A 64,668-nucleotide genomic window follows, 5' to 3' on the forward strand; every position below is an offset into this window, starting at 1 on the left:
ACGAGGTTACGTCGCACGCTGTTTGTCCGAAGGGTAATGTTTAAATTGTACCGCTATCCCTTGTCTATCGCAGTATCTGGTACAGATCTCCACAGTAAGATACACACATTGCTTCAGGTGTTTAATTGCAGGTAATATAATCTCCACATCTCGTAAGATGATATATTGCAAGAAAAACCTGTCAAGACTTTGTTGTCTGTCTTCGTGTCGAACTTGACGTGTCACGCCAAATCAGAAAAATTAGTCGGCTTCACGCAGCGTTGAACATTATTAAGCTGAACCACGACGTGGATTATCACTTTCGTGAAACTCGCGAGCACATATATATAGAGCTGGCACGTGTGTTTCCTGATCTGTTGGACCAGAAATGATTTGGGCGCAGCGTACTTTTGGAGCTGCTGCAACATCGATCGAAACTTACGGTGAGGTGACAGACCAATCTCATTAAAATCAGACCTTAGTTCTCGCTACCGCGGTAGCGAGAACTAAGATCTGATTTTAATGAGATTGGGTGACAAACTGAACCATAGCAAACAAACACGATCGTTTCAGCACCATGCGCGGGGTGTGTTCAGCTCAAAAGGGTTCACGGTATTGGTACTTCTCCGAAATATTTTCCAATTAAAAGCGATTTGACTAGTTCGCGTGTAAGACAATGTTTTAATTCATGAAGGTGATTTTGCAGGTGTACACAATTATATACAGAAACAGTGGAGACAGTGACACAGACGTTAAGACCACACAGTTCACAATTCAGCGTTCTTTAGCATTCCTGAATCGTGGTAGACGCCTATATTACTCCAAATCAGGAATGTGGAAACACATAATTCAATAGGGGGTTTTAATTAACGCCGAGGCTGATAATCATGTTTATAGTGAGGTGAAATGGGGTTTAACATCGCGTCCAAGATTATTGCACTTATATAGCGACGTGCATGTACGTGTGTGTGTGTGTGTGTGTGTGTGGCTGCTTGTACTAGTCCGGACTGATGCCGATTTATTGTGCTAGCTCACTCAGATACCATGCCGCAGTTTAACATGAATACCCCACTCAGACACAGTATACTGACTCCGAGCCGACCAGTCCTTGTTTTAGCCCCTTAATGCCGAGCGCCAGACATGGTAACAACAAGTACCATCTTTTAACGTTTATTGGTATGACGCGGTCGGAGATCGAACCCCGGACCATCCGCTCTACGGGCGGACGCTCTACCACTAGACCACGGAGGCGGTCAATCATGTTTATGAATAAAAATAAGACATTTTTTCCCTGCCCTTTGACAAGTGGACATGCTCAATGACCCGTATATGTAATTGTTTGCTCAAATGCTATTTAAAAATGTATTGGTACATCAAATTGTATGTGGGAGCGGTCGGGTAGCCTAGTGGTTAAAGCGTTCGCTCGTCACGCCGAAGACCCGGGTTCGATTCCCCACATGGGTACATCGTGTGATGCCCATTTCTGGTGTCCCCCGCCGTGATATTTTCTGGAATATTGCTGAAGGTGGCGTCAAACCATATTTACAACTCACCACCCAAACTGTGTGTGTCTTTCTTCACATTTAAAAGGCTAAGAGAGTTGTTAATGTTGTTACGAAAATATCAAATTGAAGTTGAATTTAAGTCGTGTTGTTTACTAATCTTACAGAAACTAACTGAAGATTCTAAATATATATATTTATATACCGACATATATATAACTATTTAAAAGCGAAGTCCACCCACTCATCCACGCACATGTATTGCTTTGAAAAAATTGAAGTTTCAGTACATGTATGGAAGACTTGTAATATCAGGTTACAGACTGACAACTATTTTCAAGTCAACTAGAGAATGCAAAATGGGGAAATAAAATAAGAATAGACTGGTAAATCAGTTGTGCCGAAGTACATACTAAAGAAAGCCATGTCAACAACCGAAATACATAAGATATGAGAGAGTGAGAGTGTGAGTGAGTGAGTTGGGTTTAACGTCGCTTTTAACAGTATTACAGTAACTGTTATATCACGGCGTGTCAGCTTAATGTGGGAGGAAAGGCCGAAGTGATGCAGGTCTCAGACGTTTACCACCTCGGTGAAACCCACGAGCACGGGTATGGTGCTGACAAACCTAGAAACATAATTGGGGCGAACCGGGACCCACAATCATAGGTTTCTGGCGTGCCCAAGGGACGCAACTCTGCACAGCGAATCGCACGGATGACTGCCGTCAATATTCAACTGTTATATTACCGCATACCTGATCGATGTTTAATATACTACTAAGGTAAAGGACCACCCGACCATGGCATGACAGATTTACCATAGTAATATGATGTGAGGTGAGGTGAAATTTGGCTCAATGTCGATTATTGCACTTATAGAGCGACGTGTATGTACGTTAGTGAGAGTGTGGCTGCTTGTACTAGTCCGGACTGATTTATAGTGCTAGCCGACCAGTCCTTGTTTTGGCCCCTTAAAGCCGAGCGCCAGACATGGTAACAACAGGTACCATCTTTTAACGTATTTTGATATGACGCAGCCGGGGATCGAACGCCGGATCTTTCGCTCTCGGGGCGGACGCTCTACCACAAGACCACTGAGGCGGTCTATAGTAATATGATTTGGTTGGTTGGTTGTTGTTTAACGCCGCACTCAGCAATATTCCAGCTATTTGACGGCGGTCTGTAAATAATCAAGTCTGGATCAGACAATCCAGTGATTGTTATCATGAGCATCGATCCACGCAATTGGGATCGATGACATGCATCAACCAAGTCAGCGAGCCTGACCACCCGATCCCGTTAGTCGCCTTTTACGACAAGCATGGTCACCTTTTACGGCAAGTATGGGTTGCTGAAAACTCATTCTACCCCGGGCCTTCACGGGTCTATAGTAATATGAAGGAATCGATGGTATACTTCAAACATATTGGCGACACTATTGGGATAAGTCTTGGTCAGTACAGTCCACACAACGGTCGCAAGTACAATAGTCCGAATTGACAATTGTAAAACTTAAACAACCATGTGTGGAGCAATGTCCTTTATTACGATAACCTCATTAAGCAGGAAATGTATGGAACGAGACATGGGTATGGAATAATTTACCTTTGGCGATGAACTGGACTGACGGGTCGGTATTACCGGGGTCCGGACAAACGAGTCTCTATTGTACATTCAGACGTTACCAGAGGGACTCGCGCTATAGGATATTAATGAGTGAGTGAGTATGGTTTAACGCCGCTTTTAGCAATATTCCAGCAATATTCCAGCAATATCACGGTTGGGTACACCAGAAATGGGCTTCACCCATTGTACCTATGTCGGGAATCGAACCCGGGTCTTCTGCGTGACGATCGAAGGCTTTAACCACTAACCTACCCGACCGCCCCCTATAGAATATTAGGACGGACGGGTCGGAATTACCGGCGAAAGGTCTAAACTTTTTTAAATTTAGAAGAAAACTGAATTATGTAGCTCCTTTGGTTAATTTTATATTTGAAATATGTACAGGCAAATACATTTCCCGTGAATGTGTCGATCTCAAATTGCTTTGAGATACATTGCCTATGATGAACAAGAGGACAGCTGTTAATATTTCAATGAAATCCTTCACCTTTTCGCCCAAACGCTTCTGGAATAACATGTCTCCAAAATAAAGGTTTAATAAACAGAATTTTGTTTTTTCTTGTTTAAAGAAGCACTCAGCAGTTTTTCAGCTATACGACGCCGGTCTGTAAGTATTCGAGTCTGGATCGGACAATCCAGTGATTGACATCATGAACATCAATCAACCCATGGAATAAGGACATGACATGCAACAAACCGAAACACTCAACCTGACCACCCGATTCTTTAAGTCGCCTCATACAACAAGCATAGGTTGCTGGGAATCCACTTACCCAGAGGTGAGGTGAGGTGAGGTGAGGTGAAATGGGGTTGAACGTAGCGTCAAAGATTATTGCACTTATATAGCGACGTGCATGCACGTGTGTGTGTGTGTGTGTGTGGCTGCTTGTACTAGTCCGGACTGATGCCGATTTATAGTGCTAGCTCACTCATATACCATGCCGCAGTTTAACATGAATACCCCACTCAGATACAGTATACTGACTCCGAGCCGACCAGTCCTTGTTTTAGCCCCTTAATGCCGAGCGCCGGACAGGGTAACAACAAGTTCCATCTTTTAACGGGATACATATATATATAAGGGTAAGGCTGAAAAGGGGATGACAATGAATGGAGGCGATAGTTTTATTAAACATAAATTGTCGGATCTGCACGAGAGACAAGCACGCTTCTCGTTTGGGTCAATTTCATTTACCGGCTGGTCTAAGGGAGATAACCTTTGTCAGACACTCATGTCCCTGTGCAAAGATCTGAAATTCTTTGATGACACTGTTCAGGGTGCTTAGAGAACTTCGTACATTTCGTTTGTTTCTTTTTTTTTGTTTAACGCTCTATGACCAGGCAATTCAGTGATTGATACTATGAGCATCTATTCGCTCAATTGGGAAATTTTAACATGTGTCAACCAAGTTTGCGAGCCTGACCCCCGATCCGGTTATGTATGTTTGTTTATTTTGTTGTTTAACGCCGCACTCTGCAATATTCCAGCTATATGACGTCGGTCTGTAAATAATCGAGTCTGGACCAGACACTCATGTGATTAATATCATGAGCATCGATCCACGCAATTGGGATACGATGACATGCATCAACCAAATCAGCGAGCCTGACCATCCGATCCCGTTAGTCGCCTTTTACGACAAGCATAGTCGCCTTTTACGGCAAGCATGGGTTGCTGAAGACCTATTCTGACCCGGACCGCCCCAGTCTAATTAAGAGCAAAAACGCATAATCTATGAAAATAATTCGGAGCAAACATGAGTATGCATTGATGGAAAATATCTTGATTTCTCTGGCTAAATCTACTGAACAAATTATTATTCATAAGGTTTATTGGATTACAAAGTTTAACGTGTTTCCTGCGTGATACGTCATTTCATAAAATGAATATCCCAAAGGGCAAAAGAAAGGATACACTTGAAAATGTTATTAGTCCAAACGTGAGTACAAAAGTTACCTGAACGTTACCTGACACAGAGAATGTGTCCAGCCCTAATTGTCCTGTACACTGTTCACGCAAAAAAAAAAGAAACAACACACGTGTTACACGTTACACGTGTTTAAAAGGCGTGTACATGTACATATTTTTGACAAGAGGTATGTATGGTAACTTGTCCTTTTCATACCCTGTATACCAGCGAAGACGCCACGAGTTGTAACTTGTTAACGGTTCGCTTCCGACCAGTGCATAAAACTTCAAATCGGGAGATAAATGCTAGCCGTTTCAAGATTTCACAGTCTCTGACAAGTAAACTAATGGAGCGGCTCTGTCCTGTCTTTGTGGGGGCGCTTCTGAACTTCTGCCGGTTATCTGGCCTTAACGCTCTGCGTCGATGCACCTCCGGGTACCCAGCCACCCAGGCCTCACCGCTCTGTCTCGTTGTACTTCCGGTAACACACACCTTCAAGCATTCGTGACCAACTCGTGTTATTCCGGGACAAGCCGAATAGCGACTCGTGCCCATCTCGTGGCCATGTTAGCGACCGGGTTCCGACTTAGCGCAAACGGGCATACCTAAAACAATTGTCAACTCGTTGCGTAATGGTTCACATTTATTTCCCCATATATTATATATATTTCAGATGCAACTTAGAGCACATCGGGACTTGCGGAAGTATGCAGTATGATTGAACACATTTAACTGTGTCTTTGGTATATTTTTAGATGCAAGACATATATAAAATCAAAAATTATTTCTGAGGGATTCTTTGACGAAGAACTTGAAATCATACGCGCATTCTGATTGGTTTGTCGTGTTCTCGCACATAACATTCATCGATAGGGGGACGAGTCTTCTTGCAGGTTACGGAAAGGGGCGAGTGGTGACGAATGACCGTAAAGCAGCGCATCAATATCTGGCCTTCAGCGTCGTGCCTCGACCTACTTCCGGATATATGGATTTCACCGTTGTGCCTTGAGGGACTTGCGGGTATACTTCCGGTTACCCGGGTTTAACCACTGCGCCTCCGTGTAATCCCGGGCTTCACTGCTCAAATGAGACAAACCCCAAACGGCGAACTCAACATCTGACAGTCCCATATCAAAAATGGCACAAGTTTTCCAATGTCAAATCAGTGGAGAGTAATTGAAACCAAAATTGAACTGTCACACAAACACAGGGGCACATTGGAGTCGCCTAGTCAATAGCCCCGCTAATCGCTGTGACGAGTTCTGTCCCTTGCTGGTGACAGTATCCGATTACCGAGATTTGCCCTGAAATTGGTTTGTTCTTGTTTTTAATGCATTATACTCGTGCTCATAGGTTTCGCCACAGTGGAAAACGTGCATACGGGCTGTCTTACTGTCACGTGTCTGTCGAAGGTGGCGCACAACGCCTCCACCGCGCACAGCTTCTCCACCACGCACAACTCTTCCACCCACGTGTTTGCTTTTCCGTTACAACTTGTCAGATAACCACTCTGGACACTACAGTATGCAATGTCGTGTGCATCTTCGAATATAATTCATTACTTTTAAAATGTAGCAAATTCGCGGACGTTGCACTTAGTCGACTAAAATTCCAGACTCAAATAGAAGAGTGACGCATATAGCTAGCTACACGATATTCACTGACACTGTCAGATCAAGATCGGGCGTGGCGGATTTAGGGGAGGTGCAGCGAGCGCCACGTCAGTCACTATATCGCGTGTGTTCTTTACTTCGTGTCTTGTGTTGTCTGAATCCCTGCCCCCTTTAAAATAATTGGTGCTCCTTTGCGGTGTATTTCTGATTATGTTCATCTTTCATCTGCTTCACAACATTTGCTGCTCACTTCCTGTCGTTGAAACACTAATTTTATCTTATCAAATATGAGCAATGTCATTTCTTTGTATGCCGATGATCATTGCATCCACGAACATCCAGTTTCGTTCAGGCAACAGATGCCAAAACACGTATGTATTCTTGGCAAGCTACTACAGCCTGATGTCTGCTGTCCCGTCAGGGGGATCCGGTTGGGCACTGGTTCCTGGATACTCTTGCAGTTCTTTATAATGAGGATCTAGCCACGTTGGCTCAAAGTTCAATTTCCCGACACTTCTAAGTTGGTGACTTCCTATCGTCTGATTTGGGTCATTTGATGAAGCAGTCGAATCAGTTCTGCTGTCACGTGTGTCGGTGACGTAACCATTATTCACGTGACCTTTGCTCTCGTCCTTTTCGACATCCGGGCTTCCGCACGTGCAGACAGGTTTGCCGGCCTTTCTTCTGCGTTTAACACAGACGGTGATGGGGATGAGGAGAGCGATGAGGATGATGACGAGGACGAGGACACCCGCAAATAACGCCGCACCGTGAGGGCGGCCCTCGTCCGACGGGTGGTCGACCCTTACCGCGAATGGCAGAGGGTTGGACACAATCTTGTTAGTTGCTGTTGTCACAAGGACAACCTGAAACAAAGCAGAGGAAAGTAATGATTTGTTTGTTTGTTGTTTAACGCCGCAATATTTCAGCTATATGACGGCGGTCTGTAAATAATCCAGTCTGGACCAGACATTCTAGTGATTGACATCATGATCATCAATCCACGCAATTTCGATCGATGACTGCGGGCCTGACCACTCGATCCCGTTAGTCGACTCTAACGACAAGCATCGTCGCCTTTTACGACAAGCATGCCATCTTGAGGACCCCGGATTCTACCCCGGATCTTCACGGGTCGGAAGGGAATGTAGCTTGTGTCTACTTGAAGAGGTTCAAATAATATGATGAACATTAAGGTGGGGGTCCGTGAAGCAAACATGTTTTCAGATTAAAACCGATCCTCACCGATCACTGAATTGGCCCTTTCAACCTATTGAAAAAAACCATTACTAATCGTTTCTGCGATAACCAAGGAGTTTGCATTTGTTTAGTCATTGTGTCATGGAATAGAAACGGTGTACACTTATTTTTGTCAATTTTGAGGTTTCGAATGTAGATTGCAAACCTGTAAATTGCATTCGAAACGGAACGCGACAGCGTGAGGTTTCGAATTTGAAAACTTAATATATCTCTTATTGTAAGCCGCCTTTTACAATATTTCAGTTGTGGTTCAAGGTGGTTTGTGTAGAAGACCGGAATCGCGTTCAACATTTAGCTGGCAGGCCATGATATAATTAAATCACGGTTCCAGCTGCGTGGAGCCCTTCTCAGTCACTCACTGGCCACGACTGTGAGTGAGTGAGTGAGTTGGGTTTAAAGCCGCTTTTAACAGTATTCCAGTTATATCACGGCGTGTCAGCTTAATGTGAGAGGAAAGCCCGAAGTGATGCAGGTCTCAGACGTTTACCACTTCGGTGAAGCCCACGAGGGAGGGTATGGTGCTGACAAACCTAGAAACATAATCGGGGCGAACCGGGATTCGAACCCACAATCATAGGTTTCTGGCGTGCCCAAGGGACGCAACTCTCCACAGCGAATCGCGGCGCCTAAGACGACTGGGTCACCCGTGCCCCCACTCACGACTGTGACATAAAAATAGAGTTTGCACTTTGTTCACATGTTGGGAATCAAACCAGGGCCCCGGCATGACGAACGAATGCTTTATTGACTGTGCCACCCTCCCGTTCCCAACCTTTCAGCAGTCTCTTGATGTTTGCCTGCTTGAAGTTTATAAACTAGAGACATCGTCTCGCAACACACGGAACTAATACTTGAACTAAGGGGAAAAATGGCTCCTATCAAACTCAGAGTCAAGTGACGTATATGGTACGTATATGTATCCAACGTTTCGTATATCCCTACATCTCGATAAGCATACGAAGTCCAAACTCCCCAAGTATTCATCCTTGCCCTGTCAAGCCTACTCTTCTGTGCTACAATATGCTCGGGGAAGACTGTCGCACCTATCGATAATCGACCCGAGAAGATCCGGGGTAGAATAGGTCTTCAGCAACCCATGATTGCCGTGAAAGGCGACTATGCTTGTCGTAAGAGGCGACTAACGGGATCGGGTGGTCAGTCTCGCTGACTTGGTTGATGCATGTCATTGCGTGGATCGATGCTCATGATGTCAATCACTGGGTTGTCTGGTCCTGACTCGATTATTTACAGACCGTCGTCATATAGCTGGAATATTGCTGAGTGCGGCGTTAAACAATAAACAAACAAACAAACAAAATGTTACAAGAAGACAGGTACGTGTCCATACATTCAACCCAATCAACCAACCTATCGATAGTCCAATCAGAAAACTTTTATAAAATCAATATCTGGATTCCGAAAACGTGGTCGCTGCTGTCGACGCTGCGTCGAATATATTCAAAAGTTAAGCCAATCCAAATATTTACGAAGTTGTTCACGTATTTTTATATATATTTGAGTGCAGACTTCATGCACTGGCATGACTGAGCATTTACCGCAGTGGCCGAAATGCAGTGCTATATTTAGACGAACCCTGCTGAGGGTTTCATGCGACGCGATGTGCAGTGACGTCACATCCTGTGTCGTGTGTACGCCTCTATTATTGTTAGAGCGAAATGCGCAGAAATAAGTTACCTTAACTGTGGTAATCGGTGATTTTGTTTGTCTGCCAGGGATGAAATTTCGAATCTTTTCGTCACCTTATCGACCAGGTCGCCTGCCATTTTAGTCATTTTGGTGAAGCAACCCCCAATAAAAACAGGATCTGATTGTATATCGCGTTTTCCTCACAAGGGACACAACTCGTGTTCTATACGGGATAGGGCTTCGATGGCACAAAGAGAAGGAGGTTTGAAGTGGCAAGGTTGAAAACAAGGCTTTGGTGATATGGGCTTGTGGACACTTTTGCCTCGGGGACATGGAAGGCGAGATGCGTTCTGTGTCACGTGATTAAGGATTTAGAGTCGCGGGAGATCTCGCAGACCGAGATTTTGACAATCACAACCTCGGCTGGAAAGTAAACAGGCGAGTGATATGTTCCTTGAGTTAGGAGATAAATGTGCGATTTCATTTAACAACGTTTTCAACCAATCAGATTGCAACACACATTCATTTTTATATTGGTCTCAAATGACATAACTGTATTTGTTGGGGAATAGTGTACTTTGTAATAAACGACTTTTATTAACATTTTACCCACAGTGTATCGACTATTTCTGCTTTAACTGTTGCGAATTCTTCTTGCTGATGAATTTATCTTATGGTAAACCGTTCCTCATCTTCCCGAGGCAAGGGAGTTAACTGAATGTAAAAGTGCAGTTTCCACCCTTGCCGAACTTGGCTGGAATTTCGTGGCTCGATGGTAGTGCCACCGGTGGCTATTACGACTTATGGTCCTTCTATGTCCCTCTTATGGCCAATCAGATTCCACCACTCATAACACTTGCATTTGCTTCAAACAAAATGGCGGCGCCCAGTCATGATGATGTGATCAATGTTTAATGTAATAAGATGGGTCTTACCTCGCGAAGTGTATCAAATTACTTGCGCACCTTGATAAAAGAAATATATAAAAGATTTGGAAACTTTTATGATCAATTTACTCCCATGCCTCGGGAAGAGGATCTTTCCTCAACATGTCCTTACGTAGAATTGTATTTCCTTCTCTTCACGCATCGCATCAGGGTCACTGACAACAATGAAGTACGCATCGTCGACGTCGATTAGTTCAGTGTTGAGGACGTCAAACGCTACACCTTCGGGAAGGTCGATGAAGGTGCTGTGGGGGCTGCGGGTGCCGCCGTGAGGAGGCATGAGAGTGGTGGTTGATGTGGGACTGTCCGCCTTCTTGTGGTGAACCAGATCGGGGTTCTACAACATTGAGGAATGATGGTACTGTTTGATAGGAGACAATGCGGAAAGTCGGGGGTATTTAGCTGGAATTGTCCTGGATGAGATCATACTGCACTCGGGAGATCTACAAAATAAATGGGACAGGAAATGGTGGGATTCTACAAAATGAAATAATGCAGGGATTCTACAATAGGAGATAATGCTCAGATTCTACAATTGAAGATAATGCTGAGATTCTACAATAGGAGATACTGCTGAGATTCTACAATAGGAGATATACAAGAGGGTATAGTGCTGGGATTCTTCAAGAGGGTATAGTGCTGGGATTCTACAAGAGGGTATAGTGCTGGGATTCTACAAGAGGGTATAGTGCTGGGATTCTACAAGAGGGTATAGAGCTGGGATTCTACAAGAGGGTATAGAGTTTGGATTCTTCAAGAGGATATAGAGCTGGGATTCTTCAAGAGGGTATAGAGCAGGGATTCTACAAGAGGGTATAGTGCTGGGATTCTACAAGAGGGTATAGTGCTGGGATTCTACAAGAGGGTATAGTGCTGGGATTCTACAAGAGGGTATAGAGCTGGGATTCTACGAGAGGGTATAGAGCTGGGATTCTACAAGAGGGTATAGTGCTGGGATTCTACAAGAGGGTCTAGAGCTGGGATTCTACAAGAGGGTATAGAGCTGGGATTCTACAAGAGGGTATAGAGCTGGGATTCTACAAGAGGGTCTAGAGTTTGGCTTCTACAAGAGGATATAGAGCTGGGATTCTTCAAGAGGGTATAGAGCAGGGATTCTACAAGAGGGTAGAGAGCTGGGATTCAACAAGAGGGTATAGAGCTTGGATTCTACAAGAGGGTATAGAGCTGGGATTCTACAAGAGGATATAGAGTTTGGATTCTTCAAGAGGATATAGAGCTGGGATTCTTCAAGAGGGTATAGAGCTGGGATTCTACAAGAGGGTATAGTGCTGGGATTCTACAAGAGGGTATAGTGCTGGGATTCTACAAGAGGGTATAGTGCTGGGATTCTACAAGAGGGTATAGAGCTGGGATTCTACGAGAGGGTATAGAGCTGGGATTCTACAAGAGGGTATAGTGCTGGGATTCTACAAGAGGGTCTAGAGCTGGGATTCTACAAGAGGGTATAGAGCTGGGATTCTACAAGAGGGTATAGAGCTGGGATTCTACAAGAGGGTCTAGAGTTTGGCTTCTACAAGAGGATATAGAGCTGGGATTCTTCAAGAGGGTATAGAGCAGGGATTCTACAAGAGGGTAGAGAGCTGGGATTCAACAAGAGGGTATAGAGCAGGGATTCTACAAGAGGGTATAGAGCTGGGATTCTACAAGAGGATATAGAGTTTGGATTCTACAAGAGAATATAGAGCTGGGATTCTTCAAGAGGGTATAGAGCAGGGATTCTACAAGAGGGTATAGTGCTGGGATTCTACAAGAGGGTATAGTGCTGGGATTCTACAAGAGGGTATAGTGCTGGGATTCTACAAGAGGATATAGAGCTGGGATTCTACGAGAGGGTAAAGAGCTGGGATTCTACAAGAGGGTATAGTGCTGGGATTCTACAAGAGGGTCTAGAGCTGGGATTCTACAAGAGGGTATAGAGCTGGGATTCTACAAGAGGGTATAGAGCTGGGATTCTACAAGAGGGTATAGAGCTGGGATTCTACAAGAGGGTCTAGAGTTTGGATTCTACAAGAGGATAGAGAGCTGGGATTCTTCAAGAGGGTATAGAGTTTGGATTCTACAAGAGGATAGAGAGCTGGGATTCTACAAGAGGGTCTAGAGCTTGGATTCTACAAGAGGGTATAGAGCTGGGATTCTACAAGAGGGTACAGATCTGGAATTCTACAAGAGGGTATAGAGTTTGGATTCTACAAGAGGGTATAGTGCTGGGATTCTACAAGAGGGTCTAGAGTTGGGATTCTACAAGAGGGTATAGAGTTGTAATTCTACAAGAGGGTCTAGAGTTGGAATTCTACAAGAGGGTCTAGAGTTGGGATTCTACAAGAGGGGACAATGACTGGATTCTACAACAGCACACTACAACACAACTTACCCACGACACATTTCGCACGTCTATCTTGAGATATCGTTCCACATTAGTGACGCATGCCCCGCCAGGGAGGTCCTTCTCCAGATCCTCCGGCTCTACCGGTATGAGAGCAAACAGCTCCATGTTGGAACACACTCGACCTTCGAACTCCTGCGCCACGGCATCGATGATGAATGGGTAGTTGAAATTGTGATGAACGGAATGTTCTGCGAATATAAACAATGTTGTTTACATCTGACCAGGCTACTTTCGTCTAAAGTCGTGCGAGTGAGTGCTTATGGTTTTACGCCGCTTTTAGCGCAATATTCCAGCAATATCATACCACAAGGGGCAGTTTGGTAGCCTTGTGGTTAAAGAGTTAGCTCGTCACGCCGAAGACCCGGGTTCGATTCCCGACATGGGTACAATGTGTGAAGCTTATTTCTGGTGTCCCCCGCCGTGATATGTTCTGGAATATTGCTAAAAGCGGAGTAAAACCACTCACTCACACCACAAATGGGCTTAAATAAACGCGTCGTGGTCAAGCCATCCAGTGACTGTAAACATGATTAACTAGAATGAGTTTTTACTCTTAAATCAGGCATTAACGGGTGCCTGTACTAGTCAAGACCAATGAGGGGCGGTCGGGCAGCCTGGTGGTTAAAGCGTTCGCTCGTCACGCCGAAGACCCGGGTTCGATTCCCGACATGGGTACAATGTGTGAAGCCCATTTCTGGTGTCCCCCGCTGGGATATTGCTGGAATAGTGCTAAAAGCGGCGTAAAACCATACTCACTCACTCACTCACTCAAAACCAATGTGTTAACTGTGCCCACTGAAATAAAATGCCGCAGTTAACATGAATACCCCACTCAGACACAGTATACTGACTCCGAGCCGACCAGTACTTGTTTTAGCCAGGGAGAGTAACAACAAGTGCCATCTTTTAACGTCTTTTAATATGACGCGGGCGGGAATCGAACCCCGGACCTCCGCTCTCCGGGCGGACGCTCTAACACTAGACCACGGATGCGGTCCTAACGTATCAACAGGGGTCTCGTAACTCAACAGGTCCTTTGCGCATAGTTGCCATACATCACAGAAACTACTTTGAAAACGCGATGTCTTATTCACCAGGCTGAGTAGCCAGGCCACACACCTACCTCTTTCACTTGCGCCTTCAGCCAAGCTCAGACACAGACACAACCAAACAACCAGACGTAACAGCGCCATATTGCGGACTCTGAAATGAAAACATACGACAGAATACACTAAACTTCACAAAACTATATGAAAACAGTGACCTACAAATCAGCTTCAGTCTCCAAGCTCTATTCATGTTAGTGTGTGTAGTATCCAGTGTATTGGATAGTGACGACCAATCACCAGCTGCTGCAGACGGTAAGCTAGGCCCTTCATGCCACTGCACGTGCAGAATAGATCGCAGACGGCCACACATACCGGGATTTTAATAAAGTCTTATGACACGAGGAAAGATTCCATCGATAAATTATTTGAATATTCAGTCAGCAGTAGGCATGAACCGGTTGATAATTCTTCATAGGATATCATTTCAATTTTTGTACCGCAATTGCTACAGTTTGAGCCACCAACAGTCCATTTTCCCGAGGCAAGGGTGCTAACTGAATGTAAAAGGACATTTTAAGTCAGTTCACTTCCTTGCCTCGCGAGGACGCCGTCAGTCACCCCAGCTGACAACCTGTTGGCCTGAGACACGTAAGGCTGTGTGAAATATGTTTCTATGTCAAATATTTCTCAAATGTAGAAGAGTGAGGTAGGACGGGCGTTTTATATTTTTTATTGAAAACAAAAGTGATGAAGGAGAAAAACACATATTTTCCCCCACAAAGAAATAGATTTAAAAAGACGCGCTGATTTCCTTGTTCAGCCTGATATAAAGTGGGCTAGTATACTCAAATTGGGTAGACATTTCTGATTCAGACTGTGGTCTTCGGATGACATTGTATAAAACACATGAGTGTTAAAATCGCGCATAAAAGGTTTCGAAACCAAAGGAAGTTAAATCTATTCACCTGAAAATATTTTGTCAGTTAACATCGACATTTTTCAAATGAGGTTGACCCCCATAAATATCCGGGTTAAGCCATCGATTATTTACAGATCGGCGTCATAAAGCTGGAATATTGCTAAATGTGACGTTAAACAACAAACAAACAACAACAAAAAAACGGGTCTCGGGCCAGCAGGTTGTCAGTTGGGGTGACTGTGACTGACGGCGTCTTCTCGAGGCAAGGGAGTTAACTGACTGTAAAAGTGGAAACTGGACTTTTACATTCAGTTAATGCCCTTGACTCGGGAAGATGGACTATCTTTGCAGCAGCTGGTGATTGGACCTTACTATCGAATACATTGGATGCAACACACGTACACTACTGGCTAGAAGTCCATTCCCCTTACACGCAACGAGCAACGATCCATGTCATCTTGGTACGATGAGACGCCATCAACCAAGTCACCGAGCCTGACCACCCGATACATTTGGTCGCCTCTTACGACCATGGAGTACATGTTGAAGGGGACCTATTCCAGTTTAGATTTATAGGAATGCAGTTTTGTCTTATATTTCATCTCTATTCAGGGGGCTTACATCCGGTGACAGGACTTCCTAACAACTCAGACTCTAGTTCTGAGCTACCAAGTCACCATTGATAACACCCCATCAGGGTACAACAGAGTCGCACTAAATCTCGTCCTGCAGAATTGAGAGCAACACTTCGACTGATAAAAATGTCAAAGGAGCATGGGATTGGCCCAAAGAGCAGCCCCGTGTGTACATTTGAGGCTGGACTTTCTCGTAAACATGCTGAATCCGACCAAGATCTAATCACTGTTGCCCCTGTAAACAGTACCGAGATAATTAGGTTTACGCTGGTTTGGGGGTTACCTCCCTTCTTTGTCCCTGGAAGCACCGGTTGAGAGTTAGGATTCCGAATAATTTATTTGAATGCTGGTTTTTTTTCTGTGAGTGGGTAGAAATGTTTTTACGCCGATTTTAGTGATATTTCAGCATTATCACGGCGGGGGACACCCAAATTGGATTCACATGTAATGTATCCAATTTGGGAATCGAAACCAGGCCTTCAGCGTGCCGAGCGAACTCTTTAACCACACGCTACTCCACCACCCGTTTTTGTTAATGGAGTTGATGTAGAGTTATGGTTTAAGTAGAATGTAAAGGTGATATTAACAGTGGCCGACTAGAAGTATTTGAATGGTGGTGGTATTAACAGTGGCCGACTAGAAGTAATGAAATGGAGGTGGTATAAACAATGGCCGACTTAGTATCTTGAAATTTCAACTTAGTATCTTGAAATTTCAACTTAGTTTCTTCAAATTTCAAGATAGTATCGAAAGAAAATAAAAAACAAATGGCCCTAAAAGGCTTCCGTACATAATCATTTCGCCAATTTTGCAAATATGTACGCGGACGCCACAAAATAATGCGTACACAACACGAGACAATTGGTCAAACAAGGTGACAAGCTTCACTGAACTGCACACATCACAACGGATTGAGATTAACTTTTGAGGAATAAAACAACAATCGAAATTATCTGTCTAATTTTATTAATTTTATTAATATCTGTAAACCTTTAAACATAAAAATATCCAGGCCTAAGTACAAAACTTAAACAGCAAAATGTTGTAATGGGCTAGATAAATATGGCATACTGGAGTGATTGAATGCTTTTGGAATCCCCACACGAGTGTAAAAACCTACCTGAAGGCAATTGTGTGCCCCCGATACATAAGCTGGTGACAAGACCGACCCACGGGACAAGACATCAACCTAATCTGTGACTCTTGAGATGTCAAATGAGCGAACATTGACCAACTTTTCCCCTTAAGAATTACTAAAACCTCTTATGCCGACTTGCATAGTAATTTGCTGATTGACAGATTGAAGTTTTTGCTGGGGCATGTTTGGGACGGTGTCTTATTGAAATAGGGAATAGGCCAGTTGACAATAATGCGTTCACAGTGGAGCGCGTACGCGGTCGTGCAGACGCTTTCATGGTCGTAGATCGTCACGCACAGATCGCGATACACGTACACAATCACACATGTACACCGAAGAAAGCGCGACATTTCTGTCATTGTCACATGCCTATACTTTCACAATCCTTCACCGTCTCAAAGGTAGACCGCCACATGCGTACGTCGTCTCATACGCCAACAGCGATTACCAGGGAAGGGAAAGGCCGCCCCATACCAAAAGAAGAAAATAGATGGTACTTTTGTTACCCTGCCTGGCGCTCCGCATTAAGGAGATAAAACAAGTCGGCTCGAAGTCAGTCAACTGTGTCTGAGTGAACGTAACCACGTACGTGCCTACGACTATTTCCCTGACCATCATAACGACTTCCTATAAACGTAACCACGTACGTACCCACGACTATTTCACTGATGATCACAACGACTGCACCACGTACGTGCCTACGACTATTACCCTGACCATCATAACGACTGCCTATAAACGTGCCTACGACTATTACCCTGACCATCATAACGACTGCCTATAAACGTGCCTACGACTATTTCCCTGACCATCATAACGACTGCCTATAAACGTACCTACGACTATTTCCCTGACCATCATAACGACTGCCTATAAACGTGCCTACGACTATTTCCCTGACCATCATAACGACTGCCTATAAACATGCCTACGACTATTTCCCTGACCATCATAACGACTGCCTATAAACGTGCCTACGACTATTTCACTGATCATCACAACGACTACACCACGTACGTGCCTACGACTATTTCACTGACCATCATAACGACTGCCTATAAACGTGCCTACGACTATTTCCCTGACCATCATAACGACTGCCTATAAACGTACCTACGACTATTTCCCTGACCATCATAACGACTGCCTATAAACGTGCCTACGACTATTTCCCTGACCATCATAACGACTGCCTATAAACGTACCTACGACTATTTCCCTGACCATCATAACGACTGCCTATAAACGTGCCTACGACTATTTCACTGATCATCACAACGACTGCACCACGTACGCGTCTACGACTATTTCCCTGACCATCATAACGACTGCCTATAAACGTGCCTACGACTATTTCACTGATCATCACAACGACTGCACCACGTACGTGCCTACGACTATTTCACTGATCATCACAACGACTACACCACGTACATGCCTACGACTATTTCCCTGACCATCATAACGACTGCCCATAAACGTGCCTACGACTATTTCCCTGACCATCATAACGACTGCCTATAAACGTACCCACGACTATTTCACTGATCATGAAAACGACTGCACCACGTACGTGCCTACGACTATTTCCCTGACCATCATAACGACTGCCTATAAACGTACCCACGACCATTTCACTGATCCTCACAACGACTGCACCACGTACGTGCCTACGACTATTTCCTTGACCATCATAACGACTGCCTATAAACGTACCCACGACTATTTCACTGATCATGATAACGACTGCACCACGTACGTGTCTACGACTATTTCCCTGACCATCATAACGACTGCCTATAAACGTGCCTACGACTATTTCACTGATCATAATAACGACTACACCACGTACGTGCCTACGACTATCTCCCTGACCATCATAACGACTGCCTATAAACGTGCCTACGACTATTTCACTGATCATAATAACGACTACACCACGTACGTGCCTATGACTATCTCCCTGACCATCATAACGACTGCCTATAAACGTACCCACGACTATTTCACTGATCATAATAACGACTACACCACGTACGTGCCTACGACTATTTCACTGATCATAACAACGACTACACCACGTACGTGCCTACGACTATTTCCCTGTTTGTTTGTTGTTTGTTGTTAACCACACAAAGCATCAACCAAGTCAGCGATCCTGACCACCCCATCCCGTCAGTCGCCTCTTACGACAAGCATGGGTTGCTGGAGATCAGTTCTAACCCGGAATCTATTTCACTGACCATCATGTCCGTACCTCTGATTTTTTCACGAGCATCATAACTACACCATGTAAGTACCTACGTCTACTTCACTGACCACCATAACGACTACACATGTACGTACCTACGACTATATTGCTGACTTTGACAACGACAGTTTTCACACGTATCATTTATGACAATAATGTTTATTTCATACTTCATACATAAGTTAAATTTTTGGATATATTTCATTTTGAACCGGGACGGTCGGGTAGCCTAGTGGTTAAAGCGTTCGCTCGTCACGCCGAAGACCAGGGTTCGATTCCCGACATGGTACAATGTGTGAAGCCCATTTCTGGTGCCCCCCACCGTGATATTGCTGGAATGTTGCTAAAAGCGGCGTAAAACCATACTCACTCACTCACTCATACATAAGTTAAATTGTTGGATATATTTCATTGTGAACCGGGGCGGTCGGGTAGCCTTGTGGATAAAGCGTGGGTTCGAATCCCGTGTGTGTGTGTGTGTGTGTGTGTGTGTGTGTGTGTGTGTGTGTGTGTGTGTGTGTGTGTGTGTGTGTGTGTGTGTGTGTGTGTGTGTGTGGCTGCCTGCTTGTACTAGTCCGGACTGATGCCAATTTATAGTGATAGCACACTGAGATACCATACCATCGAAGGTTTGGAATATATATGTTGACGCTAAATTGACAAATCCTGCAATCGACCGAAATATGCACGGCGGTTCACGAACCGGATGTCGATTTCGTTACGCGATTTTGATTGGACTATGCTTTGACTCTTTGGTCCAGCCAAATTATAACTCCACCACAATATCAGCCTGGGTCGGCAAGGGTGGAAACTGGACTTTTATAGTCAGTTAACTCCCTTGCCTCGGGAAGATGCTTTGAGGTGAGGTGAGGTGAGGTGAATTTGGGTTAAACGTCGCGTCCAAGATTATTGCACTCATATAGCGACGTGCATGTACGTGGGTGTGTTTGTGTGCCTGCTGTACTAGTCCAGACTGATGCTGATTTTTAGTGCTAGCTCACTGAGATACCATGCCGCAGTTTAACACGAATACCCCACTCAGACACAGTATACTGACTTCGAGCCGACCAGTCCTTGATTTAGCCCCTTAATACCGGGCGCCAGACATGGTACCAATAGGTACCATCTTTTAACGTCTTTTTGTATGGCGCAGCCGGGGATCGAACCCCGGACCTTCCGCTCTCCGGGCGGACGCTGTACCACTAGACCACGGAGGCGGTCCCAATATTAAAGGCAAAGAAGGGCCATATCTATGTTAATGGGAACTGATGAATCTGACTGTCACATTTTTAAGTGTAGTTATATCACACCATGTTACTGCCAGTAAAGAGAACTCAACGAGGACAGGCATGGTGCTGACAAACCGGGGATCATATTCAGTCCCGATCTGGATTTCGACCAGCGGATCCTAAGATAGCTAAGGGATGCAAGTCTGCACAACGAATTGTGGCGCTTTAGATAAATGGGTTACCAAAAGTTGGAGATTATATTGGCATCGTGGCTACAATGAAACAGATCAGAAACTCTGACGCCTTCAGCTGTAGACAGCAAGATGCCTACTTGGCTGCGTCATCAACTATTCGACATTTCCGAGATACTCTATGAAGTCATTGTACTTAGCTGTGACACAAATAACCCATAAAACATACATCATATGCACATGAAGGTCATTGTTATTTTGTAATAACTATAAATATTGCTGTGGTGCAGTTTACGTATAAACTGCAGATATAGTTGCCATACATTTTCCGAAAAACTGTAAATATAGCTGCAATACATTTAACGTAGAAACTGTAAATATTGCTGTGGTGCAGTTTACGTATAAAATGTTTATATAGTTGCGAAGCATTTTACGTATTATCTAACAATATATAGTTGCGATACATTTTACGTATAAACTGCAAATATTGCTGTGGTATAGTTTACGTATAAACTGCAAATATAGTTGCCATACATTTTCCGAAAAACTGTAAATATAGCTGCAATACATTTTACGTAGAAACTGTAAATATTGCTGTGGTACAGTTTACGTATAAACTGTTAATACAGCTGCACTACTTTTAAGTATAAAGTGTAAAAATAGCTATCATACACGTTACGCATGAACTGTAAATATAGCTGCGATACATTTTACGTATAAACTGTAAATATAGTTGCAATACATTTTACTTTTAAACTGTAAATACAGCTGCACTACATTTAAGTATAAACTGTAAAAATAATTGTCATGCACGTTACGCGTGAACTGTAAATGCGTAACTGTAAATATAGCTGCGATACGCATTGCGTTTTGAGAGTAAACTGTAGCTCTGGTACCAATAACTACGTATAAACTGCAAATATAACTTCGATGTATTGTGCGTATAAAAAGTATATATAGATGCGATGCTCATTTCGTATAATGAATAAGGTGTAGCTGTGGTACCAAATACTGGACGTATGAACTGTAAATACAACTGTGGTATTCTCGCTGATGTTATATTAACATTTTGCCAGTCACTCCCACATGCACCACACATTCGCTATGTGTTGACAAAGAGTAACACGTGTCTTACCTGTTCAAGGGCAGAGCTCCAACTGTGGTGTACAGTGTGTAGATAGATATACACACACCCCTGTAGTATCTCTCCGAGCCACTCGTCGGCTTATATCTCTGTTTGTTGATAACTATATGTGTCGCTAGTAACTCCTGAACGTGATCTTGACATAGTTATTCGCATAATTATGTCAGGCAGGTGTTTTCATAAGTCCCGAATTAAAACAAAAATGAATTGTAGTTCCAGGGGCCAGAGAGAGCAATATTCCCGCAATATCCTGGCCCAAAAAGGTTATCCAGGACCTACCTGAGGCAATTTACCAGCTTTTGCAACTTTCTCCATTCTGTGATTGTTACCACTGAGGTAGGTTTGTTTTTTTCTCAAATTTAAAACAGGTGGATTGGGCAGAAATATGGCCGAATTGTTCTTGTTTCATTTTATCGTTGTGTGTTTCGTAACGTTATGACATGCCATGCAGAATATAAACAAACATGACGTCTCATAGACAAGAGTAGCTCCCCTTTAATAAAGGGCAATTACTCCAAAAATATGTCACAGTGTTAGTTTGCCTGTACTACCTCCAGATATAATAGATAGTAATGCGCAGATTCCTGGAAAACTCACAATGTTTATAGTACAGTTATGACATCATGATAAAGGAGAGTTTATTCTTTACACAGGTTATTTACCATCCCAAAACAAACAAGGGCGATAACCTTCATATATCACGATGTGCCGCCCTAAATGTGGGAGGAAAGTGATGGAGGTCTTTGACGTTTGCCACTTTCGTTCTCACTGCTCTGAACAGTATTTCAGTCATGTATTATCACATCAGCTTAATGTAGGAGTAATACCTGAAGTGACCCAGGTTGTAGATGCATGTTTACCACTCTGTTGGGTGAGTGAGTGTGTGAGTTGGATTTAACGCCGCTTTTAACAGTATTCCAGTTATATCACGGCGTGTCAGCTTAATGTGGGAGGAAAGCCCGAAGTGATGCAGGTCTCAGACGTTTTACCACTTCCGTGAAACCCACGAGCACGGGTATGGAGCTGACGAACCTGGAAACATAATCGGGGCAAACCGGGATTCGAACCCACAATCATAGGTTTCTGGTGTGCCCAAGGGACGCAATTCTGCACAGCGAATCGCGGCGCCTTAGACTACTGGGCCACCCGTGCCAATACCACTCTTTTGGGACCCACGAGGATGGACATGGTGATCAAAGACCAGGGGCGCGAAGAGGCCCGGTCTGCGTCTAGCTGCTTCTTGTTTTAGTGTATCTTTTTAACTGGCTCGTTCAGTATGGTATTATCTTCCCGAGACGAGGGAGTTAACTGACTGTAACTGCCGAACTAGGCTGGAATTTCTTGGCTCTATCATAGCGCCACCAGTGGATATTACGAGTTATGTCCCTTCTATGTCCCTCCCATTGATCAATCAAATTCCACCTCTCATATCACTTGCATTTTCTTCAAATAAACTGGCGTCGCCCAGTAAAGACGACTTCATCGATAATCAAGACCTATATTGTAATAAAACGGTTCTTACTTCGCGAAGTGCATCTAATCACGTGAGAACCGTATTAAAAACATGAAAAGATTTGGCAAATATCTGTTGACTCAAAGCCGGTTGTCGGTACACATACTTTGCAAATCCTGCAATCGACCGAAATTTAACGAACCGGATGTAGATTTCGTAGACGGTTTTGATTGGACAATGCATTGGTGCAAGATTATTGCGCTTATTTCGCGACTGATGCCCACTGAGATACCATGACACAGTTTAACATGAATACCCAACTCAGACACAGTATACCGACTCCGAGCCAACCACTGTGCGTCAGGCAGGGTAACAACAAGCCCCGGACCTTCCGCTCTCTGGGCGGACGCTCAACCACCAGAACACGGGGGCGGTCTGACTATGCATAGACTCGCTAGCCGAGCCAAACTCCATTATTCCAGCCTAATTCGGCAAGGGTGGAAACTGGACTTTTATAACTAAGATGGTATGGTATGGGGTTGACCGCCAGTGACAACCACGTTGCATCACTTAACAAAAGTACAATCGATAACTTCTTTCACCATCCTGAATTCTGAATCTGTCATACAGAACCTGGGTCCCGTTCCACAAAGCGATCTTGGTGCTGAGACTTTCGTAAGTCTATGTTAAAGTTACGGTCGTCTTAGCGTTACGATAGCTGTAGAACGCGACCCTGTACCAGAAAACTTGCACATACAGTGAAACCCTGTTAATACGGACGGTGTCGTAAAAACATTCGGCCCGAACTGAACACGTTTCACTTTTAACGATGACAAGCTGTTGATATTCTCAATAGTACATGACTACAAAAGAGTCCAAAATATCGAGAATGGCATAAAAACATAAACACGCAATAATCAGGTGTCAGTGTCCAAATTTGCAATTACTACGGTATTACGGAAACAGAGAAGGGGGTTAATAACTCCAAAACAGCCTATATCGGTTTTTATCGTGTTCACACGGCGACGTTCGTAACAATTCGTGTCATTCCGAGACATGCCGAATGGCTTTTTGCAGGTTACGGAAAGGCTGGGTGGAGACGAATGACACGCCGATACACTTTGCCACCAGAGGTTATCGCTTGGCGGTGTTTAGTTGGCGGTGTTTATATTTACTTATTTCAAGTAGCCCTTGGGGAGATATTCGGTCAGGAAGTCGGTGCATAATTAATAGTACATTTACTTTGCAAATGCGCATAAGGTTCTTATCTGTACAAGAGTTGCCGGTTGTCAGTATCTTTAGGGGGGGGGGGGGGGGGGGGGGGGCACGGGTGGCCCAGTCGTCTAAGGCGCCGCTATTCGCTGTGCAGAGTTGCAGAGTTATGATTGTGGGTTCAAATCCCGGTTCGCCTCGATTATGTTTCTAGGTTTGTCAGCTCCATACCCGTGTTCATGGGTTTCACCGGTGGTAAACGTCTGAGACCTGCAACACTTCGGGCTTTCCTCCCACATTAAGCTGACGCGCCGTGATATAACTGGAATACTGTTAAAAGCGGCGTTAAACCCAACTCACTCACTCACTCAGTATCTTTAGGTAATAATGGCCTACATACATGGGTATCTGCTATCAGAACACTATTATTTTCCTGTGTTTAGATTGCCCAAGATGTTGGGGATAAGTTATCAGTTGGTTTTACCTTTAAACAAAGACTTAGGCTCGATGGCTCGAGTGATGGTATGTCAACGTACTCCGACTGTGGAACGTGGATAATAATATCATTATCTGGATTGCCTGAAGCAGAATCAAATATTTACAGGCCATCGTCACGTAATTTGCACCTTACACACAACACACACGCGCATTTGGACATATGGAAACAGCGAAGCTTATCGTTATCAGGTCCGTGGTCTGGAGGTAGAGCGTCAGCCCGGAGACTTCAAAATGAACATGATGTAGAAGCAGGAATTGTTCTGTGATCAATAATGCGAATCAACAGGTAAAAAAACATAAGCAAATTCAGTGATCGATTTCTTGTGTAATTTAATATACCAGCAGGCTTGAATATATTCATCATTTTACGACCAACAGATGTTCGAAACAAACTAAACCGTTTTCTCACTTTTTCAGTATTGTTAACTGTATAATGTTTAAACTTTATTGTCGGTATGATATTATTGGACTAAAAACTCCATATTTACCTTAATGACATATCACAAGCGGAAAATGTGCTTCTCTTAACCAAATACAACGTTGTTTTCAAAAAGCATTTACTTTTTTAAAAGAAAAGTTTTATATCAGCTGGTACTGTCTCCTGTACATCAAAGGATAAAATATTCTTTATGCATATAGAACATTCCAACAAAACCCATATCGGTCTTCGTGCTTAAGAGCATCTGTTCGTTTGGCAGAGTGTTAAAAAGCAGCGGGGTCTACTTCGTTTGCATTTCGGAATTACAACGAATGCCGATTAACATTAATTTGCATTTTGTATTTCGTTTTTCAGTGAGCGAGTTTATAGCTGTGTAGCAGAACGGTCATGGAGTTCCATGTCGCGGGATAAGTGATGATTAAAAGAGGTAATCCCATGACCCTAACATTGAAGCACTCGTGAGTGAGTATGGTTTTACGCCGCTTTTAGCAATATTCCAGCAATATCACGGCGGTGGACACCAGTAGGCTTCACACATTGTACCCCATTCGTCACCACTCGCCCCTTTCCGTAACCCGCTATTCGGCTTGTCCCGGAATAACACGAGTTGGTCACGAATGATTGTACCCATGTCGGGAATCTAACCCGGATCTTCGGCGTGACGAGCGAGTGCTTTAACCACTAGACTACCCGACCGCCCACATCGAAGTACTATATTCATTACTTGGGTCGAAGTTACTCTATTTATATTCTGCAAAACTCATCTCTGTTGTCCTCGATCGTTATATTGCTGGAATATTGCAAAGCGGGATTAAACAATACTCGCTCACTAACCCATTTCTGCACTATCTTTTTAAAGACAAAACAATAAACACATCATCATGTTATTATATTAAGTTATTTTTGCTTCAACGTGAAAGATTTAATAAAATTATCATATGATGTCAATAATCTCAAATGTGTCAATAAAAATATCTAAAAATGGCCCTTCGAGAAAATAATAATAGACAATATAACCCATAAAAATTAAGTCTTTAGTATACTTAAACTGATTTGTGTTTGTTTTTTGCACAACTCTGCGCTCAGTTATTGTCCAGTTATATGACCGCGGCCTTTGATTTATCGAGTCTTGACCAGACAAACCTGGGTTTTTTACAAACAAATCTTAAATGGATGTAGGGTTAATTCCACTTCAAAAACAGTCCAGAAACTATCATAAAAAAGTTAACGTGTATAGTTACTAGTAACATCTTTGAGGGGCATGTAGTAAACTTCGGTTATAACGAACACGCTTATAACGAACTGAGGGATATAATGAACTTACTTTTTTGGTCCCGACTATTTGCTGTTTTTATACTATATATATGCTAAAACGAACTACGGTTATAACGAACTAAAATTAGCAGCCCCTTTGAGTTCGTTATAACCGTACTTTACTGTAGTTGGGGTACGAAGTAAGGATACGATTTATGGAAGAACATGGATTTATGGATTGTAATAAAGAAGTTGTTCATCCATAAATCGTATCCTAATTTACTACCAGTAGCCGTGACAGAGCCAGCGATAATATAGAGTCATACTATACTTATATATCATTAACGTTAACGTACCTGTTAACGTCTTCACCTGTAGCGTTATAGACACTGTCTGGGCAGAAACTGATACGCACACATTTCTCTTGGTGACATGTGTTCAGATTGGTGACCCTTCTCTCCTAGTACAAACCAGGAACGGTGCAGTTGAAACACTGAGGCTTTTTTAACTGCACAACACGCACGTTACCCCTCAACCGTTACCGAACATAGCTAGGATCATTAATATCATAGGCGCTTCGGTCGGCTATTCTCGCGGCTCGGGTTGTCTACACCGACGTCCGCGCCTTTTGGATTGTATTAAAATGGTTGCATGCTGCTTCCGAGATACAGTTGAATGGCTGGTGTGCTCTGACTGCCATGTGTGTCCCATACGTGCAAGAACATGACCATCACGTGACGCTTACGGAGTTCTAGCTACAGTCACAAAAGAAGTCGCTGTGCCGTCGACATTTAGCTTTGGCGCTGGGAACAGACTGATTAATGGGATCCACGCCGTCGGGGTTCACTGACACATACACACCGAGTCTCCAAGCCTGAACACATGTTCCAAATTGTCGTCCCTTTCGACAAGAATAAATTAATGGGAAATTGATTGTTTCATAGGCGATAACGAGTTTTGACGTGTTTGCTGATTAACATTGCACACAGCAATATTTCAGCTATACATGACGGCGATCTGTAAATCATCGACAAGGCTAACTGGCGATTGCATTCGTCACCACTCAGCCCTTTCCGTAACCGAAGCAACACGAGTTGGTCACGAAATGTGCCAATTGATGTCATCCCACGCCGTCGGGGTACACTGACATTCACTCGGGGTACACTGACATTCACTCACACACCTAGTCACCCAGTCTGAACACCCGATACAAATTGGTTGCCCTTTTCGACAAGCATATGTTACTGGGTGGTTCTACACCCGAACCATCACATCCCTGCTGTTTCATTGTCTCAAGACATTACGTGCAAGGGCAAATGAGATACTTTAATCTGTGTTTTGATTGGTGAAATGCCCGGATATGCTTGGTCATGTACAATTTTTGTTTTACTAATCACAAATTCGCCTGATTATGACCTTGTTTTGTTTTTTTAACGCAGCACTCAGCAATATTACATGACGGCGGTCTGTAAATAATCGAATCTAGACCAGACAATACAGTGACTGACAACATGAGCATCGATCCACGCAATTGGGATACGATGACATGCATCAACCAAGTCAGCGATCCTGACCACCCGATCCCGTTAGTCGCCCTTTCCGACAAGCATAGTCGCAAGCATTGGTTGCTGAAGCCTTTTCTACCCAGAATCTTCACGGACCTATTCAGAAGAGTGAACTACCATGAACTTCACATCAGATTTTCCACACACATTATAACTGTATGAAGGGCAATAGCTTATTCCAGAGGGACGTGATTATAAACGTATAATACGTTTATGTTATTTGGTGTACGGATCCTCCGTCCCCAAATCCTGAGAAAGTCGGGAAATTATTTTTATTAGAAATTATCACATTATAAAAATACATTTATCACTACCGACCACAAACCTTTAATAAGGAAGAAAGATATGTTTTTAGAATTTTGAACCTTGTAACAAAATCCGCTGCTTTGTCATGTCAAGTGGGTTTTTTCCCTATCGAACAGACGGAGAAAGTCCATGAACAAACTATTGAAAATAAAGCCAAACCACTTGAGAGCCTTATTCAATGGACAACGTTTAAATGATTTTATCTACTGATAGGAACATGAAGGTACTAAATCGAGACGGATTGTAAACTGATAAAGAATATCTTGTTTCGGGACCGCCTCTGTGGTCTAGTGGTAAAGCGTCCGCCCGGAGAGCGGAAGGTCCGGGGTTCGATCCCCGGCCTCGTCATACCAAAAGACGTTAAAAGATGGTACTTGTTGTTACCCTGTCTGGCGCTGGCATTAAGGGGCTAAAACAAGGACTGGTCGGCTCGGAGTCAGTATACTGTGTCTGAGTGGGGTATTCATGTTAAACTGCGGCATGGTATCTCAGTGAGCTAGCACTATAAATCGGCATCAGTCCGGACTAGTACAAGCAGCCACACAAACACACACACGTACATGCACGTCGCTATATAAGTGCAATAATCTTGGACGCGACGTTAAACCCCATTTTACCTCACCTCTTGTTTCGGCTGGGAAGCCAAGAAGGTAAAGCGTTATTCGTCGTGCAAAAGGAGCAGTTCGATTCCCCACGTGGGCACAATCTGTGAAACACTTCTTAATGTCTTTCGTCGACTACATGATTGGCTGGAATGATGTTAAAAGCGTCAAAGAAACAATCCAATTGACACATAGGAACCCAGGTGTTTTATACAGACATCTGTTCATCAGGAGTTTTCAAAGTGACAAAGTCAGTAGTCAGGGGAAAAGGGTTTCCCACCGTCGGGCTCTCGACTATCAATGTACAGATATATTTACCGTGATATGTTTAAAGAAGCCATGAAGATCCGGGGTAGAATAGTTCTTCAGCAACCCACGCTTGACTTAAAAGCCGACTATGCTTGTCGTAAGAGGCGACTAACGGGATCGGGTGGTCAGGCTCGCTGACTTGGTTGGTGCTTGCATCGTATCCCAATTGCGTATAGATTGATGATCATGATGTCACGGGATTAACTGGTTATAGCTAGAATATTGCTAAGTGTGGCGTTAGACAACAAACAAACAAACAACATCGGGGAGCGACGACTCACAATCATCAAGTCACAGAGCACATTCATCTGATCCAATTTAGTTGCCTCTTACGACCGACCGACAAATGCTTTTAAGTAATCAATTGAACAAATGTTTAAAAAATAATCATTTTTTTTCTACAAATTCTAAAAAAACGTAAAGTGATTGTTGCTGCTTATTGTTTCCTTTCAGCAATGCGCGTGATGGAAAATTTGGGAATTCTGTTTTGCGATTGTTATCAATAATAACTAAAGTATGTCAGACACACTTGACCTAGACTCGTGTTTTTAATCTCTTAGTATTACATGAGAACGATAACCACTGTGAAACAAACACTATACCAGGTGGGCGTATTGGGTGAGATAGAGAAATCACAATACTCATACCGTGTCAGGGGCACGCTGAGATAGTGAAAGTTTTAAACACTAGGCAGGACAATGTCACATATCACGTGCATGCATGCTGAGATAGTGAAAGTTTTAAACACTAGGCAGGACAATGTCACATATCACGTGCATGCATGTATTGTTTCTTGGTGCTTTCATAAATAGAGAATCTCACCCGAGTCTTTTGATATCAAATATATCAACACTCGTTGATAAAAGTGAAAAATTCCAAGGCTTGTCGAGGGATACGTGCATGCACGTATTGTGTTTCTTGTGTTTCTTGGTGCTTTCATGAATAGAGAATCTCACCCAAGTGTCCTTTGCTATCAAATATATCAACACGAGTTGATAAACGTGGAAAATTCTCGAGGCTTGCCGAGGATTTTTGCCACTTTTATCAACGAGTGTTGATATATTTGATATCAAAAGCCACGAGGGTGAGATTTTATTTATCATCCAACATCATTCTTCTAACTTTTTCAATTTGTAGACAGTAATTAGCAGTGTTTTCAGTGTAAAAAGTACTACTAACAGCTTCAGTAGCAGAGCCATTAGTGATGTCATTTGATTATGACGTCATGGTAACCGGTGTTTGTTTGTTGTTTAACGCCGCACTCAGCAATATTCCAGCAATATGACGGTGGTCTGTAAAAAATCGAGTCTGGACCAGACAATCCATTAATTGATGTCATGCACATCGATCCACGCAATTGGGATCGATGACATGCATCAACCAGGTCAACAAGCGCACCCTTGTCTGTGTCATGTAAGTATTCATACTAATCAGCCTGTTATGAATGACAATGAATTTCGCTTAATAGAAGCCCATGGGACTATCGAACTATATCGGGTTATCCGTACTTCGACACAAGCGCAAAACCTACATAAGACCATAATTAGTACAGGAAATTGATTGAATCTCGTTCCACGAGGCGATCTTAGGGCTACGACTATCGTACGTCTGTTTTACATTTGTACAGAGCGATAGTTACTCTATGGCGTGCGGCCATATATGTCACATCATGTTGCATAATGTTAGATTGTGTTAACCGATATATAGATATAATATGAAGTTTTTATTGTACAGTAAACTACGGTTATAACGAACTCAAAGGGACTACTAATTTTAATTCGTTATAACCGTAGTTCGTTATAAGCATATATGCAGCGTAACTACAGCAAATAGTCGGGACCAAAAAAGTAAGTTCGTTATATCCGTCAGTTCGTTATAAGCGTGTTCGTTATAACCGTAGTTTACTTTATGTTTGTTTCTACCTGGCTATTATGTTTCTTGTCGACACCATGATTAAGTCCTTACCTTTGGAAGCTTTTTTTTCGTGTATTCCTTATGAGAACACTATAGTTACGCACAATATCCTCAATGACCGCATCCTAGGGTAGCCCAAGTCGCATCAGATGATGCAGATATGAACGGCGAGTGTATTGTTGAAGGTGATACTATGACCTCCCATCTGGCGACAGCGCGCTATCATGGCGACGTTGATAAGAAGTATACAATTATTGATCACATAGTCTTATTGACCAGCTTGTATTGTAATGTAATTCTGCTGATTCCGAAACCTGGTATATTAATGAAACATGTGTTAGCAGTGTACATCAGAGAAGTTCTTAAAGGAAGACAGTGAGCGTCCCAAAGACTGGAAGACGCGAACTAACACGTGACCTAATACCTAATATCTTTCTGTTATAACTGCCAGTTAAGAATTATGGGTAGAAAGATCCTATGAAGCTAAAATAGCACAATAATGTAAGCCTCAATTTTCGGATTATATATGGTTGGAATGAGAACTTGGTGGTAACCTTTATTGGGGTTCAAAGGGGTTAACCCCAAAATATGACGAAGCTTACGTACTTTGTTTAGTGACAGGATGTTGCCTTATATCAGAAATATACCTCGGGGCCTCTATATATCGAATATGGGATACACAAACCAGTGGTTGATAGCAAAAGCATTTAACAGAGCCTTCGTTACACGGTGACGCACCATTAGTCGTTCTTGCATGCGATGGCACCCGTGAAGATCCCGGGTGGAAGAGGTCTTCAGCAATCCATGCTTGCCGTAAAAGGCGACTATGCTTGCCGTAAAAGGCGACTATGCTTTTCGTAAGAGGCGACAAACGGGATCGGGTGGTCTGGCTCGCTGACTTGGTTGATGCATGTCATTGCGATGCTCATGTTGTCAATCACTGGACTGTCATACAAGGTGATACATGTATGTATTGCCGATCAATCCTTTTAGGGGCGGTCGGGTAGCCTACTGGTTAAAGCGTTCGCTCGACACGCCGAAGACCCGGGTTCGATTCCCGACATGGGTACAATGTGTTAAGCCCATTTCTGGTGTCCCCCGCCGTGATATTGCTGGAATATTGCTAAAAACGGCCAAAAACCATCTTCGCTCACTCACTGAATCCTTTTACTTATATATATTTGTAGGCGAAAACAGACGGAAGTCTTAACCGTGCGATACCTGGTATCAGAAATAACAATGTCAGCTTATAATGACTGATAATGAATGTGGACCGTTGTACACAATATCAGTCACTGGATTGTCCGACCCAGACTCGATTATTTACAGGACACCGTCTCATAGCTGGAATATTGCGTTAAACGACAAACAAACAAATAACGCTCACCTCTCTGGTTAGAAATATGTAATCCCGATCACTTCAACAGAAATATGCCCAATGTCTCTCAGGGCACACAACAAACACCTTCTTACTGCGATTTTCGCGTGTTCACAATACAACATCCGAAAGCGCATCGCTTGTGTCATCTCGTCCCGTCTGTCGTTACGAGAAAATACTTATAATATATATAAAAATATAATATCATATTTACATTTATTTGTGTATTATTACGTTTGTATGAAATTTCAGTTAAGAAATAGCCCCATGCCGACTGATACTAAACTATTTGAATTTTTACTTTTCCCCCTAAAACATTCAATGTTTGAATCTTGCTGTTTTCAATCTGAAAATGTCCTACTGACGTAAGTTCTATTGTTATTTCAGCTTGCTGGGGACGAGGGCGTCGAACTTATATAATAGATTCTCTCATTCATTGTCTCCTATTCAGATAACTCGAGAAGCTCGTGTGAAATGACTGGGACAGTGCTGTAACATTTACGAGTGAGTGAGAGAGTTCTGTTTTACCCCGCTTTTAGCAATATTCCAGCAATATCACGGCGAGGGACACCAGAAATGGGCTTCACACATTGTACCCATGTCGGGAATCGAACCCGGGTCTTCGGCGTGACGAGCTAAGGCTTAAAGTAACATTTACGAAAGAAAGTGAGTGAGTGAGTTACAATTTAACGTCGCATCGGCATTAATTCGGCCACATAGCGACACATATATTAAAATAAAAAACACGTTTGAACTGTCCTGATAGAGGCCTGTCCCAAAAAGCGTTCTTAGCGTTACTGCTATCGAAAATCTACGTTTTGTTACGAGTGGATTCCCAAGTTAAAATGCGTCTGAGGCGCTGCAATTACCTGTGCAGAGTTGTGTCCCCTGGGCACGCCAGAATCCTATGATTGTGGGCTCGAATCCCGGTTCGCCCCGATTTTGTTTCAAGGTTAGTAAGCACATTACCCCTGCTCGTGGGTTTCACCGAAGTGGCAAACGTCTGAGACCTGCATCACTTTGTGCTTTCCTCCAACATTAACTAGAATACTAGTAGTACTCAAAGCAACTTTAAATCCAACTCATTCGCTATAAAGTGCGAAGGTTTTCCCAGACTTCAGTTCGTACACACCTAAATTGTGACATCAGTAAATAACCACACCAAGATCAATGAATAAATAACCAATTGTATTGGTTGGTTGGTTAGATGGTTGTTTAACGCCGCACTCAGCAATATTTCAGCTATATGACGGTGGTCTGTAAATAATCGAGTCTGAACCAGACAATCCAGTGATTAATATCATGAGCATCGATCCGCGCAACTGGGATCGATGACATGCATCAACCAAGTCACCAATTGTATTGAAACACACACTATTATATACTTCAGTGTGAAAAACAGCGTTTTCTGAAATGGAGAAACTGATATTCTCATTTCAGTTAACACTTTCCCAAAACCCTTGTTGTGCAAGAGTTACCTCCCCTCAAATTTTCTCCCTTTATCGTGAGTGTCTGGCCAGTACACAAACTGTTGACGTCCTTTTCACGTTAGTTTCACATTGATAATGCAAAATAATGACAGATGGTCATTTGTGGAGTAAATATGGCTTCTTTGCCGTTTGTTATTCTCTCGAAAATGTTTCATTATAAACAGTAAATTTGTCATTTAACTCGTTGTCAATCGAGATGGTTCGTTTCGCAAAACCATTTTTGTTACGGGACCACTTGAGTGTATTCTTTCGCTCCCACCAGCGATCACGTAGTTTTTGAGAGCACATTTTGTTAAAGTTGATTCTGTATATAATCATATCTAAATGTGTGATAAAGAATTTTTGTGACCCTTAATATTTGTTTATACTTTAGTTTATATTTTTATGATTTTGCAAATAAAACTACTTTTTAAGTCTGTGTGTTGGCAGAATTTACGTTTCAAGGTTTTACATTTGTAATGAAATACTTTAATTTTCCGGTTGACAACTACACACAATGTTTATTAAAAAAATAGGATATTCCATGTGTCGAGTGGCATGTCATGTTTCTCTCATCTCGTAACGGGGATATTGCGATCGATGACATGTATCAACAAAGTCAGCGAGCCTGACCACCCGATCCCGTTAGTCGCCTTTTACGACAAGCATAGTCACCTTTTACGGCAAGCATGGGTTGCTGAAGACCTATTCTACCCTGGATCTTTACAACACTTGAGAGTTTTGGTATGATAATTAATATCCTGTTTCAGGAAGAAACACAATTTATGTATTTAGCTCACCAAGGCTCGCCCATAACAATGTTTGTTCATAATAGATGATATTCTCCATCCGAAAACACACTCGCGTTATAACCTATATATACATTAGATGGAACCCAGTTGGCAAAACTCTTAACCAGTTGCTTCACCTGGCCCATCCTAAACCCAAAGTGGGCCCCATGTGTACTTACTGGCGGGACACTTGACAAGGTAAACGTTTGGGGGCTAAAATACCCTAAACCAATCAGAGCATAACGTTCCACAAAGCGATCTTAGCGCTAAGGTGATCGTAACTCCCATACTTTAACAAAGGCTTACGATAGTCGTAGCGCTAAGATCGCTTTGTGGAACGAGAGCCAGTCCGCGTAAGAATTTGGAGGTTCGACTGTCTTAGCGCTACAACTACCATAAGTCTGTGTAAGAGTATGCGAGCTTCGACTGTCTTGGCGTTACGACTCGATTACGTCTACGTAAGGGGGGCTATAACAACACGAGCTTAGTCCTACGACTGTCTGTGTTAAGGTATGGGAGTTACGATCACTTTAGCAATAAGATCGCTTTGTAAAACGGCACCCAGGAGCTGCGTTACGATCACTTGTGAAACGGACCTACCTGGGTCTTTTTTCACAAAGCGATCTTATCCCTGCGAGTATCGATAACCCATGCTTAACATATACTTGCAACAGTCCTGGCGCTGCGATAGCTTTATGAAACGACAGTCGTAGCGCTGAGATAGCTGAGGATAGGTAAGATGAAATAATACCCTGGGCCCCGTTTAACCCCCTGGATACCACAGGGACATACATATCCCTCCTCTACAACCCTCACTTTTCCGATCTAAGGAAAATGTGCGTCAGACAAAAAAAACTCGGCATCCAGAGGGTTAACAAGACAATGTTAGCGCTTCGAGTCTCGCAAGTCAACGGGAAAGTATGGGACATACTACAGTCTCAGCTTTGATCGCTTTGTGGAACCAGGCATTGATTTTGAGGACAGATGCCAATGGCACAAGGGCAATGTAAGGTTATAAATTTTCCCTCACTTCCTTCCAGAACCATGTCCACGGAATTGACATGCATAACGCGTGCATTCACCTCTTTAACCTCTAAAAGTCAATACAAATTATACAAGTCTCGATAAGAGATCAACGGTTCATTGATAAGTGTTGCACGACCACAGAAAGTTCAGTTTGCTTTATTTCATTATCAAACAGTTTAAACAGTGTATTAATAGGCATATCGCTAAACTTGAAGTGCATTTTATTCATACCAAAGAGTGCCTTCTTCGTTTGAATAACAATTATTTCATTATCAAACAGTCTAAATAGTGTATTAAATGGCATATCATTAAACTTAAAGTACATCTTATTCAAACAAAAAAGTGTCTAATTCGTTTTAATTACAAGTAGGTCAATTCAATCTTGATCTGTGCTGTCAAAATGTGTTTCATGTGTTGATATTTGCAGATAGGTGGATCAGATTTCACATCGTCAGTGTTCTTGGGTAATCGGTTATTAAAGTTCCTGAGTCGCAGGTTTAAACATGCCAGACCTACAAATTCAGAATATTTTTCCCCTTTTAAAATGATTCTACCACTATTATCTATTTCTGTTCTTGAAATGTACTTTTAATCAAGAAATATAGTTCTTGATCCCTTTGACTCAAAATACTTATTGCTGAAATACACTATTCTGTATTCTGTTGAGGTGTCATGACACATGAGCCTTAATTGTGAAAGTAGCTTCGTATATATTTCATTCGGTGTTAGCCCATTAACCGCATAGCTTCATGACTTGGTACACAAATTCATAACATTTTCTTAGCGGTATTTATATAAACGTCCATTTTTAGAGTTATCTCCCTTCGACAACGATTTTGGTAGGAACATGTGGATGTGTTTTCTATCATTTCCTTTTTGACAATAATGATTTTGATTAATCTAACATCTCATTTCGGGGTAGCATTATGAATTAGTTTGTCCATTGACTGTGTTCAGATAAGTTGAAAATGATTCCATCGATAGCAAATACGCATCCTGAACGTGACCGACCAGTGGCACAGTTGTCTGTTTGTAAACATGACAGAGTTGAGGCCCTGTTTAACAGGTGATTCAGCCGTGATCATTCATACGCTCCTCGTGTTTTTCGTAAGAGCAAACTAAAATGATCATTGGTTGGTTACAATGGTTGTCTTGGGTGATAAGGTGTCTTTAAATGGAGGCTAATGACGTGAATCGTTGATTGTGCTGTCAGGAGTAGAACTGCTGGGTCTTGTGGCTTTACTAGTTTACGTAGGCTTGGTGTCATAATATGGATGGAACAGTAGTGGCGATTTCATAGCCCGGTAGCTTTGTAACCCAGTAGATTTGTATTCCTTGTGTTTTTTTCATAACCTGGTAGTTTTGTATCCATTAGGTTGTTCCTGAACCAGATTGTTTTGTATTCCTGGGTCAATTACTATCCCTATAGTTCACCATAAGACAATGAAATGAATGGATTTGACTTCATTTATTTAGTACATATAGTATAAGGTTTTTCAAGGACAGAATTTCCATTAGCATCTGATAATACATGTCAACCTGGCTGAATTTGCTTCCCTTGGGCTCGCCAGAAACCTATGATTGTGGGTTCCAATCCCGGTGGCCCCGATTATGTTTCTAGGTTTGTCAGCACCATACCCGTGCTCATGGGTTTCACGGTATTGATAAACGTCTAAGACCTGCATCACTTCAGGCTTTCCTCCCACATTAAGCTGACACACCGTGATATAACTGGAATACGGTTATAAGCGGCATTAAACCCAACTCACTCACTCACTCTTAATTCTTCAGGTATCATGGGAAGATCCTCGAAGGACAAGCGGGATGTCTACTACCGCCTTGCTAAGGAAGAAGGATGGAGAGCAAGGAGTGCATTCAAGCTGCTGCAGATAAATGATGACTTCAACATATTCCAAGGTTACTTTATACTTTCTTCCCGTGCCCAGAAATCCCGATTTGAGTTGGCCTTCAGCAACCCATGCGACTATGCTTGTCGTAAGAGGCAGCTGATGGGATCGGAGGGTCAGGCTCTCTGACTTGGTTGATGCTTGTCTCCGTATCCCAATCGTGTGGATCAATGCTCATGATATCAATCATTGGATCAGGAAACCTTAAATGTTTCAAGGTTCGTCAGCACCATACCCGTGCACGGGGGGCACAGGTGTCCTAGTTGTCTCATGTACTGCACTTCGCGGTGTAGAGTTGTGTCCCTTGCAGGTTCGAATCCCAATTTGCCCCGATTATGTTTCTAGGTTTGTCAGCACCATACCCATAAACAGGAGGCACGGGTGGCCAAGTCGTCTAAGGCTCCGCGATTCGCTGTGCAGAGTTGCATCCCTTGGGCACTCCAGAAACCTATGATTGTGGGTTCCAATCCCGGTTCGTCCCGATTATGTTTCTAGGTTTGTCAGCACCATACCCTTGCTTATGGGTTTCACCGAAGTAGTAAACATCTGAGACCTGCATCACTTGGGGCTTTCCTCCCACATTAAGCTGACACACCGCGATATAACTGGAAAAAAGTTAAAAGCAGCATTAAACCCAACTCACTCACTCACTCACTCACTCACTCACTCACTCACTCACTCACTCACTCACTCACTCTTGTAAGAGGCAACTCAAATGGACTTGGCAGCATGCTTGACTGTGTTCTATTTTACCCTTGGCAGCATGCAGAATTGGTCAAAATATCAACTCAGTTGTTTACAGGCCGCCATGATTACCTGGAGTGAGTGAGTGAGTATGGTTTTACGCCGCTTTTAGCAATATTCCATCAATTTCACGTCGGGGGACACCAGAAATGGCCTTCACACATTGTACCCATGTCGGGAATCGAACCCGGGTCTTCTGCGTGACGAGCGAACGCTTTAACCACCAGGCTACCCGACCGCCCCACATTGGTCTTGACTAGTACAGGCACCCGTTAATGCCTGATTTAAGAGTAAAAACTCATTCTAGTTAACTTCATTCTTTCATGTGGCTTTTTTCTAAAAATCTTTGATATGGTATCGTAATAAATTGGTAAGGATTACCAGAATGTTGCTGTAAATAAGATTATGTAAACAGTGCTTGTTTGTCCTGATTAACCCTGAAAAAACAAATAACCACTGATTTCTGAAAAATTAGCATAGTTAGTGTCACCTGACAGCATATCTTTATTTCTTGAAGCAAAATCCTTGAGTTGTGACTGTCGTAAGTCTATGTTAAGCCATGGGCTAAATCGTGGCAATGTCATAACACTGACTGTGTGCAAGAAACATGGGCAATATCAAAGTATATCTCAGGTCTGTGGCTGTCGTAAGTCTATGCTAAGCCATGGGAGTTTTAGTAGTCAAAGCGCTATGATAACTTTTTGACCCTCATATACTGTATTCGACGTAATAAGCGCCCATGGCAATATTGGCTAATATATTGGCAAGTGAACAATCCCAAATAGCATCCCTTCTGATTGATCAATGTACACAAGACTTAAATTTTTTCGTGTATAATACGCACTTGTGTGTTATATGCACCCTTAATGATGGGCAATTAAAATCTGGAAAAACATATCTGTCGTATATAAGCATTTCAGGCTGTCAGCATATACCACGAAATTAACGATCTTTCAACTCTATTTTTTTTCACCAAAATAATATTCTAATAAGAGCCCCCTGTTTCTAATTTTGAGAGTGCTCTGGGCACATATTATGTAGAATACAGTAATCTGGCTGATCCTCAGTCAATAGGTAATGGATCACAGTATGTGCCAAACATTTCTTTCTTCCTCTAAACCAAACTTGTCACTTGATTTCAGTTCTCTACTGTTCATTAATATGGACTTTTGTCAGCTTTGCTAACTAGACCAAAAGAAATTTGACAAGGCACTGGCTTCAAACAACTGGCTTAGGGACTGGTGATTTATTATTGATGACGGGGGACTTGTAAGATTAAGGGGAGGTGGGGGCATTAAAAAATGACATAACAAATTAGTGGGGTTGCCGAAATGTATCACAACGATTTTGGGGGTGAGAGAATGGGGGCACAAAAACAGAACTTCTATTTTTTTAAGCATATTTGAACACGATGTAGGAACTGGTCATTTTTGATTGGGAGGTGGGGTTTATCTCGGTACATAGAATGGGTAGGGGTTGGGTGTTGCAAAATATGATACTGTCGTCCTAAGAGCAATCTTACATCCCCAGGAGCGATCGGGTATCCTAGTGGTTAAAGCGTTCGCTCGTCACGGCGAAGACTCGGGTTCGATTCTGACATGGGTACAATGTGTGAAGCCCATTTCTGGTGTCCCCCACCGTAATCCTGCTGGAATATTACTAAAAGCGGCGTAAAACCAAACTCACTCACTCACTCTTACATCCACACTATTTCCTTACAGGTGTGACAAAGGTTGTTGACCTCTGTGCAGCCCCAGGTAGCTGGAGTCAGGTGTTGTCACGGAAACTCAGGTGAGATGATTACCATGTGTCCAGACCATCCTTGTTCGACATCTAGATGATCTACTGTGTTTTGAAGTTACACTGGTGAATTTTTTTTACAAACAAAGCCTATGCAGTGAGTTCTGTCCAGATAAGATATTTTCAGTTTGATTCAAAAGAATCACCATGCAAACACTTTGGATTCTAGGGCAGACCCATCTTCCCGAGGCAAGAGAGTTAACTGACTATAAAAGTCCAGTTTCCACCCTTGCCGAACATGAACCACTGGTTGCCCTGTTCCTTTAACATGTGGTGTCAGTGACAGCTTGAATCACTGTGCATGAACCATTGGTTGCCTTGTTCCTTTAACATGTGGTGTCACTGACAGCTTGAATCATTGTGCATGAACCACCGGTAGCCCTGTTCCTTTAACTTGTGGTGTCAGTGACAGCTTGAATCATTGTGCATGAACCACCGGTAGCCCTGTTCCTTTAACATGTGTCAGTGACAGCTTGAATCATTGTGCATGAACCACCGGTAGCCCTGTTCCTTTAACATGTGGTGTCAGTGACAGCTTGAATCATTGTGCATGAACCACCGGTAGCCCTGTTCCTTTAACATGTGTCACTGACAGCTTGAATCACTGTGCATGAACCACCGGTAGCCCTGTTCCTTTAACATATCGTGTCACTGACAGCTTGAATCATTGTGCATGAACCACTGGTGGCCCTGTTCCTTTAACATGTGGTGTCACTGACAGCTTGAATCATTGTGCATGAATCACTGGTTGCCCTGTTCCTTTAACATGTGGTGTCAGTGACAGCTTGAATCATTGTGCATGAACCACAGGTGGCCCTGTTCCTTTAACTTGTGGTGTCACTGACAGCTTGAATCGTGGTGCATGAACCACCGGTAGCCCTGTTCCTTTAACTTGTGGTGTCACTGACAGCTTGAATCGTGGTGCATGAACCACCGGTAGCCCTGTTCCTTTAACTTGTGGTGTCACTGACAGCTTGAATCGTTGTGCATGAACCACAGGTGGCCCTGTTCCTTTAACATGTGGTGTCACTGACAGCTTGAATCACTGTGCATGGAAGAAAAGATACAACTACCCTAATGAAGAGAAAATAAGTTGGGACTTGTGTTACTTGCAAGGGGGTGTACAGGATTTCATGAGATGTATAGGATTGCACACGAGCTCGTAAAATTCCTCCAAATTTGTCCCTTCCAAATTTGACCTGTGAAGATTCCGGGGTAGAATAAGTCTTCAGCAACCCATGCTTGCCGTAAAAGGTGACTATGCTTGTCGTCAAAGGCGACTAACGGGATCGGGTGATCAGGCTCGCTGACTTGGTTGATGTATGTCATCCATCCCAATTGCATGGATTGATGCTCATGATATCAATCACTGGATTGTCTGGTCCAGACTTGATTATTTACAGAACGCCGTCATATAGCTTGAATATTGCTGAGTGCGGCGTTAAACAACAATCCAATCCAATCCCTTCCAAATTTCTTTCAAAATATTTTTTGTTGTATTTTATTTGTTTGCGTGTTATATTTTACATTTTAGTGTAATACATTGGAGCCTGCTCCAGTCTATGAACCTCTGAGCCAGTTTTTATGCATGCTGATACTATTACCTCATTTCAGAGGTATTGATGGTAAACAGAGTGATGCTAAGATTGTGGCAGTGGATCTACAGGCTATGGCTCCAATTCCTGGTGTTATACAGCTTCAGGGAGATATTACAAAGGTAACTGTAACATCTTTATGCCCTAACCATGGATACTTAACTTGTTATATGTATTCCATGTTAGCCTTGAAAGTCAGGGACGTCATCTCTTTGAGTGAGTTAAATTTAACGCTGCTTTGTAAAGTATTCCTGTTATATCACGGCGTGTTAGCTTCATGTGGGAAGAAAGCCTGAGGTTATGCAGGGCGTTTGCCACTTTGGTGAAACCTACGAGCACAGGTGTAGTGGTGACAAAACCAGAAAAATAATTGTCCAAACTGGTATTCGTACCGATGATCATAGGTTTCTGGCAATCTCATTAAAATCAGATCATAGTTCTCGCTACCGCTAAACAAAGATCTGAGGACATCCCATTACGGGTCACGTCAGACCGACCAATGGAATGACCAATCAGAAGGCAACTTTCTTGTGCTTTACGGCACTAATTTCAAATTGGCGACTACGCTTTGAAACATATTTTGACAAGTTCTCGATTAAAAATTTGTAATCTGAACAAAAGAACATTCTGGAATGGCTAATAGATGGTCTAGATTGTATGGATTCAGTCTTTAAACCCGTAACTATCGTTCAGAATACCCCGTAAACTTTTGAAATCACCTTCCGACTGTCACTTTCATAATCTGGTAAGCGACGCTCTGATTGGTCGGATGAAAGGTCGTTCTGACGTGACCCCTAATGGGATATCTTCAGATCTTTGTTTAGCGGTAGCGAGAACTAAGGTCTGATTTTAATGAGATTGAGGTTTCTGGTGTCCATAAAGAACGCAACTCTTCACTGGGAAAACTGGGCCACCAGTGCCGCCTCCTCTCTTTGAAGCAGAATTGGTAAACATGAAATATTTTTCTCTGTTCAGATTTTCTCACTCTCTGCTTGAACCTAACAACCAATGAAAATGACTCTTCGTATCTCTAACTTATGCTATTGTCAGCAAGTGTTTTCAGAACATTCTCTCCACATGTACTGTAAATCTTGAAATTAATGCATCTCCAAATTAATACCACTGCTAACCCCTAACCAAAAATGTGACTCAATATCAATGCGACTCCCCCCACCCCATCCCCAGTGGAATGATACATATCCTTCCCTTAATCCAATCAAACAGCAAAGAGCACTGCTTATTAGCACTGAGTACAATCTGATTAAAATCAGATCTTAGTTTTCATTACCGCTAAACAAAGATCTGAGGACATCCCATTACGGGTCACGTCAGACCGACCTTGGGCGAACTTTGAACGACCAATGGAATGACCAATCAAAAGGCAGCTTTCTCATGCTTTACGGCACTAATTTCAAATTGGCGACTATGCTTCGAAACATATTTTGACAAATTCTCGATTATAAATTTGAAACCTGAACAAAAGAACATTCCGAAATGGCTATAGTGTATGGATTGAGTCATTAAACCCGTAACTATCGTTCGTAGTTAAAGTTTTCGAGGTTGCAGGATTAGAAATCACATTCCGACTGTCACTTTCATAATCTGGTAAGCGATGCTCTGATTGGTCGGATGAAAGGTCGTTCTGACGTGACCCCTAATGGGATGTCCTCAGATCTTTGTTCAGCGGTAGCGAGAACTAAGGTCTGATTTTAATGAGATTGCACTGAGTAGAGCACTTCCGTAAAAAACAATTAACAGTGTTTACCTAAAAACAACACACAGTTTATATGTTTACTCTGTTGATTGGCATTAAGGAAGTTCAAAGGCAATAAAATAATTGAACCAACAACAGTTCACTGATTGGTATGCAGAGAACGTGTCAACAAGTTCGTAGTGGGTAGAACTCTTGACCCCAGCAGTGATAACTCACCAGATGCCCTTTGTGTAATTCCTATTCTTTGAATGACATTGTTATATACTTGTTACAACTGCTGCTCAATAAACCGTGTTTGTCTTTATATTCAAGTTGGTATTTCCACTATCCAAAGTGTACAGGGGGGCTGTCTTTTTGTTGATAGTCATTTGGAGATATAAATGCGAAGTTTATTAATGTGAGCAAAGACCACTCGCATTTTTCGCATTTAATTCACACTCGCGTTAATTTCAAGATTTACAGTATAAGTGTCTAGTGTCTCCCACCTTGGCATTACTCCAAACAGGACACACCAACCTTAATAACCACCTAAAAAAAATAAAAAAACACACTACAGGTAACTGCCCACACTGCAAACAACCAGAAACCCCAGAACACGCACACATCCACTGCACACACTACCTTACACATCGAACCGCATTACAAACCACCCTCAATCTAAACAAGGTTCTCACTCTAGAAGCAATACTAAACCCACAAAATTTACTAGGAAACTTCAAGGCCTAAGGCGTATTCTTAATAAAAACGGAACTAATAAAACGCATCTAAAAACACAATAACCTACCAAATCAAAATCACATAAACAAACAAACATCCACCATACCCAGCTCCCTTAGTTCTCCTCCCCAACCCCATCGGCATCTATTCCAAATCTCAAAATTCCCAAAATCTATATAAGCAACCCCTAAACCCCCCTCTTGGGTTGCACAGACCACCTTCGCCCCTTTCGGAAACACATTTAATGGCCTGGCCGGGCCCGTGTGCGAAATACGCATCAGTCGGAAAGCGCTCGTTAAATCTCAAAGTAAGTAAGTAAGTAAGTAAGTAACCTTGGCATTGCTGGAATACTGCTGAAAGCACAATAAAACTCACTCACTTGGAACATGTTGGTCTCTACCCTGATTTCTTCATGAAAGGGAGATAACTCATGGCTACTTAAGTTCTCTTTTAATGATGTCGTCTCAGTTTATGAACAATTGTAAATGGGGTTGCGATCTGAGTCTTGACAAAATGTTTGGAGGATGTAAGTAGTGATTGTGTCTTGTACAGTAAGCTAGTGAGAAGAACAAGAACAGGAACAGAGCTACAGCGAGAGCTACACAGATTCTGAACAAACTCACAACAATATGTAATTATTTTCACATTGTCATCATTCATTCTTGAGTTGCCAAATTGCCAGAAACACAAAGTTTTGGAATCACCGTATATAATTTTATTTGTTATAGTACATACCCGGTAGGTATTGAAGCATTTGCATCTTCACAGAGTAACATCTTCAGAACTGATCTGAAAACTGTTGTGATTATTAATTCCAGGGAAGTTTTGCCAACATTTGCCATAGACATAGAGCCTGAATATCAACCTTTCAGAATACCAATAGAAATTTCGGATTGTTGTATCTATTTACCACCAAAAGAATGACAAACAATATAACAAACCAAAAATCAAAAGATTCTCTTAAATTTTTATTTATTTTTCAATTTTGTTTGAAGAGCAGCACTAGCTAAATATGATAACTGTTTACTACCTTGCTTAATAATGGGAGATATTTTCCAAAATTAGGATGCTGGTGCAGAATATGTTCCAAATCACTAACTGTAACTAACAGCAAATCTAGCCTTGTCATACACATCCTCAAATTTCCAGCATCAGTTCACCTTTCTGTTTGATACAGCAATCTCAGATCTTAGTCTTTTCTCCAGCTAAACAAAGATCTGAGGACATCCGTTTCGTGTCAAGTCAGGCCGACCTTTCTCGAACTTGACCGAACAATGGAATGACTGACAAGAAGTCGACATTAGCCAATCAGAAGACAGCTTTCTTGTGCTCTATGGCACTAGTTTCAAACTGGTAACTCCGCTTTGAAACATTTTTTAACAAATTCCCAATTAAAAATTTGAAAATGGAATGAACGAACATTCTGGAATGGCTAAAAGATGGATTCAGTCATAAAGCCTGTCACTCTCATTCTGAATACCCGTGTTTACGCTTTCGCAGTTGCATGATGAGAAATCACATCCCAACTGTCACTTTCATGATCTGGTAAGGTTGTTCTGACATAACCCGTAATGGGATGTCCTCAAATCTTTGTTTAGCGGTAGCGAGAACTAAGATCTGATTTTAATGAGATTGCCTGGGATTCGACTGGAATGTTGCTGACCGCATTGGAAAACAATCATTTACTCTCACTCTCTTCTAATACTTGAAGATAAAGGAGACCATTTCTATAACCTTCAGGTGACATTGGGGGGGCCTCATGGTGTCAGGTGCTGTACTATTGCTTGGCGGAGTTGTATCCCTTTTTGTACCAGTTCCACCGTGGGTTTGAATCCCAGGTTTCTTCTCATTAAAGAAGCTATTTTGTCCTCACCACACCTGTGTTTGTGGACATTATCAAAATCATTTATGTCCTCCCAAGTTCATCTTCCTTAGGCAAGAGCGTTAACTGAATATAAAAGTCCAGTTTCCACCCTTGCCGAACTAGGCTGGTATCATGGAGTTACATTTTGGCTGGACTAACGAGTCTATGCATAGTCCAATCAAAATTGTGCACGGAAATCGAAATCCAGTTCGTAAAGTGTCATGCAGATTTCGGTCGACTGCAGCATTTGCAAAGCATTTGCACCGCTAACTCGTTGTCAACAGATATTTTCTAAATCTATTCATGTTTTTAATCAAGGTGCTCACTTGATTTGATGCATTTCGCGATGTAAGACTCGTTTTATCACAATATAGATCTTGATTTTCGATCAGATCGTTTTGACTGGGCGCCACCGTTTTGTTTGAAACAAATGCAAGTGATACGAGAGGTGGAATCTGATTGGTCAATAGGAGAGGCATAGAAAGGACATAACTCGCAATAGCCACTGGTGGCGCTACGATCGAGCCCAGGAATTCCGTCCTAGCTCAGCAAGGGTGGAAACTTGACTTTTAACGTCAGTTAACTCTCTTGCCTCGGGAAGATGTCCCAAGTTATACTGCCACAGTGTTGTGTCTAGTGAGTTGTTCCCAACAGATGTAGCTGAGGTATACCGATAAACGCTGCGCCCCTCATGGTTTATTCTTCCTGCAGTTATTTTGTTGTAAAATAAACAACTCCCACTCGTTTATTTCTTATATAAAATGCTGTGAGCAGTTTTAAGCTCAGCTCACTCTTTCAGGACGCTTGTGGGTAGCACATTGGATGAAGTGTTTGCTTTTCGTGCTTAATATCTGAGTTTTATTCTGGTGAAGTTCAGTGCTGGCTTTATTCTGCTGTCTTATATCTGCTGAAAATTTTCCAATGAAGAATTATAAACAAAGCAGCCCAGGATAAAAATGAAATCATATCAATATAAGAAAATAGAAATCATATCAATACAAAAACAGAAATTATGTGAACACCAAACTCACAATAGATATGTGTACCCTTCTCACACACAGGAGTCCAAAAGAGGGACAGGTCAGCCGAAATTGCTTAGGCAGAAGGCGACCTCTTAAACACTTAATGCAACAACAACAACAACAACAACAACAACAATGAAGACAAGATGCACTTTCGTGGTGGACATTCAGTTGCCACTGTTACTAATGTGTGCTCGTACATTTTGAAATTTTTCAGAAATCTACAGCTCAAGAAATCATCAGCCATTTTGAAGGGGAGAAAGCAGACTTGGTGGTCTGTGATGGAGCTCCTGATGGTAATATATATGAGTATCCCGATGGTGTGGATAGTTGCTCACAATATTAATCACTGCAATGTCTGGTCCAGACTCAATATTTACAGGTGGATGTGATACCCAACCCACTACATTTTTTTTACACATAGATATGATGAAGGAAAGAATGTACCATGGCCCAGTTGTCTAAGGCGCCGCTATTCGCTGTGCAGAGTTGCGTCCCTTGGGCACACCAGAAACCTATGACTTGGTTTGAATCCCGGTTCGCCCCGATTATGTTTCTTGGTTTGTCAGCACCATACCCATGCTCGTGGGTTTCACCGAAGTGGTAAACGTCTAAGACCTGCATCACTTGGGGCTTTCCTCCCACATAAAGCTGACACGCCGTGATATAACTGGAATAATGTTAAAAGCGGCGTTAAACCAAACTCACTCACTCACTCTGCAGTGAAAAGCAATGCCTTGGGCCACCAATGCCCCTAGTATGGAAATGGCTACTCTGCAGTGTTTTATATCAACTTGACTTGTTTCAGTGACTGGCCTTCATGATATTGATGAATATATACAAGCTCAACTTCTGCTGGCTGTAAGTAACTTTATATTTCATAACTTGTAAGTAGAGTAATTAGAGAATAACCAACAAGCTATGAGGAATGACAGATTATCTGTCCTGAATGAATGAATTTTTCTTGAGTATAGTGCGCACCCATGTATAATGCGCACCCCCCTCTAGCGGATTCAATATTTTGGAAAAAAAGAAATCTGAATATTATGCACAGAAAAAAATTACACCGTACCCATTCTGCGAAGTCCGGCAAACGAACGGGTGCTGAGAAACTTCGTCAGTACAAATTCGAAATTTGAGATAAAAAATCACCAGACATGTTTATTTAACGTTTAAATAGTATTTATTGTTCTGCTAGGCATTGTTTTATATCTAGGGATTAGGATTACCTTGTGTATTTTCTTGTAAACTAAGCCGGAAACAGCAATCAGCTGTACACACGTTTTCTTGGAATCGACCGGTGATTCAGTCAAGACACACCCAATGATATAACTTTATAGGATTTTTAATGCAAGGATCGGCAACAATTGTATCTGAAACTATTTTTTTTTTATCAGGAATAATATATTCCATTATTTTCTTAATTATATACAGCCTTTACTAAACATATCTAAAATAATAATAACCCTAAGCGAAGCAGCTGATCGCTATTCCCGGGTATTATTTTTTACATGGAACCAGTCTTACCAGTCACCATCAAGGCTCACGCGCACGTGATCGTGTGATAGCGAGAATTTCATATTGACATAGAATCATCAAACAAAAACAAATATGACTTTTAACGAGTCAAAGTATGTCATTCATCTCTGTCAACTAAAGTTCGTTTCAAGGCGTCAATAGCGGTATTCTGACCGTGGTTGCTGTTAATAACTGTGAGTTGTGTGATCTTCCGATCGCTTCACACACGATTTCGCCGAAATTAATAAAAATAATATTATAAGGAATTTTGAATAAAATTAATGAAATAAGTTACAAACATAAGTCAAGATATACAAAGAACACTTTTTATAGCCAGACAGTGTAATTACATGTTTGTACATGATTATTTTGCGTACTTCAGTATGGATTTGTTGATATGGTATTTCCTTTGTTTCGTGCTCACGGTAATGTCTTTCCATGGGGGGAAAAAACATCCAAACTCATAATTCGTGTATAATGCGCACCCCCTTCTACACATCTGTGTTTTTTCGAAAAAAAGTGCGCACTATACTCAAGAAAATACGGTACATCATAATCATATGCCATCACACTTTTTTTGTGGAAGTATCGTGGTATTTTTGAGTCCTTTAAAGCTCTCGTACCCACACGACACCAGTTTGCAGGGACTAGATGAATAGTGTTTTTAAATATTTAACTTAAATACCCACATGTGTAAAAACTAGTGGGTAACAGAAATTTGAATACCCAGATAGAATTACTGATACCCAATGATTTTAAAATGCATGGGTAAAATACCCACAACACCAAAAGCTTATCTGGAGCTCTGCCAAATGTTGTTTGTTGTCGCTAGAGATGATTTTGATATTTTGGGCCCCTCCCTTTATAAATCCTGGACCAACCCTTGAGTGTGAATCCTGCAGATAACAATGGATGATGTTATATCATATTTTTGTCAACAATGAAGCAGTGTGACATCATGTGGCTTCAACTGACCAATCAGCATTGAGAATTATTAAAATGCATATGTGTAAATAACGGAAAGTTATTCCACACATAACCATATTGGTAATAATTTGAGATATCTCTATACTGATTTCTATTTTGTCACCAGGGTTAAAACTTTACGGTTTTCCACGACATATTACTTGGGTAATAATCTTATTCACTGACTTGTGGGAAGAAACAGACCCTTATCAAGATTTTCTTGTGAAATTTTGAGTCATCAAAACCATAAAGCAAGTAATTATAAGAAACCTATTTTGTCTGATTAAGGAAATGGTGTATGTTATGTTTATTTCAGGCTCTGAACATCACAACATTTGTCCTGAAGAAAAGCGGAACATTTGTTGCAAAGGTGCGTTTTCAGGATGGATGAAATATTGTTCAGGTGTAAGAGTAGTATGAAAAGTGTACACAGAAAGTGTTACCATTGAATGTTACTGGAGAATGTGTCCTCCCCTCACACGAGAATGGAGATTGTATCACAGGGTCTCACAGGCTTCAAGACCCGTGAAGATTCCGGGGTAGAATAGGTCTTCAGCAACCCATAAAAGGCAACTGTGCTTGTCGTAAAAGGCGACTAACGCGATCAGGTGGTCAGCCTCGCTGACTTGGTTGATATATGTCATCGATCCCAATTGCGTGGTGCAGCGTTAAACAACAAACAAACAAACACAGGCTTCAAATTGCCTTGTATTTTGAGGTCTGTTTTGAAAAATTCTTAGATTTTGTGGCTGAAAATACCAAGACACATGATAGGCAAGATCACAAAAGTTTGGACTGGCTCTCATTTATATTCATTGACCTGAGCAGATATTTTCTCTGTGTTCCAGACCGCCTCCGTGGTATGGTGGTAGAGCGTCCGCCCGGAGAGCGGAAGGTCCGGGGTTTGATCCCCGGCCGCGTCATACCAAAAGACGTTAAAAGATGGTACTTGTTGTTACCCTGTCTGGCGCTCGGCATTAAGGGGTTAAAGCAAGGACTGGTCGGCTCGGAGTCAGTATACTGTGTCTGAGTGGGGTATTCATGTTAAACTGTGGCATGGTATCTCAGTGAGCTAGCACTATAAATCGGCATCAGTCCGAACTAGTACAAGCAGCCACATACACCCCCACACACGTACATGCACGTCGCTATTTAAGTGCAATAATCTTGGACACGACGTTAAACCCAATTTCACCTCACCTCACCCCTGTGCTCCAGCAAGAAAGTACCCGTACAGGGAGATAACTCTTGAAGGACTGATGGCAACATGACTAAAAGTTGTCAGAATTTTCATAGAACTTTTATGTACAAACTGTCTGACACTCATGGCGGAAACAGTGGTGGAGAGAAGTCATGTGATTGTGTGTGATTAAATTCTTATGTGTACCAGTCACAGACGTAACATGTATGCGAGACGGCCTACTTTCTCTAGTATGAGAGACAGGTCCTGTTCCACAGTACTCAGTGTGGCACTTGACACCAAATAATTCAATCTCCGTGACGAGCCTACTTGACACCAACGAACATAATTACAGTGTCCTGTATAATATTCCGCCAGCTAGGTAATTGAACATATCGCTATGTTTTCTTTGTTTTTTGTGTAAGGCCACACTAAGCATTTTTCCAGCCTTATGATGGCAGTGTGTAAATAATCAAGTCTGGACTAAACAATAGAGTGATTGACGTCATGAGTGTTGCACTATTTTAATTTCGACTATGCATAGACTCGTTAGTCCAGCCAAAATGTAATTCCAGCCAAGTTTGGCAAGGGTGGAAACTGGACTGATATAGTCAGTTAAATCTCTTGCCTCGGAAAGATGGACTGTGGCATGGTATCTCAGTGGGCTAGTACTATGACATTGAAATTAGTCCCGACTAGTACAAGCAAAACATTGCGATACAAGTGAATTAGTCTTGGAATGTGATGTTAAAACCCATTTCATCTCATCTCACCAATTTCCCTTATTATGCAATCCTCTCGACAGAAGAAATCTTTTATTTATGCCATGACAATTCATCAATGTAAATACTGATGTAAATATTTCAGGTTTGGTAGTATTTAATTGGTTTAAGTGATTGTTGCCATGTCTGTTTCAGATATTCCGAGGAAAGGATGTGACGCTCCTGTATTCACAGCTGAAGGTTTTCTTTCCATTTGTCACGGTCTTCAAACCCAGAAGTAGTCGGAACTCCAGTATAGGTGTGCATAGTAACGCTAAATTGTTTGTACCAGTTTGTCATGTGCAGACAATTTAGAGGGTATGTGGGAAGTACGGGTCACAGCACCAGTACCTTGTTGAAGAAACACATAAATACTTTATTGTGTCGACTGCCTCCGTGGTCTAGTGGTAGAGCGTCTGCTCGGAGAGAGGAAGGTCCGGGGTTTGATTCTCGTCCGCGTCATACCAAAAGACGTTAAAAGATGGTACTTGTTGTTACCCTGTCTGGCGCTCGGCATTAAGGGGCTAAAACAAGGACTGGTCGGCGCAGATCAGTATACTGTGTCTGAGTGGGGTATTCATTTTAAACTGCGGCATGGTATCTCAGTATGCTAGCGCTATAAATCGGCATCATTCCGGACGAGTACAAGCAGCCACACACACACATACACATGCATGCACATCGCTATATAAGTGCAATAATCTTGGACGCGACGTTAAACCCCATTTCACCTCACCTAGTGGGTAGAGCCTCTGCCTGGAGAGCAGAAGGTTGGTGGTTTGAGCCCAGGGTGCATCAACCAAAGAGTTAAAAGGTGGTACATGTTGTTACCCTGTCTTGCACTTGGCATTTATTAGGGAAACAACAAGGACCATAAGGACAACAAGGACCACACACACACCCCCCCCCCCCCCCCCCCCACAAATGTAGTATGTTGCAGGCAGTAAAATTTACTGAAAGAGGATTTTGTTATTTTGGACCCCTCCCTTTTAAAAATGCTGGATCCGCGCTTGAGGTCAGTTTACTGTGTCTGCACGTGTGTGTGTGTGTGTGGCTGCTTGTACTAGTCCGGACTGATGCCGATGTATAGTGCTAGCTCACTGAGATACCATGCCGCAGTTTAACATGAATACCCCACTCAGACACAGTATACTGACTCCTAGCCAACCAGTCCTTGTTTTAGCCCCTCAATGCCGAGCGCCAGACAGGTTAAGAACAAGTACCATCTTTTAACGTCTTTTGGTATGACGAGGCCGGGGATCAAACCCCGGACCTTCCACTCTCCGGGCGGACGCTCTACCACTAGACATAAATAGCGGTCCTGATAGCTACATTAGAACGCATTTCACTTCACTTCGTACCCTAGACCACTGATATATCATTGTATAACTGATGTATTGCTGACTGCAGCCTAGAACAGCAACAACACAGATGTGAAGCGGTGGGTATCATCTCGTATTGCACCTTGCTACTTGATGAGTTGTATCAGAATGTACACCATGCTTGGTGTGTCGGCCATCTTGAAAACAGACTTCTAGTTACTTCTGATGTTGTGTTGTGTAGTGATGACATGTTCCTTGACTATGTTGTTATTTCAGAGGCCTTTGTGGTGTGTCAGAGCTACTGTCCCCCGGAAGGCTACACACCCAACATGTCCAACCCCCTGCTGGATCAACACTACGGTGAGTGGGGCAAACAGTTGCTGGTTGGTTGGTTGGTTTGTTGTTTAACGCCGCACTCAGCAGTATTCCAGCTATATGACGGCAGTCTGTAAACAATCGAGTCTGGACCAGACAATCCAGTGATTGATGTCATGGCATCGATCCACGCAATTGGGATCGATGACATTCATCAACCAAGTCAGCGAGCCTGAGCACCCGATTCCATTAGTCGCCTTTTACGATAGGCATAGTCGCCTTTTACGATAGGCATAGTCGCCTTTTACAGCAAGCATGGGTTGCTGAAGACCTATTCTACCCCGGAATCTTCACGGGTTGCAAACAGTTATACCCTGGTGGGAGTCCAAGACTGACTATTGGTTCCCCATGCCAGCTAATGACGATGAGGTGGAAACTGTGTAATTGTGACTTTATCACTCGAAGCCAACATTTATCTTAATTGGAACTTTTTTTTGTCTGCACTATTTGTCACTAACAGAAGTGGGTTAGCCTTGAGGCTAAAGCGTTTGCTCTTCACGCCAAAGGCCTCCGTTGAATTCCAGGGTACAATGTGTTAAGCCCATTTCTGGTGTCCCCTGCCATGATATTCTTGTTATATTGCTAAAAGCGGTGTAAAAGCCAACTCACTCACTCACTGCCTGGTCCAGTCCTGGTTATTTACAGACTGCCACGATATGGCGAGAATAAAGTAGCATTCATTTGCTCACTTAAAGGGGCGGTGGAGGAGCCGAGTGGTTTAAACATTCGCTCGTCACACTGAAGACCTGGGTTCGATTCCCCACATGGGTACAATGTGTGGGGCCCATTTCTGGTGTCCCCACCGTGATATTGCTGAAATATTTATAATATCGCGTAAAACCATATTCACTCACTCACTTAAATTCTATGGGACCTGTAACTGAATATATCTCAATGCAGTGCTCTATTCTTGGTGTAAGAGTTTAATAATGATGAGTAGTCCTATGTTGTGTAAGGCTTTGTGTGTGTCTTGCCAGGCTTGTGTGTGTCTTGCAGTCTCTTGTGTGTCTTGAGGGTCTCTTGTGTGTCTTGAGGGTGTCTGGAGAAGGTGGTATGATGTTCGAGTGATTGTTGTGTCTTGAGAGTTTCTTGTGTGTCTTGAGAGTCTTTTGTGTTGCTGGAGAAGGTGGTGTGATGTTTGAGTGATTGTTGTGTGTCCTGAGAGTTTCTTGTGTGTCTTGAGATTCTTTTGTGTTGCTGGAGAAGGTGGTGTGATGTTTGAGTGATTGTTGTGTCTTGAGAGTTTCTTGTGTGTCTTGAGAGTCTTTTGTGTTGCTGGAGAAGGTGGTGTGATGTTTGAGTGATTGTTGTGTGTCCTGAGAGGTTTTTGTGTGTCTTGAGAGTCTTTTATGTTGCTGCAGAAGGTGGTGTGATGTTTGAGTGATTGTTGTGTGTCTTGAGAGTTTCTTTTGTGTCTTGAGAGTCTTTTGTGTTGCTGGAGAAGGTGGTGTGATGTTTGAGTGATTGTTGTGTGTCCTGAGAGTTTCTTGTGTGTCTTGAGAGTCTTTTTTGTTGCTGGAGAAGGTGGTGTGATGTTTCAGTGATTGTTGTGTGTCTTGAGAGTTTCTTTTGTGTCTTGAGAGTCTTTTGTGTTGCTGGAGAAGGTGGTGTGATGTTTGAGTGATTGTTGTGTGTCCTGAGAGTTTCTTGTGTGTCTTGAGAGTCTTTTGTGTAACTGGAGAAGGTGGTGTGATGTTTGAGTGATTGTTGTGTGTCCTGAGAGTTTTTTGTGTGTCTTGAGAGTCTTTTATGTTGCTGCAGAAGGTGGTGTGATGTTTGAGTGATTGTTGTGTGTCCTGAGAGTTTCTTGTGTGTCTTGAGAGTCTTTTATGTTGCTGCAGAAGGTGGTGTGATGTTTGAGTGATTGTTGTGTGTCTTGAGAGTATCTTGTGTGTCTTGAGAGTATCTTGTGTGTCTTGAGAGGATCTTGTGTGTCTTGAGAGTTTCCGTGTTGCTGGAGAAAATGGTATAGTGTTTAAGTGATGTTTGTGTTACTTAAGAGGCTCCTGTGTTGCTGGGGGCACGGGTTGCTTCGTCTAAGGCACCACAATTCACTGAGTTGCATCCATTACATGTTCAAGATACTAATAATATTTCAAGGATTGGCGTATGGTGGTAAATGTCTATTGCTCAAAGCATCAAGTTGACATGCTGTGATATATATGAAATACTGTTTAACATGGTGTTAAACCAAACTCGCTCACTCATGTGTTGCCTGAGAAAATCATCCCTCCTGAGTTGTTGGTTTAGAAGCATGTTTTGTCTGAGACTTCAGAGTCAGTATACTGTGTCTGAGTGGGGTATTCATGTTAACTGCGGCATGGTATCTCAGTGGGCTAGCACTATAAATTGGCATCAGTCCGGACTAGTACAAGCAGCCACACAAACACACACACGTACATACACGTCGCTATATAAGTGCAATAATCTTGGACGTGCTGTTAAACCCAATTTAACCTCACCTCACCATCATTCCTTCAGATGTGGACTTCAACAATCTAGAAGGACCGAACAGAATCATTGTTCCCTTCCTTGCCTGTGGTGACCTCAGTGGCTTCGACTCGGACCGGACGTACCCTCTGGAGGTAGGTATCTCTGTCAACACAGGTAGGCCATCTTCAAGATTAAATGGCCTGGCTGTATGTGTAGAGGCATACAGGTGAGAAACCTTTGTCGAGTCTGGAGCCTGTTCCACATAACAGGTCTATATTGAAGTATGTGTCAGCACTATGAATGTGGAAAGGCTATGTTGAAGTATGTGTTAGCACTATGAATGTTGAAAGTCTATGTTGAAGTATGTGTTAGCACTATGACTGATGAAAGTCTATATTGAAGTATGTGTCAGCACTATGAATGTGGAAAGGCTTTGTTGAAGTATGTGTTAGCATTATGAATGTTGAAAGTCTATGTTGAAGTATGTGTTAGCACTATGACTGTTGAAAGTCTATGTTAAAGTATGTGTTAGCACTATGACTTATGAAAGTCCATGTTGAAGTATGTGTTAGCACTACGACTGTTGAAAGTCTATGTTGAAGTATGTGTTAGCACTATGACTGTTGAAAGTCTATATTGAAGTATGTGTTAGCACTATGACTGTTGAAAGTCTATGTTGAAGTATGTGTTAGCACTATGACTGTTGAAAGTCTATATTGAAGTATGTGTTAGCACTATGACTGTTGAAAGTCTATGTTGAAGTATGTATTAGCACAATGACTTGAAAATCTGTATTGAAGTATGTGTTAGCACTGCGACTTTTGAAAGTCTATGTTGAAGTATGTGTTTGCACAATGACTTGAAAGTCTATATTGAAGTATGTGTTAGCAATATCACTATTGAAAGTCTATATTGAAGTATGTGTTAGCACTATGACTGTTGAAAATCTATATTGAAGTATGTGTTAGCAATATCACTATTGAAAGTCTATATTGAAGTATGTGTTAGCACTGCGACTGTTGAAAGTCTATGTTGAAGTATGTGTTAGCAATATCACTGTTGAAAGTCTATATTGAAGTATGTGTTAGCACTATGACTGTTGAAAGTCTATATTGAAGTATGTGTTAGCAATATCACTGTTGAAAGTCTATATTGAAGTATGTGTCAGCACTATGAATGTGGAAAGGCTTTGTTGAAGTATGTGTTAGCATTATGAATGTTGAAAGTCTATGTTGAAGTATGTGTTAGCACTATGACTGTTGAAAGTCTATATTGAAGTATGTGTTTGCACTATGACTGTTGAAAGTCTATATTGAAGTATGTGTTAGCACTGTGACTGTTGAAAGTCTATGTTGAAGTATGTGTTAGCACTATGACTGTTGAAAGTCTATATTGAAGTATGTGTTTGCACTACGACTGTTGAAAGGCTATGTTGAAGTATGTGTTTGCACTATGACTTATGAAAGTCCATGTTGAAGTATGTGTTAGCACTACGACTGTTGAAAGTCTATGTTAAAGTATGTGTTAGCAATATCACTGTTGAAAGTCTATATTGAAGTATGTGTTTGCACTACGACTGTTGAAAGTCTATATTGAAGTATGTTAGCACTACGACTGTTGAAAGTCTATGTTGAAGTATGTGTTAGCACTATGACTGTTGAAAGTCTATATTGAAGTATGTTAGCACTACGACTGTTGAAAGGCTATGTTGAAGTATGTGTTAGCACTATGAATGTTGAAAGTCTATGTTGAAGTATGTTAGCACTACGACTGTTGAAAGTCTATGTTGAAGTATGTGTTAGCACTATAACTGTTGAAAGTCTATATTGAAGTATGTGTTAGCAATATCACTGTTGAAAGTCTATATTGAAGTATGTGTCAGCACTATGACTGTTGAAAGTCTATATTGAAGTATGTGTTAGCACATTGACTGTTGAAAGTCTATGTTGAAGTATGTGTCAGCACTATGACTGTTGAAAGTCTAAATTGAAGTATGTGTTAGCACTACGACTGTTGAAAGTCTATGTTGAAGTATGTGTTAGCACTATGACTGTTGAAAGTCTATATTGAAGTATGTGTTAACGCTATGACTGATGAAAGTCTATATTGAAGTATGTGTTAGCACATTGAATGTTGAAAGTCTATATTGATGTGTGTGTTAGCATTGCGACTGTTGAAAGTCTATGTTGAAGTATGTTAGCACTATGACTGTTGAAAGTCTATATTGAAGTATGTGTTAGCACTATGACTGTTGAAAGTCTATGTTGAAGTATGTGTTAGCACTATGACTGTTGAAAGTCTATATTGAAGTATGTGTTAACGCTATGACTGATGAAAGTCTATACTGAAGTATGTGTTAGCACATTGAATGTTGAAAGTCTATATTGATGTGTGTGTTAGCATTGCGACTGTTGAAAGTCTATGTTGAAGTATGTTAGCACTACGACTGTTGAAAATCTATATTGAAGTATGTGTTAGCACTGCTACTGTTGAAAGTCTATGTTGAAGTATCTGTTAGTACTATGACTGTTGAAAATCTATATTGAAGTATGTGTTAGCACTGCTACTGTTGAAAGTCTATGTTGAAGTATCTGTTAGCACTACAACTGCTGAAAGTCTATTTTGGCCTAAACAACATTGTGCGACTCACTTTAAACATGTGGATGTACATTAGTGTCATTATGAATGAATAATAAAGTCAAATTGTTTATTTCTTCAATTACGTTTCACAGGTTAGTCAACTGATGTCCTAAAAATGACAGAGACCATTCTGAAAGTAACAAAACTAGGAAGTTTAGCATTGAGATTGCTGTGTTTTACTCTACTTATGATGAAATGGTTTGCAAAGGGACATAAAAATCAATTTGTGCATCCACTTTTCTTGTCGGTGTTCCAGCTTGAGCCAGGTAAAGGCTATACCTACCACGCCCCTACACAGGCTCCTATAGACCCGCCCTACAAACAAGCCTGCATCCTTAGGAAGTCGGACAAACTCGCCAAACAAGGGCCTCGACTCACTGATACCAGTAACACTAGTTGTGTGGAGACTAGTGCTCAAGAGAGTGAAAGTAGTTGTGTGGACAGTAGTGTTCCATCATGTGAAACTAGTTGTGAGGAACACTGTACCAAAAGTGAAGAAGACACATTAGCTGGAGCTTGTGGTGGGATTGAAAAGTTGAAACTGGAAACGTGACCTTGTGATCTGAGATTGCAATTATATGTATTACAGTAAAGAATTTATGTGAGGTTTTAAATGTGAAAATGAGTTGCTCCCTATACAGGATATACAGCATGTATGGTTCAAATAACAACATAATTCATTCACATAACTCATTTGCATAATGATGTGGAAATTATTCATTTTTAAATCTTTAAAGATGGTTGGGAAGCCCACAGGTTAATTTGGAGGCTGGTGAAACAGAGGCCTCGCTATAAATCTACAAGTAAATACATATGTTTTTAAGGATCATTTTAGTTAAAAAGAACAAAGAACCTGGTTACTCTGGAAACATGTCTCGATGTCTCGAAAGGACATGAGACTTTAATCATTCCTCTGCTTGGTTCTCTTCCAATGCACATTTGAGCATCTTACACTGAATCCCCATCCGCGTCAGACGTTAAAAGATGGTACTTGTTGTTACCCTGTCTGGCACTCGGCATTAATGGGCTAAAACAAGGACTGGTTGGCTCGGAGTCAGTATACTGTGTCTGAGAGGGGTATTCATGTTAAACTGCGGCATGGTATCACAATGGGCTAGCACTATAAATCGGCATCAGTCCGGACTAGTACAAGCAGCCACACAAACACACACACGTACATACACGTCGCTATATAAGTGCAATAATCTTGGACGCGACATTAAACCCCATTTCACCTCACCTCACCTTACTCTGAATGAGAGAACTGGGCTGGGACGAGTCAAGATTTACTACCCGGGTACCTGACCCCCTATTACCCGACCCTACCCGGGTACCTGACCCCCTATTACCCGACCCTACCCGGGTACCTGACCCCCTATTACCCGACCCTACCCAGGTACCTGACCCCCTATTACCTGACCCTACCCAGGTACCTGACCCCCTATTACCCGACCCTACCTGGGTACCTGACCCCCTATTACCCGACCCTACCCAGGTACCTGACCCCCTATTACCCGACCCTACCTGGGTACCTGACCCCCTATTACCCGACCCTACCCAGGTACCTGACCCCCTATTACCTGACCCTACCCAGGTACCTGACCCCCTATTACCCGACCCTACCTGGGTACCTGACCCCCTATTACCCTACCCTACCCAGGTACCTGACCCCCTATTACCCGACCCTACCCAGGTACCTGACTCCCTATTACCCGACCCTACCTGGGTACCTGACCCCCTATTACCCGACCCTACCCAGGTACCTGACTCCCTATTACCCGACCCTACCCAGGTACCTGACCCCCTATTACCCGACCCTACCCGGGTACCTGACCCCCTATTACCCGACCCTACCCGGGTACCTGACCCCCTATTACCCGACCCTACCCGGGTACCTGACCCCCTATTACCCGACCCTACCCGGGTACCTGACTCCCTATTACCCGACCCTACCCGGGTACCTGACCCCCTATTACCCGACCCTACCCAGGTACCTGACCCCCTATTACCCGACCCTACCCGGGTACCTGACCCCCTATTACCCGACCCTACCCGGGTACCTGACCCCCTATTACCCGACCCTACCCGGGTACCTGACCCCCTATTACCCGACCCTACCTGGGTACCTGACCCCCTATTACCCAACCCTACCCGGGTACCTGACTCCCTATTACCCGACCCTACCCGGATACCCACTACCGGTGTCAAAAGTTGGGAACAAAATGTCTGATTGGGAATTGTTTTACCGCAGCCCTGGCCAAAACTATTTAGATACATGTATTAAACGATCAGATCATGGTACACTAAGTTGACTGAAGCTTTAGCTATACTCAAACATATACAAGTCAAAAGGAATGTGTGCATCGTCAGGAAGAAATGCGGACATGAGCCACTTTTAGTGTAACCACTGAGCTACAGTGAGTTTTTGTCATTAAACAATATATCACGTGACTAACCATGAGTCTGGGTAGTACTGTGGGTACCTGGGTCCTACTCAGGACCCATCTGACCTGAGTACCCGAGTTACCCATCCCAGCCCTATTAGAACATCACTCGTCACGCCGAAAACCCGGGTTTGATTTCCAACATGGGTACAATGTGTGAAGCCCATTTCTGGTGTCCCCCGCCGTGATATTGTTGGAATATTGCTAAAAGCAGCGTAAAACTCACTCACTAACTCATGGTGTACTTGAAATTCCTTCAACCAGCCAACTGTAACTGTTCTGTGTCATCCTGTGAATAAAGACAGCAAGAATTATTTACTTGTTTTGTGGAGTTCTGGCAAGTCAGAAAACAGCTTGTGATTGGCTGTCAGTAATTGGTTTTGCTGTAGAAATGCCATGTAAGCATGACAAGTTGCACTGTGACCATCAGTATAGGCTGAAACCTGATTGGAAAATGTTAGTATATGTGATTTGAAACCCAGAAATATGCACTTCAAATGAATGTTTCTTGTTTTTTCTTCTCAATCCGAGGAGGGTGGCCCAGTCGTCTAAGGGGCCGTGATTTGCTGTGCAGAGTTGCGTCCCTTGGGCATGCCAGAAACCTATGATTGCGGGTTCGAACCCCGGTTCTCCTCGATTATGTTTCTAGGTTTGTCAGCACCATATCCATGCTCGTGGGTTTCACCGAAGTGGTAAACGTCTTAGACCTGCATCACTTCCCTTAATGTGGGCTTTCCTCTCTGACACGCTGTTAAAAGCGGTGTCAAACCCAGCTCACTCACTCACTCACTCACTCTTCTCCATCCGGAATTGGGTGCCACAGAGTGAAAAGCATTTAAAACATGTATGGTTAAAGACTTTCCTCCCACATCAAACCGACACCCATTGACATAACTGACACACTGAGTAAAGTAGGAACCATCACTCACTCACTCACTCACTCACTCACTCACTCAACCACTCACTCAACCACACACTCAACCACACACTCACTCACTCACTCACTCAACCACTCACTCAACCACACACTCACTCACTCAACCACTCAACCACTCACTGGGGCGGTCGGGTAGCCTAGTGGTTAAAGCGTTCGCTCGTCACGCCGAAGACCCGGGTTCGATTCCCGACATGGGTACAATGTGTGAAGCCCATTTCTGGTGTCCCCTGCCGTGATATGGCTGGAATATTGCTAAAAGCGGCATAAAACCATACTCACTCACTCACTCAACCACTCACTCAACCACACTTAATCACACACTCACTCACTCACTCACTCAACCAAACACTCACTCAACCACTCAACCACTCACTCACTCAACCACTCACTCAACCACACTTAATCACACACTCTCTCAACCACACACACACTCACTCACTCAACCACACACTCACTCACTCACACACTCAACCACTCACTCACTGTAACCGAAGGTGGCATTATTGAGTGATTGCATTATAAAGTTTCACAAAAGACACCTGGATGTGTGAAGTAAAAACAGCCACCATCACAAGTAGAGTGCAGGGTTACAACAAGTTTAGGGGGGCGATCGGGTAGTCTAGTGGTTCAAGTGTTCGCTCCTCACGCGGAAAACCCGAGTTTGATGCCTGACATGGGTACAATGTGTGAAGGCCATTTCTGGTGTCCCCACCGTGATATTGCTGGAATATTGCTTAAAATGGCGTAAAATGAAACTCACTCACTCACTATATCAAGTTTAGAATGCTGATAACATCCTGATTAATTACTTGACATTCACAGAGTATGTAGAAATATGCTGATAAATCCATGTTGACCAATTTCTTGAATTTATAAAGAGTGTAGGTCTGAAACAACTCCTCCATCCTCATCATATAGCGGATAATTCTCGAAGCTGGGACCGCCTTTGTGGTCTAGCGGTAGAGCGTCCGCCCAGAGTGCGGTTCCAGGGTTCGATCCCGGCCGCGTCATACCAAAAGACGTTAAGAGGTGGTACTTGATGTTACCTTGCCTGGCATTTGACATTAAGGGGCTAAACAAAGGTATGGTCATTTCAGGGCCAGTACACTGTGTCTGAGTGGTGTATTCATGTTAAACTGCGGTATGGTATCTCAGTGGGCTTGCACTATAAAATCGGCATCAGTCCGGACTAGTACAAGCAGCCACACAAACACACACGTACATGCACGTCGCTATATAAGTGCAATAATCTTGGACGCGACACACACACACACACACACACACACACACACACACACACACGTGCATGCACGTCAAAAAGTGCAATAATCTTTTTGACTCAACGTTAAACCCCAAAACCTCACCACCTCTAAAAGCTGCGTAAAACCCAACTCACTCACCCTTCCTTTATAGGTATCAAAGCCCTTGTTTTCGCCCTAAATTTGTTGCCATGAGTCAACTAAGTATTCATTCAACATATAGATACCGTAACAGCCTTTACATATATACATGTACATGTCTACATGTTCACATGCCCTACCAACTCCTCCGTATACAGTAATAGTGTTAATTATGGTTCAAACTATGTCTGATTTACAGTGTGATTTTAACAAGACGAAGGCGTCTTGAGGTGGTATGCTACTATAATTTGTTTAACCAACACTGGTCATTTTGTCGTGCCAAAAATAGTTCCTGTTTATAGCTTAGGTCACGTTAACCCTCGTGTAAATGGAGTCGGGGAGAGGGAAAGTCTCAAACGTTTAACAGCTGTTTAAATCTCCGCGTCACGTTCGTGTATTAGCTCACCTTATTCTGGAAGGAAAGCAAATTCCATCCGATTTATGAGCTGTTTATTCAGAGGGTGAGCATGTGTTGGTGGAGGGGGTAGATTTTCTGCTTTAAGTATTAAATTAGTTTGGAGGAACTGATTGGTGTATGGGATTGTCTTTAACGTGTGTCTGCCGTTTGGCTGAGAGCGTTTCTTACCCTGTGTGTTTGTCTGTTGGTATCAGGCGGCTATAAGCGACTACAGCACAACACCATCACGGCGCGGGTTTTTAAGTCCTGTTCATATGGTGTACTATTGTACGGAGCACGTAAGGCGCTCAGCAGCTGAAACCACAGGCGCCTGATGTAGGTTGGGTCGTTGTTCTTGTCTCATCAAGTCACAGGCTATATCATTTCCCTTTTAAATTGTCCCCATCAACAAGTTTCTAATCATGTTGCATACGTCACGACTGAGAGGACATCAGGCTATGAGTGCGTGTGAATTTGTTCAAGTTGTGAACAGTTTACGTTTGGCCGCAATACCGGCTCCTTGGTGTAATAGATTGAGCGTCTGACCAGGAAGCGGAATGTCATGGTTCGATCCCCAGGCCGCGTCACACCTGAATAACTGTTTCACTAGACCTGTGAAGATCCGGGTTAGAATATGTCTTCAGCAACCCAGGCTTGCCGTAAATGGCGACTATGCCCGTGTAAGAGGCGACTAACGGGATCGGGTGGTCTGGCTCGCTGACTTGTTTGATGTATGTCATCCATCCTAATTGCATGGCTCGATGCTCATGATATTAATCACTGGATTGTCTGGTCCAGACTCGATTATTTACAGACCGACGTCATATAGCTGGAATATTGCTGAGTGCGGCCTTAGACAACAAACAAACAAAACAAACTATTTCACCAAGCCTCACCTGTCGTCCCCAAAATGAAACAAGGAGTCTTATGAGTTCTTGATCATCGTGGATTGTCCATGACATACTTGATCATCGTGGATCGTCCATGACATACTTGATCATCGTGGATCGTCCATTACATACTTGATCATCTTGGATCGTCCATGACGCACTTGATCATCGTGGATCGTCCATGACGCACTTGATCATCATGGATCGTCCATGACGCACTTGATCATCGTGGATCGTTCATGACACACTTGATCATCATGGATCGTCCATGACGCACTTGATCATCGTGGATCGTCCATGACGCACTTGATCATCGTGGATCGTCCATGACGCACTTGATCATCGTGGATCGTCCATGACATACTTGATCATCGTGG

The 64,668-nt window shown here is 42.6% G+C and overlaps 2 protein-coding genes across 3 annotated transcripts; one reads left to right on the top strand and one right to left on the bottom strand.

The window, feature by feature from the left end:
• Nucleotides 1-6,533: 6,533 nt before the first annotated feature.
• LOC139471864 (uncharacterized) lies at nucleotides 6,534-14,086 on the bottom strand. Its single transcript, XM_071254366.1, has 4 exons — nucleotides 14,017-14,086; nucleotides 12,879-13,081; nucleotides 10,599-10,823; nucleotides 6,534-7,498 (listed from the first exon to the last, which is right to left on the bottom strand). The coding sequence occupies exons 1-4, from the start codon at nucleotides 14,084-14,086 to the stop codon at nucleotides 7,025-7,027; spliced, it is 972 nt and encodes a 323-aa protein (XP_071110467.1). The 3' UTR covers nucleotides 6,534-7,024.
• Nucleotides 14,087-36,482: 22,396 nt separating this feature from the next.
• On the top strand, nucleotides 36,483-59,193 carry LOC139471688 (tRNA (cytidine(32)/guanosine(34)-2'-O)-methyltransferase-like). Of its 2 annotated transcripts, none has more exons than XM_071254143.1 (11): nucleotides 36,483-36,504; nucleotides 37,457-37,582; nucleotides 40,038-40,107; nucleotides 41,731-41,833; nucleotides 47,246-47,324; nucleotides 47,837-47,889; nucleotides 49,829-49,882; nucleotides 51,610-51,712; nucleotides 53,052-53,135; nucleotides 55,632-55,735; nucleotides 58,480-59,193. In XM_071254143.1, the coding sequence occupies exons 2-11, from the start codon at nucleotides 37,462-37,464 to the stop codon at nucleotides 58,774-58,776; spliced, it is 1,068 nt and encodes a 355-aa protein (XP_071110244.1). In that variant the 5' UTR covers nucleotides 36,483-36,504; nucleotides 37,457-37,461; the 3' UTR covers nucleotides 58,777-59,193. The 2 variants fall into 2 exon arrangements, with proteins under 2 accessions (XP_071110244.1, XP_071110245.1); XM_071254144.1 differs by lacking the exon at nucleotides 36,483-36,504 and adding an exon at nucleotides 36,714-36,731.
• Nucleotides 59,194-64,668: the final 5,475 nt, after the last annotated feature.

The sequence above is a fragment of the Haliotis cracherodii genome, unplaced genomic scaffold, assembly GCF_022045235.1.
Source record: "Haliotis cracherodii isolate W230 unplaced genomic scaffold, xgHalCrac1.p SCAF_23, whole genome shotgun sequence".
Lineage (NCBI taxonomy): Eukaryota > Metazoa > Mollusca > Gastropoda > Lepetellida > Haliotidae > Haliotis > Haliotis cracherodii.

Excerpts from the sequence above, each read along its gene's own strand:
- LOC139471864 (XM_071254366.1), bottom strand. The coding sequence starts at position 14,086 with ATGGCGCTGTTACGTCTGGTTGTTTGGTTGTGTCTGTGTCTGAGCTTG. Across the intron at positions 10,824-12,878 it reads ACGTGCGAAATGTGTCGTGG|AACCCCGATCTGGTTCACCA; the intron begins GTAAGTTGTGTT and ends TCAATGTTGTAG. Across the intron at positions 7,499-10,598 it reads AGAAGGAAATACAATTCTAC|GTTGTCCTTGTGACAACAGC; the intron begins GTAAGGACATGT and ends GCTTTGTTTCAG.
- LOC139471688 (XM_071254143.1), top strand. The coding sequence starts at position 37,462 with ATGGGAAGATCCTCGAAGGACAAGCGGGATGTCTACTACCGCCTTGCT. Across the intron at positions 47,325-47,836 it reads CTGTGATGGAGCTCCTGATG|TGACTGGCCTTCATGATATT; the intron begins GTAATATATATG and ends GACTTGTTTCAG. Across the intron at positions 47,890-49,828 it reads AAGCTCAACTTCTGCTGGCT|GCTCTGAACATCACAACATT; the intron begins GTAAGTAACTTT and ends TGTTTATTTCAG.